The sequence below is a fragment of the Benincasa hispida genome, chromosome 9, assembly GCF_027475165.1.
Source record: "Benincasa hispida cultivar pf3 chromosome 9, pf3_genome.v1.1, whole genome shotgun sequence".
NCBI lineage: Eukaryota > Viridiplantae > Streptophyta > Magnoliopsida > Cucurbitales > Cucurbitaceae > Benincasa > Benincasa hispida.
The window spans coordinates 28252114-28324202 of NC_143486.1; the positions used below are offsets into that span (position 1 = coordinate 28252114).

The 72089-nt window shown below is 36.7% G+C and overlaps 3 protein-coding genes and 1 pseudogene across 4 annotated transcripts in view; 1 reads left to right on the forward strand and 3 right to left on the reverse strand.

The window, feature by feature from the left end:
- The window catches only part of LOC120087307 (putative galacturonosyltransferase 6), a 9235-nt gene extending 3306 nt beyond the window's left edge, over positions 1 to 5929 (reverse strand). Inside the window, exons 1-8 of one of the 2 annotated variants that reach the window (XM_039044264.2) lie at positions 5465 to 5929; positions 5293 to 5327; positions 4997 to 5035; positions 4804 to 4894; positions 4645 to 4700; positions 2877 to 3199; positions 2332 to 2689; positions 1513 to 2034 (exon numbers count right to left, since the gene is read on the reverse strand). In XM_039044264.2, coding sequence (XP_038900192.2) covers positions 1513 to 2034; positions 2332 to 2689; positions 2877 to 3199; positions 4645 to 4700; positions 4804 to 4894; positions 4997 to 5035; positions 5293 to 5327; positions 5465 to 5576 — 1536 coding nt within the window. In that variant the 5' untranslated portion in view covers positions 5577 to 5929. Of the gene's footprint in view, positions 1 to 1512; positions 2035 to 2331; positions 2690 to 2876; positions 3200 to 4644; positions 4722 to 4803; positions 4895 to 4996; positions 5036 to 5292; positions 5328 to 5464 lie in introns of both variants that reach the window. The other variant, XM_039044263.2, reaches the window with a different exon arrangement.
- A 19100-nt stretch (positions 5930 to 25029) lies between these two features.
- Positions 25030 to 25398, reverse strand: LOC150033721 (uncharacterized). The gene has a single exon (XM_090317039.1). It carries the CDS (start codon positions 25396 to 25398, stop codon positions 25030 to 25032), a length of 369 nt encoding a protein of 122 aa, XP_090173165.1.
- A 21229-nt stretch (positions 25399 to 46627) lies between these two features.
- Positions 46628 to 53923, forward strand: LOC150033722 (uncharacterized; annotated as a pseudogene).
- A 143-nt stretch (positions 53924 to 54066) lies between these two features.
- LOC150033723 (uncharacterized) lies at positions 54067 to 54495 on the reverse strand. The gene has a single exon (XM_090317042.1). The coding sequence runs from the start codon at positions 54493 to 54495 to the stop codon at positions 54067 to 54069; it is 429 nt and encodes a 142-aa protein (XP_090173168.1).
- Between the last annotated feature and the right edge of the window lie 17594 nt (positions 54496 to 72089).

Genomic DNA, 72089 nt, shown 5'->3' on the forward strand with positions numbered 1-72089 from the left:
AGAATGATACAGAAACATCACTTGCAACCATCCATTTGAAGAGCCTAATCAAACTCCTAACCACCCTTTGAAGGATTATCTTAATAAAAAAAATAGAAGATGGATGGAGATACTAGATAGGAAAGCATTAGAGAGAATGAATCTGCCAATTGAAGGGAGCAAAGTGGTCTTATACCGGGAAATTTAGCTGTAAATTCTTTCTCCCGCCAGTTTCCAGAAATGAACCAGGACGGCCTTCCTCTAAAAGTCATTCCCAGGCTAAATAGAGGTCAGGTCTTCAATATACCCCCAATATCAAGTTTGATTTATTGAACAATCATTAACTGTTGTGCCAATGAAGGTGGATTTGGCAAAATTTACCTTGATATATATATATATATTATAAAATCAACAAATTTTATTGAGAAAGAATGAAAGAATACAAGGGCATACAAAAAAAACAAGCCCACAAAAGCAAATCCACTAGAGGTTCAGTACTTTAAGAAGATTATTGAGCTTGTTATAACCACGTTAGACATTAAAAAAAAAGTGTCATCAACAATTATAAGAGGGTTGTCCAAAGCCTTTCTTGAGAAGCACTCCCTGGTGTAAACCAGTCTTGAAGAAAATTCTTCAAAGGATTTTATTAAACTTTCAACCAAGAGTCTAGCCTGTATTTATAGGCAAAGGACCAAACAACCTAAATAACTAACTAATTAATAAAGATAATAAACAGAACCGGTGGACAAAACTGGTTGTGCACAATCAGACCAAAAATAATATATTGGAAGAGTTAATAAGCTATTCTAACTAATTAGATATATCACTCCCAATAAGAAATCCCTATCAACCATGTCCTGGGCTTTGCCAAAATTAATCTTGATAACTCCTCCCTTTCTTGTTCTCCTCACCTTATAGGCATCCATAATAGCCAAAAGGATGGAATTTAAAATTTGCCAATCAGAGACAAAGACCAAATCATTAGCCTCAATACTAGCGAGAGAAGGCTTTCTTCAATCTAGAAGCTAGCACACAATTGAATTAGTTTGTGGAGGAAACAGTGACAAGGCTAATAGGATGGAAGTCAGTAAACTTGGGGGCCTTGATTTTCTCTGGACTAAGAAGATATAGGTTTCAACACATAGTGAGGCAAGGAAGAAGGGAGAAAAAGAAGGATGAGCAAGCCATCCATTTCACCCTTGCATAACATCTTTTAAAATGTGATGATACCGATATGTACCTGATTGATAAGCTAAAGAAGTACAAAGTAGCTAGGAGACAAGGTAGATTCATTTAGCAAAACATTACAAGTAAGAACACAAGTAAAATATGTAAGAAATTATGCAGTCTAAAATATCAGCAGAATACTGGAGGGAAAAATATGCCAGCACATTCAGATCAGCCTTAACATGATAGAATCGCACTGATTTATAAACAACGTAGATAGTGACTACTAATTTATAAATGGGTAAAAATAGTTTTATCTCTAGGAAAAGTAGAATGCAGCCAAAGCAAGGATATCAATTTTCTTACCAATCGTAGATAATTATGATAGAGAGCGGTTATATTTTTTTCCCTCCACCTTCTGAGATCAAATAAGTTCATCCCAAATGCCCATGTGCATGCCTTATGGTCGAACTTTTCAGTAATCAATGGATCTGAGAAGTTGATAAACATATCCATCCGTAGAAAAGAAACTTCACTATCTAGACAAGTTTCAACAGCAGCATTTACTTTTCCCTTCATATCAAGGTGCCACAAACCAGATAAATCCTTTTGCACCACCACATCGTGATCAAGAAGTATGATCTTATCCAGTGAAGGGAAGATATTTGGTAGATAGAACCGAAGATAGTTGAGTTCAGAAGTAAACCTTGGGTCACTTGAATTTTGCATCTTCCATCCTAAATCATACTCAGTGGACAGCCATTTAAAGTGTTCCATGCTCAGGACCTCAATTGTGGCTTTTCCGGGAGGATTTAGTGAAAACCACATGGACATTGCTGGTAAGTTCAATGAATTGGTCACTAAATGGAAGACAATTTTCTCCGGCTCCTGCAAATTTAAAACAAGACAATTATACATATTTTCGAAGAATGAGCTGTCCCTAATACCCATTATAAAACTAAAAGAAGAGACAACATCCACAGGATATACAACCTGAGAATGCCCTCATACAAATCAAGAAATAACACGTTTTAAACTTTAAATTCTAATTAAGGTAAAAATAGTAAAGTTGATTGCAATGCTCAAAGGGGGAAAATCATGAGTATATACTACACTGGAAATAGTGGAATTAAAAATGGTAAAGTTGATTGCAATGCTCAAAGGGGAGAAATCATGAGTACATACCTTAGCACTTGAAATAGTGGAATTGACAACAACTGCACTAGCCAAAACATTGTCAGAGAAGACAGCATAATGATACAACTTAGAATCATGCAACTTTTGCTGTTCAAGCAGCTGCTTCTCCGGAGGTTGCAAAGCAAAGTATTCAGAAGTCAATCGCATTGATAGACAATGAAAGCCTTTAGGGGTGGTTCTTGCGGCAAGATTTAGAAGATAAGTAGTTTGTTTCTTTTGCATTCGAACTTGCTCTTCAGCATTTTCAGTCATAGCTCGAAGCTTTGAAGACATTGCCGAGCAGTCTGGGAAAGCATGGCCCGCTTTTACTAATGAAGACTCCATATTTTTCATTTTCTGCAAAGCACTATAAATTAAACAGATGTTCAGGTCAAGTTCCACGAGTTTAGATATCTCTTCTAATAAAAAGCTGGATATAATTTTCCGTACACTAACGTAGCTACTTGACATTAAGGTAACCTTTACCATTTTTCAATTTTTATTTTAAACTCTGCTAACAAAATGTGAAAAGTGGCAATGAAATTACTATTTACCTCTTTGGCAAAGCTGAATCCTCAGTAACTTCCTCAACTGCATGTTCCAACTCTTTGACTCGTTGTCTTAACTCTTTCATCAGATGAGCAGTACTACCTGGTGGGGCAAAACTTAGGTAGGCTTTTGCTCTTATCAGTTGATCTTTGATTTCCTTTACCTTATAATCTACAGATCTAGACTGGGCTATGTGTGCATTCTTATCACGCTTGGTAGCACTCCGATTATGTTGTGGATATTTTATCTCTATTTCCACGTCCCTCACTCCTCTCGACTGAGCATGAAGATTACTATCATGTCGTCCAGTTTCCTTAGAAGAATGCTTCTGCAATCAAAATTTAGAACCAGTGTGCAGGTGAACCAAATTATTTATTCGTTTCAGTTCATGTATGCTAGAGAATAAATCACTGTTGCAGAACATTTGTGAATCTAATGGTTCAGATGGGAACCAAAGAATTTTTTTAAAAAGAAAAAATAAAATAAAGCAAGTAGGTAATGAATGATGAAACCACTTATACTGAAATTCCAATGTTGAGAACCAAAATCAGTTCCAGGAATTGCGGTTAAATATTGCACATACTGATTAGTTCAAATCAAACAAAATAATATGCACGCATGTCCATGCTCGATAAATTCAAACTTGATGCTCATTATTTCTGTTGGTGTGATGTGATAAGACATTATTTTTTTGAGGAAACAGTAACCATTCATTGATATGATAAAATGGGATACAAAAGGTCCTATAAATGGAATAACTACAAAAAAGCACCTTCAAAGATAAGTGAGGGCACTGAGGCTATAATTACAAAAAGGAGGAGACTATTTGCTACGATTGATAGCTGAAAAGATGTTTATAGAAATCTAAAGATCACAAACTTAAATAAAACATGTCATCAGATGCATTAGCTTAAATAGATCTTTATGATAGAAATCATAAATATTCTGCATCAATATGTCAAAGCATACAATATATATATATATGTATATATATATATATATATACCATCTCCTTCTAATCACATAGTTCAAACATAATGTAAAAACAGGGGGAAAAAAAACAATATTGCAAGCAACCAAATTTATCATGGACAGTTTATTCATACAAAACAAGACTTTTAATTAAAAATAATGTTGGCTAGATGAGAAAGTGAACTTCAACCATCAACACATGCAAGCAACCAAATGTATGAGCATACTGAGAAACTGGAACTCAAAGGAAGACCACCTCCGACTTATTATGAGAGAGGTTTCCTAAAAAGTAAAATCTTTCATCAAAACTCCTATAAAGAAACATTACAACGAACTTCAACCAATCATCAACAGTTACGCTATTTGTATGTTAGTACCTGTAATCCTATATTAGTATACCTTCAAAAGGAAAACCAAAACAGGGTTCCAATAATCCATAAAGTACATTCATTGCTTTAAAAAGCGGTATATGTTAGAAGAGTAGCCTGTTCAAGAATAACAAATTTAATTTAAAAACAAGTAAAATTCATTTGCAACTTCTAAAATAAGATCATAAAGAAGAGTTGAATAGCCCAAACAATTATCCACATGCTCATCATTATCAAGAGTGTCAGGTGTCTAAAGAAATTGTTTTGCATTGAAGAATAAAATAAAATAAATGATATACGAAGCCAAAGAAGGCATTACACTCCTACTATAGCCAAAATCCAAACATATACATTTCAAATATCATTTGGAAGGAGATATTTCCATTAATAGTCCATATTGAAGAGAATCAAAAGCATTTGTATAACAGGGTACCTTTTCCCCACCATCCTCAAACCGTTTATCCTTCTGTTCATTGCTGGGTTTACTTCCTGAAGTCCAAATGGAAAAATCTCCGAATAAAGCAAAATAAATAAGAGAAGTGAGAACAACAGGGGAAAAATAAGACACAAACACACACACACACAAACATACCAAATTCAAGGGAGTTAATTCCTTCTCTAGATTGAAAATTTTTATCTTCAAAAACAATAGGTTTGGGTTCTTTCAAGCTCTCGCCCGCTTCCTTCATGCAAATGGCAGTAAAGATCAAATTCACTAACCATAAAGTCAAGAACATGCGAGAGATACCAAGGGAGCGGATGATTTAACTGATATATAAGGGTACCTGTTCAATTGAGTTAAGTGCTTCAACATCTCTCCGCTTCTGCAAAGAATAACATTACAAGAGGGAAAACAAAAAGAACTGCCTTGAATCTTCTTAAAACATTCATGTTAATCAAATTCCCTTCAGTCACTGATAAACATCACATACGATTGAGAACATCTCACAATAACAACTAAGCCTACGCCAAAGCAAAAAATCACTAAACATTTCTAACAATCGAATTCTCTCATTTCAGCAAATCACTCACCTCACAAACTAAAAAAGAAAAAAGAAAAAATCTAAATAAACAGCCATACCCTGCTGGATAAATCATCTATGAACTCTCTCCGCCCTGAATCAAAAGAACGAACCAAATCAATCAAACACAAGAAAATAATACATTAACTCCAAAACCAAAAGAAACCCTCGTCCTCTTACATTCAGTAGTAAACAAAAGAAAAAACAAAAAACAAACAACACAAAACGAACCAATAGAAGTGATGGTCTTGAGACGGTGAGAAACGAGAACCAAAGGAGCAAGAACAGAGAGAGAAAGCAGAGAGAGGATGAGAATCCTCTGGCATCGACGAAGAAGCTTCATCAACGCCACCTTATAACAGTGGATCCCGTGGCAAAATCCCTCAGAAAAACCATAAAAACAAAATTCAAACTGGTTGACGATGGAGGGAGAACTGAATCAACGGATTGCTTCAAGAATACGGAATATCAAAAAAGAAGAAGAAGAAGAAGAAGAAGAAGTGGGTTGGTCTAGGGTTTAGGGTAAAGCGTTATAATATTGCTCTTCTTCTTCTTGAATGGCAGGCCGATTGTAGAGAGAGAAAGAAAGAAGAAGAAGCTTGCTCGTCTCGGCCATGTTCTCGGCTGGTTCTGTATGTGAGTTTTCTGTGACAAGTTTTTCCTTTTTCTTTTTTCTTTTTTTTTTTTCTTTCGGTTATTTTTTTCGTAATAATTTAAAATTCTTAATTTTCTACTCTGTAGTGATGCGGAAAGTGGTGGCTTATATTTTTAAAATGAGGATTATCATAATAATAATCATATGATGACGATGACAATATTATTGTCCTTAAATATCAAAAGTAAAATTATCATCCTTGCTTACATTACCATTTCTTTTATAGATAAGAATCAATATAACAAAAAATCAAAATAACTATACGAGAATATCATGGGACATAATCAATGTAAACCACTTAGGATAAAGAACATAAAGAATTGAAGACTTCTGATCCTCCAAAATTTTACATGCAACATAGTAGTACGCTAACACATTCTAACTATGGCGACACATGAGAGGAAGAGGCTAACTCCGAGCTCACCCCCCTTACCCGAAGCTATTTGTTCTTTAAGCATAAACATTTAGAATTCAGATTAGGCTCTTTAAACTTAAGATTATTATTAATTTGAACATAGCTTAATTAGTTACAACATCTACTTTCGAATAGAAACCTCTTGTTTAACAAATCTACTCTAAACCATCATGGTTTGGCTTAAAGGGTGTGAATTTAATAAATGGTTTAGGAGAAATGGGTACAATTCATAATGATCACTTACTTAAGATTTAATATCCTTAGAATTTTCTGAATATTCAAATATCCAAATGTTGTAGGGTTAGATGAGTTTATCCTGTGAGATTAATCGAGATATGTGCAAATTGATCCAGACACTCACGAATATAAAACAACTTACTTTATTACACACACAAAAAAAAGGAAAAACAAACAAACCCAAATCCACCTTGGTTTCAATTTTCCACTTTTCTTGCCATGAATTTAATTTCCAAATTTTTATTATAATTCCTAGCTAAACTTTTCTAAAAGTATTTTTTATTATTACTACAACAATAAAATTCTACGAGAGATTTAAACATCTGACCTCATTCTATGTTACTCAAGTTAAGTTAAACTTATTTTTTACTAAACCTTTCAAAATATCTCATAATATCATTCTACGGTAACTATTTTATTATAACCACAATTTTTTAGATAAGAAATGTATTTTTTTAAAACAATAGAAAGAGAATGAATCGATTTCTAAATAAAACTTGTCACATTTGTGGATGTTTAGTCAAATATACCCTTATTATAAGGGCATCAAATTAAAGCATACATAAACATAAAAGTCCCAATCAAAAATTAAAATTTACTCAAACAATACTATAAAATAAAATAACCATAAAAGACAATTAATCTCTACATGTACTTCGATAACATTGTTAGGATGAAAACTAATTTAGTAGTTCAACCATGTTCAAGTTGTTGTGATTAAATAATTAACTAGAAAATAGTTCGATTGTGTAAAAATTTTAACAATTTTGAGATCGTTATATAACCTTTTTTGTTCATCGTTTCTTAAGCAATAAAATTTCAACCTCCAATTTTAAATATACTAGTATATGTGATTTCTATGTATACTTTTTTGGAAGAAAAATTTAGGTTTGAAAATATATTTGTTTTGTCAAAACCTCAATTTTCTTCTAATGCACATTTTCCCCTACAAATCTCTAACCAATTAATTCTTTTTCAAAACCTTTTTAATTCTAGAGCTCTCTCCATATCTAAAAAAAATTACTCTCTAAAATTTTCATCTCTATATATGTTTTTATATCTTTATATTATATCTATATTAAAAACTGCATATATAATTTTAATTTTCTTTCTATTATAACATACTTCTCTTCTCTCTAAATTTTCTTTTGCTAGAATTTTTTCCTCATTCATATGTATTTCTCTATATATTAGGTAAAGATGGAGTCTAATTTCAAAATCAATTAATAATAATAAAAAAAAGTAATCCACGACATATGTCTTATAAAAATTGTGAAGCATTTTTTATATTTTTAATGTGGGTTCACAATTCTTAGGTCAAATCTCAATTTTGAAAAGAATACTTAGTTTGTAATTGGTATTTATGGATTCTCTTGTCATATTAAATAGACATGAAATTGCATCTTGAAACCAATTGACAACGAGATAAATAACTCATGTATTTTATACCAATTGTGAGGGTTCTTTTATCGTATCGATGTGTAAAATATCTTTTACTTTACTCCATCTCTAATAGGGGTGTTCATGGGTTGGGTTAGGTTGGGATGAAAGACTTTTTAGACCCAATCCAATTGTTCGGATTGTAAATTTTTTCAACCTAAATAACCCTTATTAAAAAATGAACCCAACCCAATCCAACCATGAAATATTTGGGTTAATCCAACCATGAAATATTTGGATTGGATTGATTTGGGTTAATTGGGTAATTTATTTAAAATTTTGTTCTAAAAAGAAGCAAATGTAAAAATGTAAAAATCTAATTTAATTATTTTCATATATTGAATTAAGATTAACGACTCAATTTCAATTTATATAGTGAAAATTTTCTTTCTAAAGTGTAAAGAAACTACTTTTAAGAGTTGTTGAAAAATAAATTATTCAAAAAATATTGAAATTAAATAAAATTAAAATCAATATACGTATAAATAATTGTGTTATAAGTAATAAAAAAATATATTTTAAAGTTAATAATAAATTAGGGTTGGTTCGGGTTAGTTTGGGTTATATTAGGTGAACCCATGAACCAATCCAACCCACAAAATATTCATTTATTCGAACCCAACCCAACCCAAACCCAAATGAGTTGATAACCCAACCCAAACCGCACGGGTTGGGTTGGGTTGTTTGGTTATTTCGGGTCATCGGGTTACTCCTAATCAACTTTTCAATTGTTTAATTTTGAAAATAAGTAGATTTGAAAAAATTGAAATGTTAGGCAACCACTAGAAATAACTTTTAAAATACTTTTAAAGTGCATTTTAAACCGCTTTTATCAAAAGAGTTTAAATAAAAATAATTTATTTAAAAGACACATTTTTCTTTAGACCATAAAAATCATTATTTATTTAACTTTTTTTTCCCTCTAAAACTTATTTTCTTTCCCTTTAACTAATAATGTGAGTATAACAAACATTTTCTCTCTAAATATTTTTTATATATGTCGAAATTTACTTTGTTTAACTTTTCTCTAAAAAACAATTATCTTTATTTTTCTAAATTTCTATTTTTATGTCTCTACATAGTCATCTCTCAATAAAAATCTCTTTATCTTTCTGATTGACTTTTTCCTAAAAAAAAATAAATTAAGAACCTAACCAACCACCATTATCAAACAAATTTGATTTTCTTTCTTGAAAAAATAATAATTCTCAAATTCATAGTTTTTAATAAACATAAAAAATGCAGAAAGACAAAATTAAAAAAAATAAATGAAGAAAAAACTCAAATTTAATTCGCCACCCGTTAAAATATCATTTTCTAACCTCAAGATTATTATTTTATTTAGATCACTTGAACTAAAAAAAAACAAAAGGAGAAGGTAAATTAAATGAATTAAGAATGAAGAATTAATAAAAAAAGAAACAAATAAATTAAAATGGAGGATGTTGATTGCATGGTAACACTAACCAATGTGATTCCATAGGCCGGGGGAAGTGTCCAGCTGTCGTCAGGGATTCGGTACCGGTGGGGTCCACTCAAAATTCAACGGTTTTTTTTTAAGATTTATTTATTTATTATTATTATTTATTATTTTTTTAAAATTTTATTTGAGCATTAGACCAATGCACGTTGGCGAACGCCAGATGAGAAAATGGAAGGTAATTAATTGGGAAAAAGAATAAAGCATTTTCAGCATTAATTATGGGGAAATTATATTTTATATAATTATTTTTCTTTCTTTTAGTACTATATATATATATAAATGTAGTTGTTCACACGAGCTTTCCGAAGAAACGTATTTTGTATTTTGTAGAGTTCTGATGCGATGTGGTTCGATTTGTGTCTTGATCTCTAGTATTTCGTGAAGTAAAGGTTTTCTGTCTTGTATTATAGGAGTGTAAAGGTTTTCTGTCTTGTATTATAGGAGTGCAGCTTCTGAATTCTCCTAGGCTCCCTGAAGTGTAGAATTTCTCCTTTGGAATGAGAACTCTTCTATTTATAGAGCTCTCTAACGAGCCTCGTGGACTTGGGCCTGACCTTTGGGCCCTATCAATTGGATTTGAGTTTGACTTTTGGACCCTATCAATTGGATTTGGGTTTGACTTTTGGACCCTATCAATTGGACTTGGTCTGACCTTTGGGTCAAATTAATTGGATTTGAGTCCATTTTGGCGACGTTATCAGAATTTATCTTCAATTCCAATTTGGGACCCATGTCGACTCTTGTCTCAAAATGTGTTGATTTTGACATTTCGTCATTAATTTAATAAATGACGTGATGATCCGTGATTGGTCCGAAATTTCTCCTCCAACAAATGCCCATTTTCGAGATTTGTCCATAGATGTGGGTGGATAAATCTAAAAAAAGATAAAGATGCAAGTAATTCGATCTTGACTTTGATGCTCCGATTTAATTAAAATGTGGACTTAGTGACAAGTTTAACTAAAATTTGTAATAGAGAACTACCAAAATTTTAATTTAAGAAAAATTTCAACCTTTATCTCGGACTTGATCTGATTTAGAGAGATAAAACGTTGGAATTCTCAAACTTTTTTTTTTTTAAAAAAAAATTCAGGTTTCATCTCAAATTGATTTGATTTAGAGACGAAACTTAAAATTTTTTAATTTAAAATGAAATTCAAGTTTCATCCCTAATTTAATTTGATTTGGAGGTTAAAACTTAGAAATTTGGTTATAAAAAAGAAATTTGGGATATGGCCAATTTGGAGGTAAAACTTATAAATTTGGAATTAAAAATGAAATTCAAATTTCATCTCCAATTTAATTTGATTTGGGGATGAAAACTTAAAAATAATTTTGAATTTAAAAAAATGAAAATTCAAGTTTCATCTCCATTTTAATTTGATTTGGAGATGAAACTTAAAGTAATGAAAAATGTTAGGTACATGGCCAATAGTTTTAGAAAAAGGAAGGGAGGCAAAAATAATCAAGGATAAATGTTGGGGCTTAATTTTTTTTTTTTTTTTATCAATTAAAATCTAGATTTAACCAAACCTAAGATTGACTGGATTCAATGGAGTCCCTATAAATAGAGCTCAAAGCCTTCTGCAATGTAGAGGAAAAAAAAAAAAACTTCCCAATTTCTTTTTTTTTTCCGCCAAGCTGCACCGAGCCACCATCTAGAAGCTAGCCAATCTGCCCTGTTGAGCTGAGCAGCACGCGACAGCCGAGCCGAGCCGTGAGCCACAGCCCTCGAATTGTCCAGCCGCCGTCTGCGAGGTTCGTCCGCATGCCTCTCGTCGTTGTTGTCTACTGCCGCTCATTACTACCGTCTGTCGTTGCTCATTGCCAGCCGCCGCTCGCCTGGGCTCACTGATGTACGACGACCCTGGCTTCATTTGGGGGAGGTGGCCTTAGGCTTCCTCCCCACTTTTTTTTTTCTCTCTTTATTTTTTTTATTATTATTTTTTTGGGTTTCTTCTCTCTCTTTCTTTTTTTTCTTTATTTTTCAGTTTCTTCTCTATTTTTCTTTTTTCTTTTCTTTTCTTTCCTTTTTCTTTTCTTTTTTTTTCAGCAAAGTATTTTTGCTTTCTTTGTCTTTTCTGTTTTTTTGCAATACTTTTTTTTTAAAATTTTCTTCTTTTATTTTCTCTTTTTTTTTTCACAGGTTTTCTTTTCATAATTTTTTTGTTTTCTTTTTTATCTTCTTTTTTGTTTTAACTTTTTTTCTTTTATTACAAACTATATGTACATATATATTTTCTCTTTTTTTGTCTTTTTTTTTTTTTTCTGCAAAACTCTCTTTTCCCCTTTTTTGGCCCTTATTTTTTAAGCAAACAACATAAACAAAAATGTTTTCTTTTTTTTTCTTCTTCTTTTTTTTTTTTTTTTTTTTTTTTTTTTTTAATTTACTTTAGTTGCAACCATCATCATTCTCTTTTTTTTTCCCCTAACTTACTACTGACTTGCCCCCTCACTATTTTTTGTAGAAGTTAAAACTCAACTCAAGGGAGCACAAAAAGAACCATTTTTTTAATCTCACCGACCCGTCAATAATCTTAAAGGGTAGGTTTCTCCTTTCATAAGCTTTGTTTCGTAACAATTTTTTTTCTTTTTTTTGTTGTAAAAATGTTCGGCCACGTGACCGACTCTTTGGTATACATAGGGATGACCCCTACATGGTCTATCTATTGTATCCTTGTTCATGCTTCCTGATCGTCATGGGGAGAGGGGGGCGCAAAGGCTTACAACCCCCCATTCGATCACCCTAGGGACGATCCTAGAAAGGTCTACCTTGTAGTGCCATTTGTACAACTCGACCATCATGGGGGGATGGGGCGCAAAGACTTACAACTCTCCCATTCGATCACTCTAGGGATGATCCTGGAAAGATCTACCTTGTAGCGCGGTTCATGCATCCTGATCGTCATGGGGGAGCCCCACAAAGGCTTACAACTCCCCCATTCGATTACCCTAGGGATGACCTTGGGAAGGTCTACAACTTGCCACTCGTGCATCCTGATCGTCATTGGAGGGGGGGGGGGGGAAGAGAGGAGGGCACAAGGGCTTACAACTCCCCTATTTGATCACCCTAAGGATAATCTTGGAAAGGTCTACCTTGTAGTGCCGTTCGTACATCCTGATCATCAGGGGGGAAGAGGAGGCCCGCAAAGGCTTATAACTCCCCTATTCGATCACCCTAGGGACGATCCTAGAAGGGTCTACTACGGTTCCCCCATCCCCCTTCTTTTTTAGTAAATTGTCACAGAGAATGATTTTTTTTTTAATCTCTGAACCCTATGGTTGATGCTCATCCCCCTATGACATTTTTTTGTAAAACAATTGTTCACTTCACTAAGCACGTTTCATCTGATGAGAGACACCTCGTGATTCTTAAAGATCAGAGTCAACCCATAAAGGAAGGACTTAGCTTTCTTGTGGCAAAGTCATTAATCGGTCCTTTCGTTGATCATTGGCCAAGTCTAAACGACAACATGATCCTTTCCAAATTATTGATGAAAGTGCCCTTGACCTTGAGAGAGCTTGCATGGATCCTGCGATCTTCTATTCATAAGAAGACCCCCTAATCTAGATCGAGTGCTAACTCTCGAACGTCGTATAATTGAGGGCCAAGTTCGTTGGAATGCCATGACAAAAGTCCCTGGAGAATTCGACTTTGTTGATTGTTATTGGGAGTGGCTCGAAGTTGTAGTTGGTCAAAACGAGCGATTCCTTCTTTACATTAGTTTGTTTGGCGTAATGACGGCCTCCTTATACACATATGATCGCAATGGTGACATAGTTCGATCTTTGTGAAGTCTGGTGCCCTTCAATCAACACTCTTCATATTGTGGCGGGCGAAGCATCAATTTCTTTATGGGATCTCTGGTTGCTCGAGGCCTTCCGATCAAAGGAAGATTTTATGAGGAAGTGGTTCATTCCCTCAAAGAGCTAACCGGTTACCACGACAAAGAGAAGTACTTGCCGAATGTTGGGTTTTATGTCCTAAAACTCGCAGTTTGTAAAATGTTAAACATTTTCTATAGTCAATAAACTTATTATTGATTTTATATAAATTGTATACATGAAAGTCTAAATCCAATAAACTAAGACCCATGACTATTATATGAATATTTGAACTTTATGTGGAGACATAAGAGTGGATCAAGTTCGAGTAAATAGTCAAAATGATCTATAGTATATGAATAAGGTTGGGTACCTTATTCTGGTAATACTATTTGATGCAGCCTACTAGGTAGTTGTTACAAAGAGTTGTAAAGTGCTACATACGAAGTGATCCTAATTCGTACATATTATGACATGAGGAATGGAGGCGTTCTATGCAATGAGTTTGCATAAGATCGAACCAAGAAATAAGTCACTCTTACTTTATAACGTTGTTTATTGTATAAGACTGATTATTTCACTTAGATGACCTAGGTAACTCGATCTTAATCCTGAGCTAACTATGAACTCCTGTTTATTTTGAATTATCCTTAGATTTTCATAGGTGAGGATTGGCTCAACAACGACGGCTCAATAAGCCTTCCATTTCAAGGGTAAGACTGAATAGATAGCTGGGGACATAAGGTGAAAGATGAAATTCACACCTACCCGATTTAGGGATAGGAGTAAGGTTGTTCTCTCAAGTACTAAATCCAGGTCTTAAACAAGGGGCCCCACCATCTCACTAGGCTGAGAGAGTTTTGGTTTAATGATTGGATCACAAACCAGTTGTTCATTAGAGGATCAGTAGGAACTTGAGGAACAAGAAGTAATCTCGAGGGTAAAAAAGATATTTGATCTAGCCGTTTTTACGAACAACCTATGAAAGGTTGACTTACTAATTATGGTTAAATCATGTGGACATATTATATCTACAGTGATGGGAGTGCAACTATGGGCTTTAGTGGAGTGACCCATTAGTTAACGAATGAGGTTAAATTTGGTCTAATGAGTTTAGCCAATTAATCTCGGATCGTTGGAGCTCATGATCTATAGGTCCGTGAGGTCCCCCTACTAGTTCGTAAATGGATTAGCTCTAGAGTAGCATGATAAGTTAATTTGAAACATTCAAATTAGAATTAAGGGAATTAGTAATTACATGAGATATAATTATGTGTTTAATTTTAGAATTAAACGGAATAGGAGAATCTATATTTAAATATGATTTAAATATATGAAGATGGTATGTGTAAAAATTAATTTAATATTTGATATTAAATTAATTAGTATTATTTAAAAATTAATTTTATTAAATTAATAAAATTTTCAGTTTTAAAATCAAAATTGATTTTGAAATTGGTTTTGATGGAAATTGAAAAGTTGGTAACATGCACAAATGGAAAAACAAGTTTTTCCATTATCCATCTTCTACTTGCTCACACAAACACCATTTTCCTCCTCTTTATTTACTCCAAGCATGAGCTACAACCTATGCAACTATCTTCCTTGCATGATGGTCTGCATAAGCGATTGTGTAGCAGCGCGAGCTAAGCGATGCGTTGAAGTTCTATGAAATGGAACTAAGCGATCGTGTAACTACGGAGCTAAACGATGTGATGAAGTTCTATGCGATAGAACTAAGCGATTGTGTAGCGGCACGAGCTAAACTATGCGTTGAAGTTCTATGCGATGGAGCTAAGCGATTGTCTAGCTGCGATGCTAAGCGATGCGTTGAAGTTCTATGCAATGGAACTAAGCGATCGTATAACTGCGGCACTGTTCGATGCGATGAAGTTCTATGCGATAGAGTGGAGTGATCGTGTAATTCTACCTGAGAGCTAAACGATTGCACTATGTGATAGACAACAGACACTAAGCGATCGTGTACCTCTGCCCAACACAAGGCGATGGTGTTAGACGATGGCCTTCAGTGTTACACGATCGGCCTTAGCAACATTTTGAGTTTAGACCGAGAGCAGCTGGTTCAATCGGTTTTCTCGAGGTCTAATCCAGTTCAGCCTCAAAGGGTTTTTGACTAGTCTGGTTCAGACTTATCCAGTCCAATTCAAGATGCTTGGGTTCGGTTTGGAGCAATTCGAGCGGTTCAAAGACGGTTTTGAAGCTGTTTGTAATAGTTAGCCTTCTGTTTGCTTGTTTATGCCAAAACTAAAACTATATCAGTATGTGTTTAATTATTTATGCATTTGATGTATGTTATAATTAAATAAATCTTGTATGTGTATACAGTATGCCACTTAGATTTAAAGTCTCACCATAGGAAGCATGTTACATGCATTGAAAGTATGTTATAATTTGTTATAATATATAGTATGCATGTTAGGGTTTCTTGTATTTAATATAAGTGTTATATTAAATATTGAATGCCTTTGTGTATGTTATGGATGTTTAGTATGTCTAAAGTTTTATAAGTTGTTATAAAATTGGGTTAGACATTTAAAATTCATAAAGAACAGCTACATGCTCACGTAGGTTGACCACTTGTTTTAATAGTTAAAACTTATAAATTTTGGTTACAAACTCATATCAGTTCATAAACCCGTCTAAGGTTGGGGGTACTTAAGTTGATGGTTTACGGAACACCTCCTACTTGGGGATTATGACCGAGAGATTGAGCGTTGGTAACGGGTTTTATGAGCATACGTGAGCGATGTAAGGTAATAAAATGGTTTATCACCTAGACATCGTAGGTTAAAATCCAACTATAAGCGTTATACTTGGATAAACCACATAGACTTAGGGTTGTTTTTATTAGCCGGAAAAAAACCTAAGTATAAGACTACCCAATTAATAGAACACTTTAATGGCAGTTTAATAACTTCTATATGATAAAGTTATTAAAACACTTCAGTGGGAGATTAATAACATATACGATATGTTATTTTTAGCTCTCACGTCTCTATTCACAATCGAGATTTAAGCGGTACTTCGTGTTACCTTGGGAGTGACCTCCATACGAAAAGTATTTTTTAGCTTAAATCTAGATTGCGGTGAATAAGGGAAAGTTATTCAAACATAAATCAATTATTTGATATATAGATTTCAACTGCCACGTCTCCACATAGTTTACACCGTGAGATTCATATGACGCTTTGTGTCACCCTGGGAGTGACCTCCATACGAGAAGTGTTTGCATGAGTCAATAACAAGGTAAACAGAGGAAGTTGTTTATAGTAAGTGGGTGAAGGATATGTGTCAATATATCCTACGGTCTCTTCGTTAGTTTGGACCATAAGATTCCTATGTTGCACCTGCTGGTTTGCTTTAGGCGGCTCTTGCTAGTCGTTTAACAACGACTATCCCCTCGGAAGGTTGTAACATAGGATTTGGAACAACTCAAACTCCAGAAATGGATAAGATTTCTTAGATCCATTCCCAACCTTGACTCTCCATTTCGGTAGCATATTTGGGGCCGATCTTCGACGTCTGAAAACGGAGGGTTACACTTATAGAATTATTAAGAGTGTTAGTAATTTTTGACCGAAAACGGTAACTAAACGATTATAGGAATAAGAGTTATTCTGGAGATAGTGTTTGGTCAAATTGTTTGCTTTAGTGAAGGAGTATCTGACTACCCCTCGGTAGCACTTATTCTGACTCACTAAAGTACCATTGCAAATAAATAATGATTATGGGTACATTATTACTTTTTGCTAAAACCTGATTTTGGATTTAGTTACAATTTGCTAATTAGAATTTGTTTAAATTTTATCAGCATGTTGAATTCTTTTAGAATACTCACTTCCGAATTAAATAACAGTAAAATCAAATCAACAAACAAATTACTAGCAGTTGATTACACCAAAAGAGTTTTAACAGAGGATTGTCCTCTATCTCTCAACTCATCTTAAATTTTGAATTGTATAGATAAGAATGTAGAATTCGAACAACAAGATAAATATGATTTACTTGTTATCGAAGCATGTTTAGTGGAAAATGATAAAATCTGGATAATTGATTCAAGTGCCGCTAATCATGTTTGTACTATCTCACAGGAAACAAGTTCCTAGAGACAATTGACAGAAGGTGAAAAAATCTTTAAGGTAGGGACCATGGAGGTTGTTTCAGCTAAAGCAGTGGGAGATATGAAGTTATTTATAGGAGATAAGTACATTTATCTGAAAAACGTGAATTACTTTCCTTCTATGATAAAGAATCTAATATCTATCTCTTGTTTGATAGAACAAAATTATAAAGTTTATTTCGAAAATGATAAAGTGTACGTCAATACAAAAAGTAAACAGATTTGCTCTGCAAAATTAGAAAATAACTTGTATATGTTAAAACCAACTGAGGTTAAAGTCGTATTGAACATAGAGATTTTAAAAACTACCGAGACTCATAAGAAAAGGAAAATTTCTCTAAATGCCTATCTTTGGCAGTTGAGACTGAGTCACATAAATCTCAACAGGATTGAGAGATTGGTTAAGAACGGCCATCTAAATAAGTTAGAAGATAGTTCATTACTACCTTGTAAGTCCTGTCTCGAGGGTAAAATGAAAAAAAAGATCTTTTTCTGGAAAAGGTCTTAGAGCCAAAGAACCCTTAGAGCTGATACATTTAGACCTTTGTGGGCCTCTAAATATTAGAGTGAGAGGAAGGTATGTATATTTCATCAGCTTTATAGATTATTATTCTAACTATGGACATATTTACCTAATGCACCAAAAGTCTGAAACTTTTGAAAAGTTCAAAGAGTATAAGGCTGAGGTTGAAAATCAATTAGGTAAAAAGATTAAAGCACTTCGATCAGATCGAGGTGGTGAGTATATGGACTCAGAATTCCAGAACTATTTGATAACACATGGACTCCAGTCTCAACTCATAGACCCTGGTACACCTTAGCAAAACGGTGTGGCAGAAAGGAGAAACAAAACCTTGTTGGACATAATTCGTTCCATGATGAGTTACGCTCAATTACCTTTATAGGGACATGCACTAGAAACTGCAGTGTATATTTTGAACATAGTTCCCTCGAAAAGTGTTTCTAAAATACCTTACGAGCTTTGAGAGGATGAAAAGGAAATTTACGTCACTTCAGAATTTGGGGTTGCCTAACACATATGTTGGTGCAAAATTCCAAAAAGTTGGAACGCCGTTCAAAAGTATGCCTATTTGTAGGCTACCCCAAAGAAACAAAAGGTGGTTTCTTTTATGATCCTCAGGAAGACAAGGTATTTGTATCGACAAATGAAACCTTCCTAGAGGAAGACCATATGAAGAATCATCAACCTCATAGTAAGCTAGTAATAGAAGAAATGTCCAGATAAACGACAAATGTATCAACAATCAACAAGAGTTATTGATAGAGCAGGTCCATCAACAAGAGTTGTTGATGAAACTGGGACTTCATATCTTTCTCAAGAGTTGAGAATGCCTCGTCATAGTGGGAGGGTTATGCAACAGCCTGACCGGTATATGGGTTTGACTGAAGCTCAAGTCATCATACCAGATGATGGTTTAGAGGATTCATTGTCTTTTAACCAAGTAATGAATGATGTGGATAAAGACCAATGGATTAAAGCCATGGACCTTGAAATGGAATCTATGTATTTCAATTCTGTCTAGGATCTTGTAGATCAACCTGAAGGGGTAAAACCCATCGGTTGCAAATGGATCTATAAGAGAAAACGAGACCAAGCCAGTAAGGTACAGACCTACAAAGCAAGACTTGTGACAAAAGGGTTTACCCAAAGAGAGAGGGTAGACTATGAAGAAACTTTCTCTCCAATTGCCATGATAAAGTCAATTAGAATACTCTTGTCATAACTTTATTTTATGATTATGAAATATGGCAAATGGATGTCAAGATAGCTTTTCTGAATGGCTATTTTGAAGAGAGTATCTATATGTCTCAACCAGAAAGGTTTATATGGCAAGATCAAGAGCAAAAGGTTTTCAAACTTAATCGATCCATTTATGGGTTGAAAAAAGCTTCTAGATCCTGGAATATGAGATTTGACATTGTGATTAAATCTTATGGCTTTGAACAAAATGTTGACGAACCTTGTGTATACAAGAAAATTGTTAACAAAACTGTTGCTTTTCTGGTGTTGTATGTTGATGATATTCTACTCATTGGGAATGAGGTAGAATTTCTAGTTGACGTTAAGAGATCACTAGCTTCGCAATTCCAAATGAAAGATTTTGGAGAAGTACAATATGTTCTTGGAATCAAAATAGTTCGGAATCGTAAGATCAGAACATTAGCATTATCTCAAGCATTTTATATAGATAAGATGTTGTCTAAGTATAAAATGCAAAATTCCAAGAAAAGATTATTATCTTTCAGATATGGAATTCATATATCTAAGGAACAAAGTCCTAAGATACCTCAAGGGATTGAGGAGATGAATCGAATTCCATATGCATTAGTAGTAGGGAGTTTAATGTATGTAATGTTGTGTACTCGCCTCGATATATGCCATGTCATAGGAATAGTCAGCAGATTTCAGTCCAATCCTAGATATGATCATTGAACCGCTGTTAAAAACATTCTCAAGTATCTTAAGAGAACGAGATATTATATGCTTGTGTATGGTGCTAAGGATCTGATCCTTACTAGATACACTGATTCTGACTTCCAGACCGATATTGATTCTAGGAAATCAACTTCGGGATCAGTATTCACTCTGAATGGAGGAGCAGTAGTGTCGAGAAGCATCAAGCAGAGTTATATTGTAGACTCCACAATGGAAGCTGAGTATGTAGCTGCAAGTGAAATAGCAAAAGAAGTAGTATGGCTCAGAAATTTCCTGACAGATCTGGAAGCAGTTCCTAATACGCACATGCCTATCACTCTCTGTTGTGACAACAGTGGAGCAGTTACAAATTCAATGGAACCACGAAGCCATAAAAGAGGAAAGCATATCGAGTAGAAGTACCATCTCATCAGAGAGATTGTAAACAGAGGAGACATAATTGTCACCCAGATTGCTTCATAAAACAACTTAGCTGATCCGTTTACAAAGGCCCTCTCCGCTAAAGTGTTCGAGAGTCACCTAGTAGACTAGGTCTACGAGTTTTGTATCATGAGGGCAAGTGGGAGAATTTATGGGTATTGTAATGCCCTAGTTTATTATATTTGTACATTTTATTCTCTCCATGTAAACTCAACATTGTATATATTTTGTATATATTGATCCACTGGAATTTTAGACCAAGTGGGTGTATTGTTGAGTTTTATGTCCTAAAACTTGCAGTTTGTAAAATGTTAAACATTTTCTATAGTCAATAAACTTATTATTGATTTTATATAAATTGTATACATGAAAGTCTAAATCCAATAAACTAAGACCCATGACTATTATATGAGTACTTGAATTTTATATGGAGACATAAGAGTGGATCAGGTTCGAGTAAATAGTCAAAATGATCTATAGTATATGAATAAGGTTGGGTACCTTATTTTGGTAACACTATTGGATGTGGCCTACTATGTAGTTGTTACAAAGAGTTGTAAAGTGCTACATACGAATTGATCCTAATTCGTACATATTATGACATGAGAAGTGGGGGCATCCTATGCAATGAGTTTACATAAGATCGAACCAAGAAATAAGTCACTTTTACTTTATAACGCTGTTTACTGTATAAGACTGACTATTTCACTTAGATGACCTAGGTAACTCGATCTTAATCCTGAGCTAACTATAAACTCCTATTTATTTAGGATTATCCTTAGATTTGAGATATAATTACGTGTTTAACTCTAGAATAGCTTGTAAATAGATTAGCTCTAGAATAGTATGATAAGTTAATTTGAAACGTTCAAATTAGAATTAAGTGAATTAGTAATTATATGAGATATAATTACGTGTTTAACAGAATAAGAGAATCTATATTTAAATATGATTTGAATATATAAAGATGGATATGTGTAAAAATTAATTTAATATTTGATATTAAATTAATTAGTATTATTTAAAAATTAATTTTATTAAATTAATAAAATTTTCAGTTTTAAAATCAAAATTGATTTTGAAATAGGTTTTGATGGAAATTGAAAAGTTGGTAACATGCACAAATGGAAAAACAAGTTTTTCCATTATCCATCTTCTACTTGCTCACACAAACACCATTTTCCTCCTCTTCATTTACTTCAAGCATGAGCTGCAACCCATGCAACTATCTTTCTTGCTGATGGTCTGCAATATATTGAAGAGATTGGAGTGATTTTGCGATAGGCAATCGATAGAATTTTAGTTGAAAATTCGTGGTGAAGAAGGTATTCTTCAACTAGATTGCTACTATGAGCATTTCTCAAAAATCCCTTGTTTCAAGCTTGTTTTGAGTCCCACAACTCAATCTAGAGCACCAAGAGAATAGTGGGGAAGATTTTGAGGTGGTCTGCAACAAGATTTGGAGAAGTTTGCAGCTAGAGATTGAACCTTGAAGAAGTTCTACAAAGGTATGTCTTGAAACTCACTTATTTCTGCAAGAGCATGCTTTATATTTTGCCAAAATTAATGAATTAGAGTTCTTAATGATCTTTGTTGCTTCCGCTGCTGCTGATACAATCCCACACCAAAAACATGTGAACACCTTTTTCAGGCATATTTTTCGATAGTGTGCTCGTAGAGAGAAAATCGCATGACTCCCTCGAAGCATGACTCCTTAGTGTCTATCAGCTTCTGGATCTCTTTTCGGTTCTTGAGGGCTTGTAAATATGACAAGCTAATTACATAGAAGCAAAAGAAAGCCTCTCGTTCCCAGTCCACGCAAAATCCTAACGGTACGCATATCGCGTTTCGAGATTGGTCGAGCAGGGAAAACATGTTATTCGCAGAGCTGGAGGTATGAGATAAGTTGAAGGACAAACCTATCTGGCCGCCTTTCTATCCTACTGGTTATGTATTTTTGAATTTCCTCAGAAGGGACGTTACCTTCTCCTTGGGGTCTTTAGAATGGCTAGTTCGATGGCTAATGGGATTGTTTACAGTCTCACCGTTTCGATCTTGGCCAATATCTACTATGGTCTAGGGATGATAACAGAGGCTTCAAACCTAATTGGTCATATGGACTTTCACTTCCCTATGCGTTATGTCCATGACTGGCTGGCCCATTACTTCAAGACACATTACCCCGTCCTTGCAGCTGTTCGGGATCCCAAGATGGCCAACTTTTCTGGCGAAGGTGGCGCAATTTACTTTGACGAGTACGAAGCACGAGAGCTGATCCACAATGGCGCCAGTATTCAATGGCACGCGAGCATTCAGAACAGGAGCAGGCATGAGCCTCTGATTGATGATAGAGATCTATATTTTCTGAAGTTCAGTTATTTCTCCAGCGTGCGATCAAGCTATTTATCCTCCTAATGTGGGAATGTCTGAACTATAGAGTCGTGTAGTCCCTTTTGCTTCGGGCGACAGTTTGGCTTCCATCAGGACATTCTGAATGATATAGGGGGAATACCACCCGCCCCTATGCCGAAGAATGTTTTACATTACTGAAGAATATGCACAAGACACAAGTCCTTGTCTCAAGTATTCCTTTCGATTCGTACATTGGATCCTCACACCCATGTTACTCCACGGTTTAAGGATTGATGGTTAACAAAGCACGAGAACTACTTCGAAGAGAATTGTCATCTGTTAGTAACCAGTGCTATTCTTCCCCCAGCGCCACTCAGACTACCCAAAGGTACGACCATGGAGGTAAGCAACTTCACCTGACTGAGGAGGCGGCATCGATCACACAAAAAGACACTTCCAAACCGATTGAGGAGGATAGTCATAGTAGTACCGACGACCGTCATTGGAAACGTCCTTCCAAAAAGCACAGGGCATCGGATATCGATTTTCTTAAGAGAGTTCAGAATGATCTGGTGGCACCTAACACTCTCAACCTACTGATACGTCGTCTCTCTCTCTGTTTTTTTTTTTTTTTAAAAAAATTCCTCTCATCTCATCTTTTTTACTATATGGTTTACATTTAGTCTTCTCTTTTTGTAGTCACCCTTGAACCTCTCTCTTTAAGGACTTGAGGTGTCGCAAAGTGAAGAATCTTTGGTAGGCCCTTTTGTCGTTGACTTAGCCATTAAGGGAGTTGGTACTTTTGAAGTGCTGCCAGTGGATCCCATGCCAAGGTCCTATCTAGTTCGTGCTATCCCTGGTGACATCCCTCATGTCAAGGAGGCGGTGGTCATTGAGAATATCGAGGCTTCAGATTCTGTAACCAAGGAAAATAGTTGCCCCTTAGTGCCTGCAACAGTAAGGGTTCTCCATCGCGGAGAAGCGTCGAGGGTTTTAGCAAGTTCAAATGATTGTGAGCTCCTGAGGCGAGTAAATAGGGCAACACCCCTGGCCGTTCCTGAGGTTTTCAAGTTCTATGCTGCCAATGTGGTTTCTGACGTTCGACGCCATGCAACTTTAGCCATGTGGGAGACTATTCACAAGAAGATCATGCTTACTTCTTTCGAGAAGGTCATCTGTTTGGAGAAAGAAACTCATGAGATATTCCGAGCCATTTTCGAATTTTTTGGTGCCAACCTCCCTCCTCTCAGAAAACTTGTAGATGAGTATTTTTGAAACTTGGAGAAGTATAATCAGTTTCAGCTATCCTTTTCCTCTCAATTAATCAGACAAGTAAGAAGCAACGTTTGGAGGAGGCTAAGCTTGATATGGAGAAAATACTATACGATGAGAGTAGTGCTTTTTCTAAAAGAAAAGCTTTACTTGAACGCGACTCTCGAGCCTTACAAGAAGAGAAGGAACTATTAGCCAGTTTGGAGGCCATCAGGGACGAACGGGTCGAAATATCACGGCTAATTTCTAAAAGAAAAGGCCTTTTGACTCGGCATAAGCTTGAGGCCTCGGAGATGCGAAGGGCGATAAATGAGATCGAGACCACCCCAGTTCTTTCTGATAAAGATGTCAAAGCTTTGAATGTCCTACGTTAGGTGTTAAAAGCCATGCAGCAGGAGCTGGGGAACTACCATTGGGTACCTTGACTTGATGTAGCTTGTCTTATTGTATTAGGCGTACATCAGTAGGCAGTGGCCTAGGAGTTTTTTTTTTTTTTTTTTTCTTTTTTTCTTGTATCTCTCTTTTAGTTACTAGATTCAACTATTGTAGTGCTGAAATCTATTATATGGAAGTTTATTTTATTTCCTCAGTGATGTTCTCTGACGCCTTGTAGCCTTCTTTAAGTATCTGCTTCTTTTATTTGTTTCTTTATCTATTTATTTATTTTTTTACACTGGACACATGTACATACACATATATATTTTTTGATCACGTTACTGAACTTAAATTTCTTTAAGCTGCCTACGTACCCCTTATAATGACGGGGATCAAGTCATAACGTAGTTCATACAATTTTTTTTTTTTTTTTTTTTTTTTTTTTTTTTACGTTTGTCAAGCGTAAAACTTCTTGAGAAACTTGTCATTGATTGGGCCGATTCTTAGTCCATCTTGATCAACTATCTTGTATGCTCCACTTATGTAGACTTCTTTGACGACGTAGGGCCCATCCCATTTAGGTGTAAACTTATTCCCCATATGTCTTGTCGTGATAATTGGTCTTCTTACGTCAAGCAATAGATCACCAACTTGTAACGATCGAGGCTTTACATGTTTATCGAAGGCTTTAGACATTCATGCTTGGTAACATTCCAACACTTGTTAATCTTCTAATCGTATTTCATCCAGTGCTTCCAACTCTTGGAGACGTAGTTTAGCATTGTCCTTTGTAGTCAACCCCTCTATCACTACCATTCTTAGCGATGGAATTTCTCTTTCCAAAGGAAGGAAAACTTCTACCATATAAACGAGAGAGTATGGGGTGACTTCTGTAGGGGTACGGTGAGTGGTGCGATAAGCCCACAACGCTTTACCGATCTTTTCCTGCCAATCTCTCTTCGACTTGGAGACAATTTTCTTCAGCAGGTTGGATAATGTCTTTTTGAATGCCTCTGCCAACCCATTTGCGGCGGCGTTATACATGGACAACTTGTATTGCTTGAATTTGAATTTTTTGCATAACCTGTCCATTAAGCTGTTGGAGAATTGTCTCCCATTATCTATCACGATTTGATGGGGAATATCGTACCGATAAATGAATGAGTGCGGATAAAGTCCACCACATTTTCTTTCTTAGCTTCCCTTAAAGCGACATCCTCAGCCCATCTTGAAAAGTAATCAGTGGCTGCAAGGATGTATGAGTGCCCTGCTGATGACTTAGATGTTATAGGACTGACCAGATCGAGCCCCCATGCTTCGAAAGGCCACGAGGCTATAGTCGGATGCAGAGGCTCGGGCGGTTGATGATGAAATTCGTATGATATTGACAGGCTTCGCACCTCTTTGCATATTTCATCGAGTCCTAGATCATCCCCGGCCAATAGTAACTCATTCTTTTCCGCTGGAATTGTAACTTTGGTCCAACTTGATACGCGCCGCATACGCCTGAGTGTGCTTCCTCTAAAGTCTTTGCTGACTCCTCTTTACCGAGGCATCGAAGGAAGAGTCCTTCAAGGGATCGACGGTATAAGACCCCTTTGTAGTAAATGAAATGCGTGGCCTTCCTTCGAACCTCGATTTTACAGTGGGGGTCGTCTGGAAGCCTTTTATGCTAAAGGTAATCTATGATGGGCTATCACTAGTCTTCCTCATCGGTTAGGTAGATTGATATCGCATTCATTTCCTCACATGCAGTTCAGACCGGAGGTATAATCCATCTCCGACAAAGCGATATATTATGGGGCAAATTATCTAAGACCGTTAAGAACGTAGCTAGGTTTGCTAAGATGTCTGCTTTCTTATTTTCTGTCCTCGGGACAAGCTCCAACGTCACGCTTTCGAATTTTTCCATCAACTGGCGAGCATAAGTGAAGTAAGTGTTGGGCTTTATGTCCTAAAACTCGCAGTTTGTAGAATGATAAACATTTTCTATAATCAATATACTTAGTATTGATTGCATAAATTGTATGAAAGTCTAAATCCAATAAACTAAGACCCATGATTATTGTATGAGTACTTGAACTTTATGTAGAGACATAAGAGTGGATCAGGTTCGAGTAAATAGTCAAAATGATCTATAATATATGAATAAGGCTGGGCACCTTATTCTGGTAACACTATTAGATGCGACCTACTCTGTAATTGTTACAAAGAGTTGTAAAATGCTATATACGAAGTGATCCTAATTCGTACATATATGACATGAGGTGTGGGGCATTCTATGCAATGAATTTGTATAAGATCAGGACCAAGAAATAAATCACTCTTACCTTATAATGCTGTTTACTGTTTAAGACTAACTATTTCACCTAGATGGCCTAGGTAGCTCGATCTTAATCTTGAGCTAACTATGAACTCCTATCTATTCGGGATTGCCCTTAGATTTGCATAGGTGAGGGTTGACTCAACAACGCCGACTCAACAAGACTCCCATTTTAAGGGTAAGACCGGATAGATAGTTAGGGACATAGGGTGCAAGACAGAGTTCACGCCTACCCGATTTAGGGATAGAAGAAAGGTTGTTTTCTCAAGTACTGAATCTAGGTCTTGAACAAGGGGCCCCATCCTCTCACTGGATTGAGAGAGTTTGGTAGTGATTGGATCATAAACTAATTGTTCATTAGAGGATCAGTAGGGACTTGAGGAATAAGATGTAATCTCGGGAGTAAAACAGATATTTAACCCAACCGTTATTATGAACAACTTGTGAAGGGTCGACTTGCTGATTATGGTTAAATCATTTGGACATAATATATCTACAGTGAGGGGAGTGCAACTATGGGCTTTAGTGGAGTGACTCATTAGTTAACGAATGAGGATTAATCTAGTATAATGAGTTTAGCCAATTGATCTCGGATCGTTGGAACCCATGATTTGTAGTTCCGTGAGGTCCTCCTACTAGCTCATAATGGACTAGCTCTAGAATAGCGTGATAAGTTAATTTGAAACGTTCAAATTAGAATTAAAGAAATTAGTAATTATATGAGATATAATTACGTGTTTAATTTGAGAACTAAACGGAATAGGAGAATTTATATATATTTAAATATGATTTAAATATATAAAGATGGATTTGTGTTAAAATTAATTTAATATTTGATATTAAATTAATTAATCTTTATTTAATAATTAAACTTTTCAGTTTTAAAATCAAAATAGATTTTATAAAATCATTTTTGATTTTATGATAAAATTGAAAATTTAGAAAAAATAAAACACAAAATGGAAAAGCTTGATTTTTCATTATCCATCTCTTTACTTGCTCACACAAAAAGCATTCAACTTTGCCTTGTCTTCTCTAAGCATGAGCTACAACTCATGCAACTCTCTCCTTTTTATGTTGATCTGCAATATAATGAAGAGATTGGAGTGAAATTCGGTCATGCAATCTATAGAGAATTTTAGAGAAAATTCGAGTTGAAGAAAGGGTTTTTCATCAAGATTGCTGCTGTGAGCTTTTCTTTTTCATCCCTTGATTCAAGCTTGTTTTGAGTCCCACAACTCAATCTAGAGCACCAAGAGAATAGTGGAGAAGATCTTGAGGTGCTCTGCAACAAGATTCGGAGAAGATAGTAGCTGGAGAAAGAGCTTATAAGAATTCTACAAGAGGTATGTCTTGAAACTCACTTTTTTTCTGCAAGAGCATGCTTTATATTTTGTCAAAATTAGTGAATTAGAGTGATTAGATGATCCTTGTGCTTCTGTTATTGCTGATACAATCCTACAGTAAGGTTTTAAGTCGTCATGCTTTACATCGTACTGGGATAAGAGTTGATTGATTATCAACTTTAAGTCACTGAAAACCTCTATACAAGCTACCCTAATCTCAGAGGCCATTTGGAGACCAATTATCAAGGCTTGGCATTCGGCGACATTGTTTGAGCATAACTCAGTAAGTGCGAAGCTATAAGGCAGTATGCGCGTTTCTGGCGAAATGAGGATGATACCTGCCCCCACACCAGTTCTCTGTGCCACACCATCAAAGAACATGATCTACAACCCTGAGGTTTTTGTGAAGAGAATTTCATCGTCGGGTAAGTCTTCACTTAACTTCCAATCTGATGGAATGGGGTGATCTACCAAGAAGTCAACCAATGCCTGCCCTTTAACTACCCTTTGTGATACATAAACGATGTCGTACTGTTGAAGCATGATTGCCCACTTGGCTAAACAACCTGAGATGATTGGCCTGGATAGAACGTACTCGATGGGATCGGCTTTCGCAATTAAGTGGATTGTGAAGGCTTGCATGTAGTGCCTCAACTTATCTATGGTGAAGAAGAGCGCAAGGCACGTCTTCTTAATAGAAGAATAGTTGATCTCAACTCCGTTTAGGGTCCTACTTAAGTAGTAGAGAGCACGTTCTTTTCCCTTCTTTTCCTCTTTTGCCAACAATGCCCCCAGCGATCTCTCTTGCGTTACGATGTACAGTATCAATGGCTTGCCCGCTACTCGAGCTCCTAAGATAGGGGGGCTAATTAGGTACCTCTTTATGCTATCGAAGGCATTTTGTTAGGCCTCATTCCATTCGAATTTATCTCCTTTTCTCATCAGTCTCTGAAAGGGTTGACACTGCCTTGCCAGGTTAGAAATAAACCTCCAGATGTAGGCCAGACATCCTTGCAAACTTCTCAATTCATGTAGATTCCTTGGTCTTGGCATCTTCTGGATGGCATCAATCTTGGATTGATCTATCTCTATCCCTCGATGTCTCACAACGAAGCCCAGAAACTTTCCTGAAGTTATGCCAAACACGCATTTGAGGGGGTTCATCTTTAACTGGTACTTTCACAGGCGATCAAACACAGTTCTTAGATCTTTCAAGTGGTCATGTCGTCGCTTGGTCTTGACCATAAGGTCATCCACATAGCATTCCACATGTTTGTGCAACATATTGTCAAACACCTTCTGCATGGCACGTTGATAAATAACGTCAACATTCTTCAACCCGAAGGGCATCACCTTGTAGCAATATATCCCTTTTAGGGTTCAAAATGCTGTCATTTTCTCGTCCGCGAGGGCCATTCGTATCTGGTTATACCTCGATGATTCGTCCATGAAGGATAAGGCCTCATGTCCCGTTGTCGCATTGACCATGATCTCTGTGATGGGCAATGGAAAATCGTCTTTCGGGCATGCATTGTTTAGGTCGCGAAAGTCCACGCAGACATGAAACTGTCCATTCTTTTTTCTAACTGGGACAATGTTGGCTATCCACGTTGGGTATTAGACTTTGCAGATGAACCCGACTTCAATTAACTTATTGACTTCAGCCTCAATCTAGGGGATAAGTTCCGACCGAATGTGTCGTTGAGCCTGTTTAACGGGTCGACACCTCTGTTTGATCGCGAGATGGTGGACTGTTACCTTCGGATCTAGTCTCGACATCTCTTTATATGACCAAGCAAAAACATCCCTGTATTTGGTGAGCAAACTCATGTATTTGCCCTCTTCCCCTTCCGAGAGGGATGCACTGATGAAAGTCGAACGCGACTCCTCTACTGTGCCCATATTCACCTCTTTTAGCTCGTCCACATTGGATTGACCACTATCCTCTAGACCTTCTGGAGTGTCTCCATTCCCTCCTCAGTCATACCCTCTTTAGATTCTTCGGTGATGGTGATGTGGTGGCACTAAGTTTCGCTTTCCTCATGCTCTAAATTTCCATTATGAGGATTGGTGAAAACACGTTGTGCCTCTTTACTTTGTGCGAGCCTTCACTTGTGTTTAAAGTAACGAAGGTCTTTCTCTTCATGCGTGAGGGGACGGTACTGTGGATTTCTCCATCACTTCTTGCCTCTCATAATGGATTCTTGTTCAATGGCCTTTCAGCATCTTAAAGGTCGAGGCGTCGCGAAATTGACGCTCGGGGTATTGGCCCCCTCTTTCTTATAGCCGTTTCGGAGGCATCACTGCAGGATTTTCCCTTCCCTTTTGTCTCACTAGAGACATATTCGTCGAGGGGATCTTCAACCCTTTCGTGCTTTAGGCGATAGAAAACGAAAGTGCGGGGTTTTCCTTTGATTTCCTTTGGAATTGGACTTAGTCTCTCGAAGGATGAACGTTGCACCACCACTGATGGCTGACAGATGATTTCCTCATTTCCTTCATTCGATAGAGTCAATCTTCGAAAGACTGAGCATCGAGTAGCTCCGGGAATTGTATGCAGGCTTCCTCTTTCTACTTCTATCATGCTCAATCTCTAGAAGACCAAGGCGTATGCAGCAGACGACCTAATACGGCCGAAGGTTGAGGCTCTTTTATCTTTGTCCTCCTTTTCCCCTGTATCATCGACTTCTTCTGTAGTGATATGATTGTTGTTGGCCACTTTCCCCTTCGCCTTTTTGATTATGTGGACTGACTCTAACGATTCATATCCGAGTCCCGCCCTCGACGTAGGTATATCATGTTCCTCTTGAAAAAGCTTTTTTTGGGTCGACGAGAGCCTAGGTTGCTCATAAATCTTCAAGCTCTTGAACTCAGTGTGAGTTGTGTAGTCATTAACCCGCCTTTTCCACGACTTTAGTTTGATTTTTGGGCAGATTTAACTCTGTGACTTTCATCTCCAGCTTGTGGACTTTCTGCTTCGTTATCGGCATGAGGGGTGTGATGAAACTCTTCTGTAGAATTCCTATGTCACCGACATGCAAACCTTTTGAGCATTTCGTAAAAGGTGACTCACTCTTTTTTTGTCTCGACAAAGGGATATAACGCAGTATCGGAGGTTTTGACACTTTTTCTTCCCTCACCACGGGTGTCTCTCCAACACTAGGGGATGTCCCACTCTCTTTTGGGCTAGAGGCTTATACCTTGCTACCTGTCTCTTTCTCTGTGTCTATTGGCGACCTCGATCGGGAACTACCTGCTTTCTTTGTTAGTGAGGTCTCTGCTGGAATTGTTTCACCAGAATTCTCGCTCTTTAGGTGAAACTTCACATATGCGAAGTGATATTCAGCCTCAGAAAACGGATTAGAGTCTCCTTCAACCTTCTTAATCCCATCTTGGTAGAACTTGAAACACTGATGCAGTGTTGATGTAATCACACCATTCTCGTGAATCCAAGGGCACCTCAATAACAGCCTATAGGTGGTCTTTAAGTCTATCACATGAAACAATGCATCAGCCTTTAGATCGCCAATGAAGAGCTCTAAGCGTATCATGCCTATCGCTCTTTGGCTGCTTTGATTGAAACCCTGAATCACTAATTTGCTGTTTGATAGCTCGTCCATGAGTATGCCTAGCTGTTTCATAGTCGTCTTGGGCATTATATTGACGGGGGATACGTTGTCGATGAGGATTCGACTCACTCTCTGTTCTCGAATGTATCCAAAGACATACAATGACCTATTATGCAATTTTGATCCCAGTAGCAGATCTTCGTCTGAGAAGCCTATGAATGTACAACACGAGGCATATGCACGTGTTACGAAGGTTGGTGCACCAGATGCATTGGATTCCAACAATGTCTTAATGAGAGCCGTCTTGGCTTCTTGGGGGAGTGAGAGTAGGTCGTTTATGCTGAATGACGACAAGCCTTTTGGCTCTTCTATCGATTTTAATGTGCTTAGGAGGGTATCTTCTTCTTCTGCGGTACTGACAGCATGACATGTAGCAGCCTCTGGCATCTCTTCTGAACCCCAATCGTAGAAGTTCTTCGGGAAGAAATTTGCCAACGACACCTGTCGCTTGGGATGAAGAACGTCCTCGTCTCCCTTGTCAACAGCCTTGGGCCTCCATGCCTTCTTTCTACCCTTGCTTTTTTTTGTCTTGCTCCCTCTCTTGTAACTTCGATAAGAGTGTAAGAGCTTTTTGGGTAGAGTTTGATCTTTTCTTCTTACGACGTGTCACAAAGATCCAACCTTCGTTATCGTCATTATCAACGCTCTCTCCTCTGTTTTGAGGCACTGTGGCTTAGACCTCCCGCTGAAACTACACAACCATAGGTTCAAAGGTCTTAAACTGGACCAAACTCTCACTTTCTTCATAACATATGATTGATGCCAATGCGCTTGAAGTTATCATCACTGCAACATGATTTGTTTGGACCACCTCGTCTAGATCCAGCTCTATTTTTCCCTCACGGGCCAACTTGAGGAACTCCTTCAATACAAAACATTTTTCAACTAGGCGGCTAATGACATTGTGATACTTGCAGTAATTGGGATCATCCACTTTGCCTGCTTGTTCCAGCCGTTTACATTCCAGTAGCTGGATAAGGTGGTTCTCTAGCAGTTGCTCAAGCATATCCGCAACATCAGAGTTGGGGAACGGGTAGACTTTTTCCTACTACTCCTTCAGACTTAGGTGACATCTTTCGCCTCCTTCGTCTTTTTTTTTCCCATCTTCTTCTCTTTACCTTTTGAGGAAAACTTCAATGGGGCCGTATTAATGACCATTGATTCCTTCATGGTGCCTTTCACAATCTCCTCGGTGCCCTTCACTTCCTTCTTGTATTTCTTCGGTTCTCGGATAAGGAAATCCTTCATTCCTCTATTGGCGATACTTAGCTCCATGTCGTGGGTACGAGTCACCAACTCTTCAAAGGTACGACACTTTATTCCTGCAGGTTATAGAAGAGTTCCAAGTGCATACCCTGCGTGCACATTTCCACAACAGATAATTCGGTGAGTTGGTCTTTGCAGTCCAGACTCAGAGCCCTCCATTGGTTGATGTAGTTGCCGACAGTACGTCTAGTGCTGTAGAAGTGATTCAAGAATTCTCTTTAAAGTTGCTCCCAACTGTCGATCACCTCAGGTTCTAAGTCTGTGTACTAGTCAAAAGCGTTTCCTCTGAGGGTTCTGATGAACTCCTTGACTAGTAGATCTCCCATTGTTCCCTCATTCTCGCATGTTTCTACGAAGTGGACGATGTGTTGCTTTGGGTTGCCCTTTCCTTCGAATTGCTGGAACTTTGGGGGTTGATACCCTACAAGTATTCTCAAGTTTTCAATCTTCTAGATGTATGGCTTGGAGTACGTGAAGGGAGTCTGAGCCGGGCCTCCATACTGAGCTTTTATGAAGGTTATGATCATGTCTTACAGTTGTTGGACCAACAAAGAGGCCACCAAAATTGACTGTCGCAGCTGGTTTTCTTGCAGCACGGTTTTCCTCTTGTCAGTTGCTTTAACCGTGGGTGCTTGGCTTGATTCAGCAGCCTCTCGAGATTGCATTTGTTCTCTCAGAGCAGCGATCTCATGGTTTCGCTCCTTGACGGCTTTCATTAGAAAGTTGATCTTCCTTTCCATTTCTGCATGGCCGCTTCAGCCGTTACATCTGCCATCATGACATAAATCATCTCTGGCTGTGAACCTCTTTTCGGCTTGCTGGAGGCAGAAATAGAGTTGTCAAACAGGGGGTTCTCCTTGATGACAACCTCGCTTTGTGAGGACTCTGTCATTTGCCTCAAGATGTTGTACGCGATGAGGGAGCTTTGCTCTTACTCCTCCATAACTTCCCTTGAGCGACTGCGGGTGACAGGTCCCATGTAGGAGCTGTTTGTGGAGGAATCTCTGGATGCCATCTTCTTTGGTGCCATTTGTCTTGTTTGGATGCTGAGAGAAAGATAAGGGGTAGAGAGGTCCTACTAGGCATGCCAATTTGGTCACACGAGGTTTCAGAAGAAACGTATTTTGTGGAGTTTAACTTGAGTTGGTGTTGATGTTGAGGTTGATTTGATGCGATGTGGTTAGATCTCTAATACTTGATCTTCTGATTCTCTCTCGATTGGGTGGATGTGCTTGACTTGAAGAAGAAAAGCACCGAATGTTCTTGATGTAAAAGTCTTGGAAGAGTGTTTGTGTCTTCAAGGGTCTTCTGTCTTCTAGGAGTGTAGCTTCAGGAGTTTTGGGAGTCTTTTGCTTGTTGATGAATTCTCTATGAGCTCTCTGAAGTATAGAATTCCTCCCCTTTGGAATGAGAAGAGCTCTTCTATTTATAGAGCTCTCTGATGGGCCTCATGGGCTTGGGCCTGATCTTTTTCCCTATCAGTTGGACTTGGGCCTGACTTTTGGGCCCTATCGATTGGACTTGGACCTGACCTTTGGGCCCAATTAATTGGATTTGAGTTCATTTTTGTATTTTAGGCCCAAATTAAGCCCATATTTGGACGTAACTGGACCAACGCCCAAATTATGACACTAAATTGGGCGAAATTAATTTTACTCAACCCAACGTTCGTGACGGGAACACGTGACGTTATCAAAATCCGTCTTCAATTCCAATTTGGGACCCACGTCGACTCTTAACTAGTCCCCAAATTAGTTGATTTTGGCATTTCTTTGTTAATTTACTAAATAACGTGGCGATCTGTGATTGGTCCGGAATTTCTCCTCCAACAGTAGTACATTTATTTTAGTTTCAAACTTTCAATATATAAATGCCATTAATTAAGGGGAAGTAATATTTTATATTCATCAATCAACATATTACATTTATTTCATTTTCGAACTTCAAATGGATATATTACATTCACTTCCCTATATTACACTATAAATTCATTAATCTAGTTTAAGCTCATGTTTTACGGAAGGCGTATGACAATAAATAAAAGATAATTTAGAATGTAGGACCCAATTTTTCATTTGTTAGTGTTTACCGGCATTCCACATTCGTATTGGTAGGTGGGCCCAGTTGAAAATCCATAATCAAGTAATGTAATCTGAATGACGAACATGATGATGGAATGTACAAGCATACAACAGAAGCAATCAGAATCAATACACTCTAATTACATTTAATTTGAGTTCTAAAAGCATGCAAAAAAGGATTTTCAAAGAATAGGGTTTCAAAATATATACCTTTGATGAATTCCTCCGAGTCCAAGTTGTTCTCCACGAATTTGACCTTCAAATAAACAGTGAACCAAGAGAGTCTTCTCTACTATTCTCAAACTTGGATTTAAGTGGTGGAACTCAGAATTAAAGGGAATTAAGAAAGGAAAGAGGAGAGTTTGGAGAGTAGAGAGGGTTTTGCTAATTTAAAAAAATTCAGTCTTCCTCCTTTTCAAACTCAGAAAATTTGAGCTTTTTATGTATCATATACATGCAAGCACTCAAGGTCAGCCACATGACACTTCAAATGGTAATCTCAAGTAGGCTAGGTGTTGGCGATTCGGTAAATCCACTATCAAACCCAAAAATGTGGATTTTTCCACTAACTAAACTCAATTTCCAATTTAATTGAAAAAATCAATTAAATTATTTTTTAATTTAATTAAATTAAACAAAATTCAATTTCCAAAATTGAATTTCTTAAGTTGAAATTGATTTATTTTAATTAATTAATTAATAATTTAATATCAAATATTAAATTAATCAAATACCTAATTCATACATGAATCCTATTCATGTACTTAATATTTAAATTATCATTTAAATTATCATTTAAATATTATTAAATCTCCAATTACGTTTAATTTCGATAAATTAAACGTTAATTATATCGAATATAATTATCTAAACCATAATTTGAAATTGAACAATTCAAATTCAAATCTTAATTCAAAATTTGAACACTTCAAATTTAATTCCCAAATTGAATTTAAACGCTTCAAATCCACTCAATATACTAATCCAATATTTACGAGCTAGTAGAGGGACCTTATGGACCTACAAATCATGAGCTCCAACGATTTGAGATTAATTGGCTAGACTCTTTAAACCAAATTAATCAATATTCGTTAACTACCGAGACACAACACTATAGCTCAGTAGTTGCACTCTTCTTACTATAGATATATTTCTATCCACTTGATTTAACCATAACCAGTAAGTCGACCCTTCACAGGTTGTTCGTAATAACGCTTGGGTCAAATACTGTTTTACTCCCGAAATTACATCTTGCTCTTTAAGTCACATTGATTCTCTAATGAACAATTGGTTTGTGATCCAATCACTAAACCGAGTCCCTCTTGGGCCAATGAGAGGATGGGACCCCTTGTTCAAGACCTAGATTTAGTACTTAAGAGAACAACCTTTCTACTATCTCTAAATTGAGTAGGTGTGAACTTCATCTTGCACCCTATGCCCCTAGCTATCTACCCGGTCTTATCACTGAAATGGGAGGCTTATTGAGCTAGCGCTGTTCAGCCAACCCTCACCTATGCAAATCTAAGGATTTTCTCGAATAAACAGAAGTTCATAGTTAGCTCAGGATTAAGGTCGAGTTACCTAGGTCATGGATTTGAAACAGTCAGTCTTAAACAGTAAACATTGTTACAAAGTAAGAGTGACTTATTTCTTAGTATGATTTTATGCAAACTCATTGCATAGGACGCCCCCTCTCCAAATGTCACTACATGAACGAATCAGGATCAGTTCATTTGTAGTACTTTACAACAAATTGTAACAACTACAGAGTGGGTTTCATCCGACAGTGTTACCAGAATAAGGTACCCAACCTTATTCATATACTATAGACTTTTTTGGCTATTTACTCAAACTTGATCCGTCTTTATATCACCACATAAAGTTCAAGTATTCATATAATAGCCATGGATCTTTAATTTATTGGATTTAGTCTTTACAAGTACAATTTACATATTCAATAATAGTTTTATTGAATAAACGTTAATAACATCTTGATTGATAATAGAAAATATTATAACATTACAAACTGCGAGTTTTAGGACATACAACCCAATAAACTCCCACTTGGATTAAAACTCCAGTGGATATATACAAATATGTATACAATGTTGAGTAATGAGAGAATAAATACAATAAACTAGGGCATCAGATACCCAGTTTTTCTCCCACTTGCCCTAAGTCTATCTATTTTGCCGTCCTAGTCCCACTAGGTGACCCTCGTGTTAGAATACACAAGCATGCAACGGAAGCAAACAGAATCAATAAGCACTATAATTATATTTATTTGAGTTTTAAATCATGCTATTTTAGAAAATTAAAGAGGGTTTTAAGATTAACATACCTTTGATGATTTCTCCCAAATCCAAGCTGCTCTTCATGTGTTTTCAGCTCTAAATTGATAGTGAACCACCAAAATATCTTTTCTACTATTCTTAGCCTTGAATTTAAGTGGTGAAACTCGAATTTGAGTGAATTTGTGAAGTGAAATTCTGGGTTTGAAAGGGAGATGAAGATGAACTTCAGAAAACCATTTTCTTCGGCCAAAATCCATTCTCTCTCTTCAATTCAAAGAGAGTTTATCAACCTTCAGAAAATCCCACTTTCTCAAATTTAGAATTTAATTTCCAAAAATCTAATTAATTCTAAATTAATTAAATCTAATTTGATTAATTCCTAATTAAACAAATTCAACATTTCAATATTCAATTTCTCAAATTGAATTTTAAAATTGAAATTAATTTTATTTTTAATTAATTAAACATATTTAATTAATTAATTAATTTAATATCAAATATCAAATTAATTACACATCTAATTTTTACAATTAATATTTAAATATTATAAACTCTCCAATTTCGTCTAATTTCAATAAATTAAACGTTAATTATATCGAATATGATCAAACAAACCCTAATTTGATTTTGAACTTATTCAAATTCAAACTCTAATTCAATTTGAACAATTCAAATTGATATCATTCCAAATTCACTCAATTTATAAATTCAAGGTGTTCAGGTTTTACGAGCTAGTAAAGGGACCTTATGAACCTACAGACCATGAGCTCCAACAATTAAGATTAATTGGCTAAAACTCTTTAGACTAAATTAATCAGTATTCGTTAACTATCAAGTCACACTACTATAGCTCGATAGTTGCACTCTCATCACTGTAGATATATTTGCGTCTACATGATTTAACCATAACCATTAAGTCGACCCTTTACAGGTTGTTCGTAATAACGGCTGGGTCAATATGCTGTTTTACCCCAATATTACGTCTTATTCTTTAAGTTCCTAGTGATCCTATAATGAACAACTGGTTTATGATCTAATCATTAAACTAGATCCCTCTTAGGCCAGTGAAAGGGTGGGGCCCCTTGTTCAAGACCTGGATTCAGTACTTAAGAGAACAACCTTTCTCCTATTCCTAAATCGAGTAGGCATGAATTACGTCTTGCACCCTATGTCCCCAGCTATCTACCCGATCTTACCCCTGAAATAGAAGGCTTATTGAGCCGGTGTTGTTAAGCCAACCCTCACCCATGAAAATCTAAGGATAATTCCGAATAAACAGGACTTCATAGTTAACTCAGGATTAAGATCGAGTTACCTAGGTCATCTAAACGAATTAGTTAGTCTTAAACAGTAAACAACGTTATAAAGTAAGAATGACTTATTTCTTGGTTCGATCTTATGCAAACTCATTGCATAGGATGCCCCCACTCGTCATGTCAATACATGAACGAATCTGGATCACTTCATTTGTAGTATCTTTACAACAACTTGTAATAGCTACAGAGTAGGCCACATCCAATAGTGTTACCAGAATAAGGTACCCAACCTTAACCATATACTATAGACAGTTTTGGCTATTTACTCGAACTTGGTCCATCTCTATGTTTCTACATAATGTTCAAGTATTCACATAATAGCCATGGATCTTATTTTATTGGATTTAGATTTTATGAACGTAATTAATAGATTCAATACCTTTATTGAAGAAATGTTGAATAAGATCTTTATCGATAATAGGATATATTTAATTTTACAAACTGCGAGTTTTAGGATATAAAACCCAACACCTCGAACACTTTAGCTGACAGGGCCATTGTACATGGATTAGCCAAGTTGTCTTAAGAGGTAATCTACATGACAATCACGTCTCCTCAGTGTACGATCTCCCTGATGAGATGGTACTTGAGCTCGATGTGTTTTCTGCGCTTATGGCTTCTAGGTTCCTTTGAGTTAGCAACTGCTCCACTGTTATCACAATACAGGATGATCAGCAGATGCATATTTAGAACTACTTCCAAATCAGTCAGGAACTTTCTAAGCCACACGGCTTCTTTGGCTGCTTCACATGAAACTACATACTCAGCTTCCATGGTGGAGTCTGCAATACAATTTTTCTTTATACCCCTCCACACTATTGCTCCTCCATTCAGAATACTGGCCCCGAAGTAGATTTCCTAGATTCTATATTAGTCTGGAAGTTAGAATTAGTGTATTCGATAAGGATCAAATCCTTAACACCATACATAAGCATATAGTCCCTCGTTCTCCAAAGATACTTGAGGATGTTTTTAACAGCAATCCAATGATCATATCCAGGATTGGACTGATATCTGCTAATGATTATAACTGAATAGCATATGTCATGACGAGTACACAATATGGCATACATTAAACTCCCTATCGCTGATGCATATGGAATTCGTTTCATTACCTCAATCTCTTGAGGTGCTTTAGAACACTGTTCCTTAGACAAATGAATTTCGTGCCTGAAATGTAACATACCTTTCTTAGAATCCTGCATTTGATCTCTAGACAACATCTTGTCTATATAAGAAGTTTGGGATAATGCTAAAGTTTTATTCTTGCAGTTCGAACTAATTGGATCCTAAGAACATACTGTGCTTCTCTCAAGTATTTCATTTGGAATTGCGTAGTTAGCCATCTTTTAACATCAACAAGAAATTCTAGTTCATTTCCTATGAGTAGAATATCATCAACATATAGAACTAAAAAAGCTACATTTTTGTTGACAATCTTCTTGTAAACACAAGATTCGTCAACGTTCTGTTTAAAGAAATAAGACTTGATCGCAGTATCAAATCTCATATTCCAGGATTGAGATACTTGTTTTAACCCATAAATGGATCTATTAAGCTTGCATACCTTTTTCTCTTGACCCTGTTTAATAAACCCCTCTGGTTGAGATATATAGATACTCTCTTCAAGATAGTCATTCAAAAAAGCTTTCTTGACATCCATTTGTCAGATTTCATAATCATAAAATGCGACAGTGGATAAGAGTATCCTAATGAACTTAATCGTGACAATTGGAGAGAAGGTTTCTTTATAGTCTACCCCTCTCTTTAGGTAAACCCTTTTGCCACGAGTCTAGCTTTGTAGGTTGTACCTCACCAACTTGGTCTTGTTTTCTCTTGTAGATCCCTACCAATGGGTTTTACCGCTTTCTATTTGATGTACAAGATCCTAGACTAAATTGAAGTACGTTGACTCCATTTCGAGGTTCATGCATTTTATCCACTGGTCCTTATTCACATCTTCCATTGCTTGTTTGAAAGTCAATGGATCCTCTAATACATCATCAGGTATGATGATCTGAGTTCTAGTTAAACCCATGTACCGATCAGGCTGTTGCACAATCCTCCCACTACGTCGAGGCATTCTCAACTCTTGAGAAGGATGTGAAGTACTAGCTTCATTAACAACTCTTGTTGAAGGACCTGCTCGATCAACAACTCTGATTAATCTATCTGTAGTTTCTCTGGACATCTCACCTAATAATAGCTTATTGCAATGTTAATGATTTTTTAATGTGCCATTCCTCTAGAAATGTCACATTTTTCGATACAAACACTTTATCTTCCTAAGGATCATAAAATTAACCACATTTTGTCTCTTTAGGATAGCCTATAAATGGGCATACTTTTGAGCGACGTTCCAGCTTCTTTGAATTTTGCACCAACACATGTGCTGGACATTCCCAAAACCTAAAGTGACGTAAACTACCTTTACGTCCTCTTTATAACTCATAAGGTGTTTCTAAAACACTTTTTGAGGGAACTATATTCAATACAAACATCGCAATCTTTACTGTGTGACCCCAAAAAGAACTTGGCAACTGACCATAACTCATCATAGAACAAACCATGTCCAACATGGTTCTATTTCTCTTTTCTGCTACACTATTCTGTTGAGGTGTGCCAGGTGCTGTGAGTTATGACTGAATTCCATGTCTATCAAATAATCTTAAAATTTTAAGTCCATATACTCACCACCTCAATCTGATCGAAGTGTTAATACTTTTTTTTTTTTACCTAGTTGGTTCTTAACCTTTGGCTTATATTCCTTGAACTTTTCAAGTGTTTCAAACTTATGACACATTAGGTAAATGTAGCCATATCTTGAATAATCATCGATGAAGCTAATGAAATATTCATACCCTCCTCTTACTTTAACATTCATCACACCACAAAAGTCTGAATGTAATAGCTCTAAGGGTTCTTTGACTTTAAGACATTTTTCTAGTAAAAGATCTTTTGGTCATCTTACCCTCAAGACAAGATTCACATGGAGGTAAGGTGCTAACTTCTAACTGGTTTAGGAGTCCACTCTTAACCAATCTCTCAATCCTATTGAGATTGACTTGACCTAGTCTTAAGTGCCAAATATAGGCATTTGGTGAAATTTTCCTTTTTTTATTATGAGTTTTAGCTATTTTAAACATCTCTATATTAAAAAAAAATTTACCTCTGTCGGTTTTAACACGTATAAGTTATTTATTTTCCAATTTTGCAGAACATATCTTAATATCTTTCGGAATAATGAACATTTCATTATTTTAAAAAGAAACTTTATAATTACATTCTAGCAATCACGAGACGGAAATTAAATTCCTTTTCATAGAAGAAATATAATAAACACTTTCAAGTAAAATGAATCTATCTCTAATAAATAACTTCGTATCTCCTACTGCTTTAGCTGAAACAACCTCATTGGTCCCTACCTTAAAGGTTTTGAACAAATTCATTGTTTATTTAATAAAATATATGATATTTTATTCCAGTTTTTTAGTTCCATTAACCACAAACCAATAAACTAACATTCAAGGTTATCTTGTAGCTTAAACATGTATGTAGAGACATACGGGTGGATCATGTTTAAGTGATAACCTAAATGGTCTGTATAGATGGATAAGGCTGGGTACCTTATCCTAGTGACACTACGAGTATGGCCTACTTTATAGGTGTTACAATTGTTGTAAAGTGCTATAAATGATCTGATCCTGAGAATTCATGTATAGATATGTGAATAGGGATATTCTATACAAAAGAGTTTGTATAAGACCAGACCATAAAATGTTTAGTCTTATTATATAACGCCATTCATAATAGAGACTTACATTTCACCAGGATAACCATAGGTAATATGACCTGAATCCTAAGTGTGTTGTAAACTTCTGCCTATGAGGGTTGTCCTTTGATTTGTATGGGTGAGACTAGCCAGATCGCTGAATCAATAAGCCTACCATTTTAGGGATTCGTCTGATTGGGGAGCTGGGGTCATAGCTACACAAGAAGGAATTCACTCCTTCCCCAAGGTCGGGGTAAGTAGATAAATTGCTCCCTTAAGGCTGATTCCGAGGCTTGAACAATGTGGCGCCACACCCTCTCCTTGCTCGAGAGGGTTTTAGTCATAGTTGGACTATAATCTATTGTTCATTAAAGAGATCAGTGGTACTTAAGAAGTTAAATGTAAATACAGGGGCAAAATGGTAATTTTTGCCCAACTGTACTTACGAGCAATTTGTGAAGGGTCATTGTACTGTTGATTGGTAATATCCATTGGGCACATAAATATATCTGTATTGCGAAGAGTGCAGCTGTCGGTCTTTAGTGAAGTGCCGACAGTTAACCGATGGTGAATAATTTAATTAAAGAGTTTGATTAATTGTTCATGTACTGTTGGAACTTCAAACTACAGGTCCATGAGGTCCCCTTGGTAGCTTAATAGATTCAAATGAGAATCAATTTTTGGATTAAATTTGAATTGTTCAAATTAATTGAGAGTTTTAATTATATATGATATAATTAAGTTATTTTAATTATATATGTATAATTATTATAATGTATTTGATACATTATAGCATTTGGAAGAAAAAATAAATATTTGAATAAGATTCAAATATTAATTATATGAATTGGATTCATAATTATTAAATTTAATATAAATGTGATTTATATTAAATGTCATATGAGAGAGAAAAGAAACTATATGTTATTGTATATGATACAATATTTAATCTATAGGTTATAAGTTATATTTGATATAACAAGCAGTTTAATATATATATTATGATAAGTTAGTTATCATATTTATATATATTAAATTTTTATCTATATAAATTAATTTTATTATTTATATATTAAAATTAATTTATTTTGAATTAAGGACGGAGTTACAACTCCCCCCCCTCTTTTCTCTCCACCCACGTAAGTGGATGGTTGATGTTTTATGAGCATTTTGATAGGAGAGAGTTTCTTTCATCAGATTGTAAGAAAGGAAATTAGAAATAAATATACATTATTGAATAGAGAAAATAGCTTTTTTCTATCTGTTGGCAAGCCTGAAAGCATGTTAACCAAACGGACTGAAAGAAAGCTTAGCGATAGCTCTACTGATAGATGTTGAGAGACCCTCTTTCTCTTGGGCAACAACGGCCACTGTAAGTTTCGGAAAAATTCTTTTCCCTCATCTGTTCTCTCAAATCATTCCCTCACTATTCCAAAATAGTCCGAGCCCACAACTCTTGGTTTCTACCTGAGAATACTAAGGTCGCCATTGTGGTAGTGACTGTAGTCAATTCGAAGAATCTTGAAGTTTTGTCTTCAAAGGTAAGGGTTTGAAACCCTAAGTATTTTTTTGAGCATGCTATAATTTATGTAAATGCATAATTTATGCTCTCTTTTCTGTAAAAAATTTTATTCTATAAAAATGGGAATTGGGATGATCCTGCTTCCCCTCAAGGTTATCTTCAACGAGATCTCAATTGGTATCAGAGCCAGGTTGTTGGTTTATTGATCCTAAATTCCATGTTTTATTGAATTAAGTTTTACAATGCTGGTGGGTTTTTCTTTTCTGCATTATGTTGAGGATTCATGCGACGGATGGTTTTGTGATGAATGTGGTTTTGTTGATGGATGTTTCGGGATAGAATACTTATTTTTAAGGCTTTATTCTTTTACAAATTTTTTTTGTAAAGACCCTTGTTTTGGGCATATTTATGCAATAGAGTCTGTATTTAATGTTTTGAGTTGACCATGCTGTTTGCAGTGAACATCAAAGAGGAAATTCAAAGTAATGCTTTGATGAGGAGGAAATCAGTTCTATAATGCTACACGATCGTGTAGCTTTTGCTAAATGATCGTGTAGCTTTTGCTAAACGGTCGTGTAGTTTTTGCTGCACGATCATGCAGCAAGTTCGTGTAGCTATTATCTATCAAATCTGCTCCACGATCACTATAGGGAGTTCCATGATGAGCAGTTCGGTTCGAGCGGTTCAAGGCCTGGTTCACTTGTTTCAAACTGGATGTCTCTTATTCTTGTAATAATTAGCTTTTAAATTCTCTTTTAGGTGTCCTATCCTAGTCCATTAACTGTTAGTTTTAACAACTACAGAGTGGGCCGCATCCGATAGTGTTACCAGAATAAGGCACCCAACCTTATTCATATACTATAGATCATTTTGACTATTTACTCGAACCTGATCCACTTTTATGTCTCTGCATAAAGTTCAAATACTCATATAATTGTCATGGATCTTTTAGTTTATTGGATTTATTTCTAAAATGAAATAAGCAATTCATATATTCAATAACAACTTATTGAATTTCAGAATAAGTTTTATTGTTTACAAACCACGAGTTTCGGACATAAAACCTAATAAACTCCCACTTGGACTAAAATTCCAGTGGTAACTTATATATCTGAATATATAATACTGAGTTTTTAAGTTTTATAGAGAAATAATAAACTAAGGCATCACATACCCATGGTTTTCCATTCAGTATCCCGTACTCAGTTTTTCTCCCACTTACCCTAGGTTATATACCTGGTATTCCTAGTCTTACTAGGTGATTCTCAAACACTTTAGCGAAGAGAATCTTTGTAAACATGTTAGTTTAAATGATCAAGCACACAAAGTCTATGCGATAGACAGTTCATTCTCCCACTTACTTGGTCGTTTAGTTCGATCGTTTAATAAGATGCATTCCTCATATAGTTTAATAAGAAGTCTATATGAAGAATGCATCTTATTAAATGTTCGAACCAAACGACCAAGCAAGTGGAAGAATGAACTATCTATCGCATAGATTTTGTGTGCTTGATCGTTTAGTAAAACTCGGAGGTACATGATCGCTTAGTAAAACAGGCTTAATCGTTTACACGATCGTTTAGAGAAACTCGCTAGGAATGCAATCGTTTAGTAAATCACTTTACACGATCGTTTAAAGAAAGGTGCTTACATGATCGTTTAGGCTGTTGCTTAGAAGGCTATCTTATAGTCTTTAATCAGCTAAACGATTGATAATACTCTTAATGAAGTGATGATTTTATAAAAACAAAAACTCTTTTCATTTTATTCTTCAGTTATGAAAACTAACGATAACCTCCCACTTTCACGCACGGTTAAAGAAGAAACCACCCACAATTATCATATAATTGTTTTAATTATAAATAAATATAATAACTAACTTATCATATTATATTTATAACCTATAGTTTTAATATCACATCATATGTAATATTTAAACCATAATCCTTTTCTCCTTTACTCAATATAAATCATATTTATATCAAAATCCTCCAATTAATGTATCTCATACATCATATCAATTATATCACATATAATTGAACCAGTTTAATTATATTATATATAATCAAACACCTTATTGTCAATTTGAACATTTCAAACTGACCCAAAAACTAATTTTCAACTTGAATCCATTGAGCTACCAAGGGGACCTTATGGACCGTAGCTTAAAGCTCCAACGGTACGTGAATAGCTGACTAAACTCTTTAATCACGAGATTCACCATCCGTTAACTGTCAGGTGTCACGGTCATGCTTGTCCAGGGCCTGTTGCCCATGGCCGCATGCCCGATCCAAACCCCTTCTACCATACTTTCATATCTTGTATTGTATTAGCTTAGTTAGCTTGCTTTCTTTACATTTTCATTGTAAGTGACCACTCGCCCTTTTGCATATGCAAGGGCGCCAGTTGGCTTTTTGTTCAGAATGCACTATATGGGGATAAGACTAACCATCACTTCCTCATACCCGGAGTAGTACTCTATAAAGCTGTTGTTGTTGCTTATTGCTTTCTAGTCTACTACAATCTTTCTTTCTTTATTCACACTCACAAAAACTTCTTACGAAAACCTTTTCTCCAAACCCGTTTTCCCTAAAACGGGGGTGGAGGTTGCGAGAGGCACTCGGTGTGCCATCGAAAGTTCGTATTCGAGTTGGCTGACTTGTTCGTGAGTGGAAACAAGTGCCACACAATCGCTAAGAGAAGCTTCCGAAAGAGCGATTGTGACAGTTGGTATCAGAGCCTAATCGGCTTATAGAGGGAAGATCAATGATCATGTCGGCGACGAAGAACCTGAAGAAGTCCCATGTGGACAGATTGGTAGAGATGGAAGAGCAAATGCTCTACCTGAGAGAGGTCCCAGATAATGTCCGTTTCTTAGAGACTCAGCTACAAGAAGTTGTCGAGAAAGCCGATGGAATTGATGCAGTAGTAGGCCGCCTAGACGGATTACCCATCAGAGAATTGATGATGAGGGTAGAGACCCTCGAGACCAAAACAGTACAGTCCGGCAGCTTTGAACGAGGTGATAGCTCCTCGGGCTCTGTTGCCCACATAGAGGAGCATGTCGAAGAGCTGGACAGCTCCCAGAAAGCAATACTTCAGATGGTAACCGATTTGTCTGAAGACTTTCGGTTGGCCCTTGACGTCGACAGAGCCGAGATAGCGGATGTGAGTACTAGGGTGAATCTCACCATCCGAGCGGTAGGGAACCAAGCCCCATCTGGGGGAGCAATGGTAGTAAGCAGAATAAAAATCCCAGAACCGAAACCTTTCTGTGGGGTGCGAGAAGCGAAAGCCCTGGAAAATTTTATCTTCGACCTTGAGCAATACTTCAAGGCAACAAACACAGTGACTGAAGAGTCGAAAGTCACACTAGCAACGATGCATCTAGCTGAAGATGCGAAACTGTGGTGGAGATCACGATTTACAGACATACAGGAAGGACGCTGCACTATTGATACTTGGGATAGATTGAAACAAGAACTTCGTTCGCAGTTCTTCCCTGAAAATGTCGAGATCTTGGCTCGACGAAAACTCCGAGAGCTAAAGCAAACAGGTAACATCAGGGACTACGTAAAACAGTTTGCAGGACTCATGTTGGACATACGAGATATGTCTGAAAAAGACAAGGTCTTTTGCTTTGTTGAAGGGCTGAAACCGTGGGCGAAATCAAAACTATATGAACAGAGAGTATAGGATCTCCCCTCTGCCTATGCGGCAGCTGAACGGCTATACGACCTTAGCACTGACTCACAAGATGTGAGGAAACAGTCAACTTCCTCAAATGGGGGAAACAGAAACAGCCGTTCCAATCCTCCCAGACCTGGGGGAGGAGACAAGAACACAGTGGGGGACTGTAAATCATCCCAACCTAGATCAGGAAACAACTGGCGGGGGCCGTCGCAACAGCATAACAATTACAATCGCCCCCTGTCTTGTTTCATATGTAGAGGGCCACACAGGGCGGGCGAATTTCCAAATCGAACCGCGTTCAATGCTTTCCAAGCCACGTTAGCCTCTACCTCCGAAGACAAGGCTGAACTGGAGGAGACGGAACTGAGCCAGCTGTAGAAATTGAGAATCCTAGGATGGGGGCATTGATATTCTTATATGCGCTCCAGAAGAAGATAGGAAAGGCGACGGAGCCACTAGAGAAAGGACTCATGTATGTGGACGTTTGGGTCAACCAAAGATCGGCAAAAAACACTATGGTTGACTCTGGGACTACCCATATCTTCATGGCTGAAACGGAAGCTCGTCGCCTGAACTTGACTTGGGAAAGAGATGCAGGGAAGATGAAAGCTGTGAATTCCGCAACCCTACCGATTACGGGGATAGCGAAGAGAACTCTGGTGAAGTTAGGAGGCTGGAAGGGCTTCGTTGACTTTGTGATTGTCAAGATGGATGATTTCGACGTGGTACTGGGGATGGAATTCCTACTTGAACATAAAGTCATACCAATGCCCCTCGCCAAATGCTTAGTCATTACCGGATCTACACCCACCGTAGTCCAAGCCAGTATCAAGCAGCCAAATGGGGTGAGAATGATCTCAGCCTTCCAATTGAAGAGAGGCCTGGCCCACGACGAACCCACGTTCATGGCCATCCCGATAGAATTAGTTGAGTCCACTGAAGAGAAGATCCCCCAAGACGTTCTATTTGTCTTGGAAGAGTATCGGGATGTCATGCCGAAAAGCTTGCCCAAGTCCTTACCCCCACGAAGGGGGATTGACCATGAGATTGAGTTGTTACCAGGGGCAAAGCCGCCTGCCAAGAATGCATATCGGATGGCCTCGCCAGAATTGGCCGAGCTCCGGAAACAGTTAGATGAGTTATTAAATGCAGGATTTATCAGACCGACGAAGGCCCCTTACGGAGCTCCAGTACTGTTCCAGAAGAAGAAGGATGGGAGCCTCCGGTTGTGCATCGACTATCGGGCCTTGAATAAGCTCACAGTTCGCAACAAATATCCCCTTCCTATCATTACTGACTTATTTGATCAGCTTCACGGTGCTAAGTATTTCTCAAAGCTGGACCTACGATCGGGATATTATCAGGTCCGAATTGCTGAAGAAGACGAACCTAAGACGACCTGTGTCACGAGATATGGAGCCTTCGAATTCCTCGTGATGCGTTTTGGCCTCACCAATGCTCCAGCAACTTTCTGTACCTTAATGAACCAAGTGTTTCACGAATATCTCGACAAATTCGTCGTAGTGTATCTTGATGACATTGTGGTCTATAGTGCCTCGCTGGAGGACCATCGACATCACCTCCAACTAGTCTTCGAAAAGCTGAGGAGAAATCAGTTGAATGTAAAGAGAGAGAAGTGCTCATTTGCCCAAGAGCGCATAAATTTCCTCGGCCACATGATTGAGTGTGGTCGGATTGGTATGGAAGAGGGCAAGGTGGCCGTGATTAGAGACTGGAGGGTATCGTCATCCGTGACCGAACTACGATCCTTTCTCGAACTAGCCAACTACTATAGGCGGTTCGTAGAAGGATTCTCGAGAAGAACAGGGCCATTAACCGAACTGTTGAAGAAGGATAGCCAATGGAGCTGGACTTCTGAATGTCAAGCCGCCTTTGAGGGCTTGAAGAAAGTGATGATTGAGGGGCCGGTCCTCGGAATTGCCGACGTGACCAAGCCATTTGAAGTAGAGACTGATGCTTCTGACTTCGCGTTGGGCGGTGTTCTCCTCCAAGACGAACACCCCATCGCGTATGAGAGTAGGAAACTAAATGATGCCGAACGGAGGTATGCCGCCTCCGAGAAAGAGATGTTAGCAGTAGTTCACTGCTTGAGGGCCTGGAGACAGTATCTCTTGGGGTCCAAGTTCGTGGTCAAGACCGACAACAACTCCATTTGTCACTTCTTCAACCAACCGAAGTTGTCATCGAAACAGGCACGGTGGCAGGAGTGTCTAGCGGAGTTCGACTTCCAATTTGAACATAGACCAGGGAAAAGTAACCAAGCGGCCGATGCTCTTAGCCGAAAGAGCGAACATGCAGCCCTGTGCATGTTCGCCCGCCTACAAGCAAGTACGTTGAGTGCAACAGTACGAGAAACTGTCAAAACTCACTTGACACACGACACAACGGCGCATGCCATCCTACAGTTGGCTAAAGAGGGAAAGACACGTCAGTTCTTGGTGGAAGATGATCTACTATACACCAAGGGAAATCGCTTCTACATCCCCAGATCTGGGGAGTTACGAAGGTCACTGATGAAGGAGTGCCACGACACACCGTGGGCAGGATATAATGGTTGGCAGAGGACTTATGCCTTTCTGAAACAAGGCTACTATTGGCCAAGCCTTCGGGACGATGTCATGCAATTTACTAAGACTTGCCTTATCTGCCAACAAGATAAGGTCGAAAGGGCGAAATTAGCGGGTCTGCTGGAACCCCTACCTGTGCCCTCTAGACCATGGGAGAGCGTGTCTCTCGACTTCATCACCCATTTGCCCAAGGTGGGAGAGTTCGAATCGATCCTTGTTATCATCGACCGGTTCTCAAAATATGCCACTTTCGTCCCAACGCCGAAAATGTGCACAGCCGTGATGATTGCCCAGCTGTTCTTCAAACACATCGTGAAATTATGGGGTGTCCCCGCGAGCATTGTTAGCGATCGGGACAGAAGATTCACTGGGACATTCTGGACAGAATTGTTCAAAATATTGGGGTCAACACTGAATATCTCCTCTAGCTATCATCCCCAAACTGACGACCAGATGGAACGCTTCAACAGTATGCTCGAGGAATATTTGCGTCACTTTATCGACGCTAGGCAGAAAAACTGGGTCCAGTTGTTAAATGTGGCTCAGTTCAGCTTCAATAGCCAGCAGAGTTCCGCGACCGAAAAAACGCCCTTCGAAGTGGTGTGCGGCAGACAACCACTCATGCCACACTTGGTGGACCACCCTTATGAAGGCAAAAGTCCTCAGGCACATAACTTCACTAAAGAGTGGAGCAAAACCTCTGAGATAGCTCGCACCTACCTAGAAAGAGCATCAAGAAGAATGAAGAAGTGGGTCGATAAGAAGCAGAGGGCCCTCGAGTTTCAAGCCGGGGACAAGGTCCTGATCAAGCTACGACCGGAACAGTTTCGTTTCCGAGGCCAGAGAGACCAACGGCTAGTAAGGAAATATGAAGGTCCAGTGGAGATAATCGAGAAGGTCGGGAGAACCTCATATAAGGTTCAGTTACCCTCATGGATGAAGATTCATCCTGTCATCCATGTGAGTATCCTGAAGCCTTATCATCCCGATCCTGAGGATGAACAACGAAACATGCTAAGGCGCCCACCGGTCACGACGAAGAGTTCTGCTGAGAAAGAAGTTGCACAAATCCTGGATAAACGTACGCGCCGTATTGGAAGACCCAGACGAGAACTGACAGAGTTCTTAGTGAAATGGAAGGATCTCCCAGACGAAGAGATCAGTTGGGAGCGGGCCGAAGATTTGAAGAATGCAGCTCCAGCCATCGCAGATTTTGAACAAGGTCAGTTGACGAGGACGTCAACCAATTAAGTGGGGGAGAATGTCACGGTCATGCTTGTCCAGGGCCTGTTGCCCATGGCCGCATGCCCGATCCAACCCCCTTCTAGCATACTTTCATATCTTGTATTGTATTAGCTTAGTTAGCTTGCTTTCTTTACATTTTCATTGTAAGTGACCACTCGCCCTTTTGCATATGCAAGGGCGCCAGTTGGCTTTTTGTTCAGAATGCACTATATGAGGATAAGACTAACCATCACTTCCTCATACCCGGAGTAGTACTCTATAAAGCTGTTGTTGTTGTTATTGCTTTCTAGTCTACTACAATCTTTCTTTCTTTATTCACACTCACAAAAACTTCTTACGAAAACCTTTTCTCCAAACCCGTTTTCTAAAACCGTTTTCCCTAAAACGGGGGTGGAGGTTGCGAGAGGCTCTCAGTGTGCCATCGGCAGTCCGTATTCGAGTTGGCTGACTTGTTCGTGAGCGGGAACAAGTGCTGCACAATCGCTAAGAGAAGCTTCCGAAAGAGCGATTGTGACACCAGCCACTCCACTAAAGATCAACAATTGCACTCTTCTCACTGCAGATATATTTCTGTGTTCATAGGATATAACCAGTCAACAGTACGATAATCCTTCACAGATTGCTCGTAAGTACAGCTGGACCAATTTACTGTTTTGCTCTATAGTTACATCTAACTCCTTAAATATCACTGATTCCTCTAATAAACAATACATCATAGTCCTCATATGAGGGGACACCTCTTGGGGCATGAGAAGATGTGTGGCGGCACATCGTTCAAGCCCCGAAATCAGCCTTTAAGGGAGCAATCTATCTACTTACCCCTGCTTCGGGGAAGGAGTGAATTCCATCTTGTGGAATAGAGTTCCTAGCTCCCCAATCAGACGAATCCCCAAAGTGGTAGGTTTGAGTCGGAAATCTGGCCACTCACACCCATGCAAATTAAAGGACCGACCTCATAGGCAGGAGTTCCCAACTCACTCAGGATTAAGGTCATGTTACCTATGGTCATCCTAGTATAATGAAAGTCTCTGTCATGAACGACGTTATGTAACGAGACTAAACACTTCGTGGTCTGATCTTATACAAACTCATTTGTATAGGACACCTCCACTCGCATGTCTCCACATGAATGATTAGGATCAGACCATCAGTAGCACTAAGCGGGTCATATTCGTAGTGTCACCAGGATAAGGTTTCCCTCCTATATCCATATATTACAGACCATTTAGGTTATCACTTAAGGCATTATCCACTTGTATGTCTCCACATACATGCTTAAGTTACAACGACAATAAGGAATCTTAGTTTATTGGTTTGTGGTAAATGCAAATAAAATATCTCATATTTCATAGACAACAATGAAGAAAATATCTCATATTATTACATCACAAGTGTTTGTTCATACATATTTTTACAAACTACAAGACCCTACAAGAGTTTAGGGCATCAACCTCAACAATTTTCACAACTCTTGTTTCTCAATAATGGCTAGGAAGTTATACATTCCTCCCACGACATCGAGGCGTTCTCAACTTTTTGAGTAAGATGCATTTGACCTGTATGAAACAACTTTTGTTTACCGTGTCAATTTCAATTATATCTTCATTGATATATGTAAGCTTTTAATGGAAACAAATAATACACGGTAATCTTGAACAATATTACAATACTTAAGGATTTGATATTAACACTTATATCGATCTTTTCATAATTCTGAACTATGTAAACAACTTTTACATATGATAAAAAACTTTTATGAGTTCTCCATATCTCATATGGATTTTAGTAATTCCTTAAAATTGGAATGATGTTGGGAAAACAATTAAGGCAATTAGAAAGTTTTCATTGGATTTTATGTTCTATCAAATAGACCTAGAAATCTCAAACTTTCTATACTTTGATTCAATCGAAGTATTTCAATTTTTATTTTACCTAACAAGTTTTGTACACTTTGAACTTTTCAAGTGATCTAAACTTATCACCTAGGTTAAATAACTACTTGCCTTTATTGATTTCTAGCCGTTTAAAATATCTAAATATTTGCAAATGTCTTTTAACTAAGTTGGTTCTAACAGAAGTTACTTTGTAATAGAACAAACATAACTTTTGCTAATGCACATTTCATTTACAAAAATATATACAATATGTTCTTTACAACAAGATAAAATAACAAAAGCAGATAAGATTATCTTCAGACAGCAACATCTCCCACTGGTCATGTTGAGGATAGCAAGCAATATTCAGGAACTAGTTTGTCTGTTTTGCTTTCTCTGCTCTTTTCTCAACAAGGTACTGAGGGCGGTTTCTCTTCCAGTGCCCTTCTTCATTGCAGTGGAAACACTTTCCTTTATCTGCAGTGTTAGCCTTGCCTTTTCTTCCAGCAGTTTTCTTCTTCTCTTTCCCTTTGTTTTTCTTAACAGGAACACTCTTACTCTGTGAAGAGGAAGCAACATCAGGCTTTTTGGAGGACATTCCTCTCTTATCAGTAGTAGTAACGTTTACTTTCAATTCCAGACCTTTAGCTCTCATCATAATCTGGTAAGCCTATAGCTCATTTAGAAGAGTAGTCAAGTTGTATTCTATTTTATTCATAAGCGCGTTCGTGCAGAACTACAGAAAACTCTTCGGAAGAGATTCTAGAATAAAACCAACTTGACTTCTCTTGTCAATGACAACCCCATTTACTTATGCCATATTGAAATGGACCATCATGTCCAGGACATGTTCTCTAACAGAGGCCCCTTCTTTCATATGGCAGTTGTAAGCGTATTTAATAGCATCATGCCTTAAGGAGAAAGACAGTTGTTCAAACATCCCACGGAGAGATTCAATAATCTCTTTGTCAGTACCTATACTCCCGTGATTCTTTCCTAACACATCAGATATGCGGGCAATGATATAGGCACATGTTTTGTCATTCACCTTGATCCATCTATCGTACGCATCCCGAACAGTTCGGTTTGTATTTGAGCCAGGAATGGGAGGACAATCTTCTGTTAAAACGAACAGTAAATCATCTATCACCAGTATAGTATTCAGGTTTGATTTCCAAATGGCATAATTATCCCCAATCAGTTTATCAGATGCCGACAATAGTACTAATGAACTCTTCATTCTGAAAAATATAAAAAAAATTTATCAGTGAATTATTTTTTTAAACCCAATCAAGTTTTAGTAAAGTAATAATATACCCAAGATTATTTTTGCAACGATACTACAACAAGAAATTCTTGACTAAATACTATCTCCAGAATAGCTCATATTTCGATAGTCATTTAGCTACCGTTTTTGGTTAGAGATTACTAACTCTTTAGTAATTCTATAAGTGTAACCCTCTGTTTTCAGACCTCAGAAGTCGACCCCAACGATGTGCTTGAATTTGGAAATTCAAAGTTGAAACCAATTTTAGAAATCCTATCCATTTCTGGAGTTTGAGTTGTTCCGAATCCTATGTTAAAACCCTCCGAGGGGATAGTCATCATTAAACGACTAACGAGGCCGACTTAAAGACAACAAGCACGCACAACATAGGAATCTCACGGTCCAAACCAATAGCAGAGACCGTGGGATATGTTGGCACATATCCTTTACCCACTTACTATGAACTACTTCCCCCATTCGCTTTGATCTTGATCTCATGACGAACACTTTCCGAATGGAGGTCACTCCTAGGGTGACACGAAGTACTGCACGGATCTCACGATGAGAATTATCTAGGGACATGAGAATTGAAATTAATATATCGTATATTTGATTTTCCATTGAACAACTTCCCCTCATTCACCTTGATCAATTCACGAAAAAACTTTCTGAATGGAGGTCACTCCCAGGGTGACATGAAGTGCCACATGAACCTTTCGGTGTGTACATCTTGAAAACGTGAAAATTTAAAATCAAAACGTCACATTTGATTTTAAGGTGAACAACTTCCCCTATTCACCAAAATCTTAATTCATGTAAACACTTTTTGAATGGAGGTCACTCCTAGGGTGAAACGAAGTGAAACATGAATTTTGATCGTGAACTCTTAGGGATGTGAAAGCTAAAAATAATCATATCATATATATTTGTTAATCTCCCATGGAAGTGTTCTAACATATCAAATACATTATTTATTTTCGTTGAAGTGTTCTAATAGCATATCATATATGTTATTAATCTCCCACTGAAGTGTTATAATGTTAAACAGGGTATACATTTCCTTAGGTTTGTTTCGGCTAATTAAACAACCTAAGTCTAGGTGTTTATCCATGTATAACATTTATATTTGGATTTAGTATAACATTTATATTTGGATTTAACCTACGATGTCTAGATGATAAACCAGTTTTAAAACCTCACATCACATATTGCTCCTAAAATCTGTTAACAACACTCAATTATTCGGCCATAATCCCCAGGTAGGAGGTGTTCCATAGACCGTTAACTTAAATACCTCTAGCCTTTGACAGGATTATATACCGATTGAGTTTGTAACCCTAGTTTTACAAGTTTAATGACCTATTTTAACTATTAAAACGAGTGATTAACCTACGTGAGCATATAACTGTTCTTTGTTATGAATTTTAAATGTCTAACTCAATTTTATAACTGCTTACAAAATTTTAGACATGCTAAACATCCACAAGATACATCAAAGGCATTCAATATTTAATATAACATTTATATTAAATAAAAGAAACTTTAAACATGCATACTATATATTATAACACTTTATAACATACTTTCAATGCATGTAACATGCTTCCTATGGTGGGATTTTAAATCTACATGGCAAACTATATGCACATACAAGATTTATTTAATTATAACATATATTACATGTATAAATAATTAAAGACATACTGATATGATTTTAGTTTAAGCATTTTCAAGCAAACAAAGGCCTAATTATTACAAAAACTAGCAAAAAACAACTTTAAAATACTTTCAGGCCGCTCGAATCGCCCTAAATTGGACCCAAATAGCTTAAACCGAACATGAACTGGACCAGCCAAAACCCTTTTCAAGCTAAACCGGACTGGACAAGAAGAGAACCGGTCGAACCGACTCAAAACTCGCTCGTTCCTCGTCAAGCCGGTCAAAAAATGCTACTCGATCGTTTAGTTCAGTTGAAACTCGATACTCGACGGCTGATTGTTTGAAAACTTGATCCTCGCTCCTCAATGAAACTAATTCCTCGCTCGACTATGAGCAGTGTTGCAACGTTCAAGTGCAGCATTGCAACGCTGCTATGACAGAAGCTGACGATCAGTTTTCTGCAACTTGGCCTTCTTCATTTCTTTCTTCAATTACAACTTAATTTCAACTCTAATGACTCCAAATAAATGACAAACTCTTGAGTACACATATAAGCTCATCAAACAAGAGTCAATTACAAATTTAACCAAGGAATCAAAGAGAATTTAAATGCCAAATATAAAAAAATCATATCAGTGCACCATTTTCATATATCTCATAAAAAACACCCACCACACAAAAATTAAACCAAATTAAATGATTAAAAGATGCTCTGATACCAATTGTTAGTGAATACTAGCAAGTAACAGAAAAAAAGGGGATCAATAAGCATTCTAATTCATTAATTTTGGCTATAAATTAAGCATGCTCATAAACCAATAAGAGGGTTTCATAACATACCTTTGTAGGAACACTTGAATCTCGAATTCAGCTGCAAATCTTCTCCAAATCTACTTGTGAACCACCTCAAGACTTTCCCTACTATTCTCTTGGTGCCTTAGATTGAGTTGTGGGACTCAAAATAAGCTTGAATAAAGAGAATTTTGGAGAAGAAGCTCACTGTTGCACCTTGGAAGAACACCTTCTTCAACCACAAAGTTTTTCAGAAAAAACTCATATGTTGCATCAGTTTACATGCTCGATTCTCAGTCCAATCTTCCCTATTTATTGCAACACTATCATGCATAACAAATTGCTGCATGAAGAATAACTCATGCTTAGAAGATTGACTCAAGCATTTGGTGGGAAATGAGTGAGCTTCTAGGATAGTAAGTGGAGATCTCCCACTTTCCCATTTTGATGTTTTCAATTTTGTTTTACAAATTTGATTTCCAAAATCAATTTTGTTTTCAAAAATTGAAAACTTTATTGATTTTACAAAATTAATTCATGAATTAATTTTCTAATTAAAATTAATAATAAATAATTAATTAAATAATTTAATTAATTCTAATTAATTCAATATTAAATATTAAATAAATTTTGCATACATTCCTCCATCATGAATCCCTATTCATGAATTTAATATTTAAATCATATTTAAATATTAATTGATTCTCCAATTCCGCTTAATTCTAAAATTAAATGCGTAATTATATCACATATAATTATTAATTTCCTTAATTCTAATTTGAATGTTTCAAATTAACTTATCACGTTACTCTAAGGCTAATCCATTTACGTGCTAGTAGGGGGACCTCATGGACCTACAGATCATGGGCTCCAACGATCCGAGATTAATTAGCTAAACTCTTTACACCGAATTAACCCCCATTCATTAACTGCTGGGTCACTCAACTAAAGCCCAGAGTTGCACTCCCCTCACTGTAGATATAATATGTCCACTCGATATAACCAAGGTTAGTAAGTTAACCCTTCACGGGTTGTTCGTAATAACGATTGGGTCAAATACCTATTTTACCCCTGAGATTACCTCTTGTTCCTTAAGTCCCACTGATCCTCTAATGAACAATTGGTTTGTGATCCGATCAATAAACTGAGTCCCTCTCGGGCCAATGAGAGGGTGGGGCCCCTTGTTCAAGACCTAGAGTCAGCACTTAAGGGAACAACCTCTCTGCTATCTCAGAAAAATGGGTAGGAGTGAATTCCATCTTGCACCCTATATGTCTCCAGCTATCTACCCGTTCTTACCCTGAAATGGAGGTTTATTGAGTCGGTGCTGTTGAGTCAACCCTCACCTATGAAAATCTAAGGAAATCTCGAATAAACAGGAGTTCATAGTTAGCTCAGGATTAAGGTCAAGTTACCTATGTCATCGCTTTGAAATAGTCAGTCTTAAACACTAAACAACGTTATAAAGTAAGAGTGACTAATTTCGTGGTCCGATCTTGTACAAACCCATTGCACAGAACACCCTCACTCCTCATGTCATAATATGTACGAATTAGGATCACATCGTCTGTAGCATTTTACAACTCCTTGTAACAACTACAGAGTGAGTCACATCCGATAGTGTTACCAGAAGAAGGCACCCAATCTTATTCATATACTATAAATCATTTTGACTATTTATTCGAATCTGATCCACTTTTATGTCTCCGCATAAAGTTCAAGTACTCATATAATAGTCATGGATCTTTTAGTTAATCTGATTTATTTCTAAAACGAAATAAGCAATTCATATATTCAATAAAAACTTATTGAATTTTTAGAATAAGTTTTATTGTTTACAAACCATGAGTTTTATGACCTAAAATCCAACAGATGGAATTCACTTCTTCCCCGAAGCAGAGGTAGGTAGATAAATAGCTCCCTTAAAGGCTGATTTTGGGTCTTGAACAATGTAGCGCCACACCCTCTCTTGGCTCGATAGGGGTTTAGTCATAGTGGGACTATGATCTATTGTTCATTAGAGGGATCAGTGGTACTTAAGAAGTTAGATGTAACTACAGAGGCAAAACGGTATTTTGGCCCAGTTGTACTTACGAGATATTTGTGAAGGGTTATCGTACTGTTGATTGGTTATATCCAATGGACATAAAAATATATTTATAGTGCGAAGAGTGCAGCTATTAGTCTTTAGTGGAGTGTCCGACAGTTAACGGATGGTGGATAATGTGATTAAAGAGTATAATCAGTTATTACCATTGGAGCTTCAAACTACAGGTCTATAAGGTCCCCTTGGTAGCTCAATGACTTTAAGTTGAGAATTAGGTTTTGGGTTAATTTGAAATATTTAAATTAGTAAGAGGAAATTTAATTATATATGATATATTCAAGTTAATTCAATTATATATGATATAATTGATATAATGTATTTGATATATTATTGTTTAGTTGGAGGAACTGATATTTGAATATGATTCAAATATATTTTCTATGAATAAGATTCATAGTTATTAAATTTAATATAAACATGATTTATATTAAATGCCATAAAATAGAGAAAAAGAACTATGGTTTATATATTGTATATGATGTAATATTAAAACTATAGGTTATAAATATAATCTGATAAGTTAGTTATCATATTTATTAATTATTTGATAATCAAATTCTTTTTCTCCATAACCACCCTTAGTGGGTAGTTATCTAGTTTTCGTGACAAAAACGAATAAATGAAATTTGATTTCAGAATTCCGAATACAAATAAGCATTCATGATAGAGTTGCTACACGATCAATTCCTTTGAGAGACTAAACGATCGAGTAAGCTTGTCTATGCGATAGACTTCATCATCTACACGATTGCATTGTTCTCTACTCGATCGTCTTCTTCCTCCAAACTCTAAACTTCCCCTCCAACCAAAATTAGCCAGAGCCCATCAATCCTGGATTCTCATACTGAGAATACCAATGTCACCAAGTGGTAGTGTCCTATTGGTTCGAAGATCAAGTTTTTGCTTGCTGCTTGTTCGAGGAGGGTTTATGTTATTTGATGCATTCGTGAACGAGTTCGTTCAAGGGATTACTTGAAGAACGGTTCTTCAAAGGTATAGTCTTTTGATCCTTTGTTTTTATTTCAAAGCATTCTGTAATTTTAGTTTTATGCATAATCTGTTCTTGTATGACTTTAAATGTATGTGTTCAATCACAATGGGATTTGGACGATCCGCTTCCGCTCAAAGGTCCTCTGTAAACAGAGTTCCTTCAATCTTCCTACAGGTGGCATTTGGATAGGTCAATATTAAGGTGAATGGAGAGAATGTTCGTAGTAAGTGGGAATGGGACGTGTGACCACATATCCCTCGTGCTTTAAGTAATTTAATCATGCATACTAATATATTATAATTCTTATAATATAAAAATGATGCATGAAAAATGCATAACCTATGGTGGGTTTTAAAACTATATGAAATACATTATGGCATATAATATAAACATACATCACATGCACATTTAATAAAAGTTGATGGATCGGGATATTGTATCTCAAAACCAGAAAACAAATGCTAAACTATTACAAAAGTTGGAGTCAACTGATTCGAATAGGTGAACCGGGTCTTGAACTAGCTGCCTTGAAGCCTCGTCACTTGATCGTGTAGCAAGTCCTTTGATCATCGAGCAATGAGTGTTGAGTGTAAATGATCGTAGCAATGATCTCATGGCTAAGGAATATATGATGAGCATGAAAGTCCACGCGATCGTGCAACGCACTTTGAGTAACGCATGCCATGCGATCGTGTAGTTAACGACTATGGGATGAGCATGATAGTGTATATGATCGAGTAGCAAGTGTCGAGTATGTATACCATACGAGCATGTAGCTACTGACTATACGATGAACATGATAGCCTACACGATCGTTTAGCGCGCGTGTAGCCAACACAACACAATCGAGTAAGCACTTTACACGATCACGTAGCATTAGCTATACGATCATTTAGCAAATGCTACATGATCGAATATAACAGTTCTACATGAACACATAGCCAAATATAAACGATCGTCTAGCTTAAGCTACACGATGCGACCACCGATTCGTCTTCTCCATCGAAGTGAACTGCAACTCTTGCTTCTAAAGCTTCTTCACGAATGACTCAAAACTCTAAATGAATACATACTCGATTGCAAGAAATTATGCCCAAACACGTTGGGGCCCTTACAATTAACTTTTGTAAACTTAAACATAAAGCATTAAAAGAGACAACTTATCCCGAAATTGTCCATCAACAACATCCATAAACATTTAACATTTAAGTGCATTACAGAAATTTAAAACCCACCAAACTGTAAACGAAATTCAATACAGCAAATAAAATTTGGAAATCAGAATATAACCTGGCTCTGATATCAGTTGAAGGAACTTTGTTTACAGAGGACCTTTGAGCGGAAGCGGATTGTCCAAATCCCATTGTGATTGAACGCATACTTTTACAGTCATACAAGAATAGATTATGCATAAAACTTAAGTTATAACATGGTTTGAAATAAAAACAAAGGATCAAGAGACTATACCTTTGAAGAACTGTTCTTCAAGTAATCCCTTGAACGAACTCATTCACGAATGCATTGAACAACTCGAACACTCCTTGAACAAGCAGCAAGCAAAAACTTGATCTTCGAACCAACAGGACACTACGACTTGGTGATCTTGGTATTCTTGGTGCGAGAATCTAGGAATGGTGGGCTCTGGCTAATTTTGATTGGAGGGGAAGTTTAGAGTTTGGAGGAAGAAGACGATCGAGTAGAGAACAACGCAATCGTGTAGACGATGAAGTCTATCGCATAGACAAGCTTACTCGATCGTTTAGTCTCTCAAAGGAATCGATCGTGTAGAAAATCTATCGTGAATGCTTATCTGTATTTGGAATTCTGAAATCAAATTTCATTTATCCGTTTTTGCCACAAAAATTAGATAACTACCCACTAAGGGTGGTTATGGAGAAAAAAGAATTTGATATCACATAATTAATAAATATGATAACTAACTTATCATACAATATTTATAACCTATAGTTTTAATATTGCATCAAATACAATATATAAACCATAGTTCTTTTTCTCTATTTTATAACATTTAATATAAATCATATTTATATTAAATTTAATTACTATGAATCTTATTCATAGAAAATATATTTGAATCATATTCAAATATTAGTTCCTCGAATTTAACAATAATGTATCAAATATATTATATCAATTATATCATATATAATTGAATTAACTTAATTATATCATATATAATTAAATTCCCTCTTATTAATTTGAACATTTCAAATTAACCTAAAAACTGATTCTCAACTTAAATCCATTGAGCTACCAAGGGGACCTTATGGACCTGTAGCTTGAAGATCCAACGGTACATGAATAATTGATTAAACTCTTTAATCACATTATCCACCACCCGTTAACTGCTGAGCACTCCACTAAAGACCGATAGCTGAACTCTTCGCACTACAGATATATTTCTCACTATAGATATACTTCTATGTCCATTGGATATAACCAATCAACAGTACGATGACTCTTCACAAATTGCTCGTAAGTACAGCTGGGCCAAAATACCGTTTTGCCCCGTAGTTACATCTAACTCCTTGAGTACCACTGATCCCTCTAATGAACAATAGATCATAGTCTCACTATGACTAAACCCCTCTCAGGCTAAGAGAGGGTATACGTCACATTGTTCAAGACCCAAAATTAGCCCTTAAAGGAACAATTTATCTACTTACCTTTGTTTCGGGGAAGGAGTGAATTCCATCTTGTGTAGTTGAGTTCCCAGCTCCCCAATCAGAAGAATCCCTAAAATGGTAGGCTTGTTGTGTCGGCGATTTGGCCATTATCACTCATGCAAATCAAATGATCGCTCTCATAGGCAGAAGTTCACATCTCACTCAGGATTAAGGTCATGTTACCTATGGTCATTCTAGTGAAATGAAAGTCTCTATTATGAACGGCGTTATATAACGAGACTAAAAATTTAGTGGCCCGGTCTTATACAAACTCCTTTGTATAGAATATCCTCGCTCGCATATCTCATAATGAATGATCAGGATCAGATCATTTGTAGCACTTTACAACAATTGTAACACCTAAAAAGTGGGTCATACTCGTAGTGTCACTAGGATAAGGTACGCAACCTTATCCATATACTACAGACCATTTAGGTTATCACTTTAAACACGATCCACTCATATGTCTCCACATACATGTTTAAGTTACAATGATAACCATGGATTTTAGTTTATTGGTTTATGGTTAATGCAACTAAAATATCATAAATTTCATAGACAATGTGAATAAAATATCATATATTATAAATCACAGAACGTTTGTTCATACAAGTGTTTACAAACTACAAGTCTTTACGAGATTTAGGGCATCAACCCCAACAGTTTTGAGGTTATGAAGTAGAGAATGCAACATACATCCTGAATTGCATTCCATCCAAGAGTGTTACTAGAAAACATTTGGAATTATGGAATGGTCGTAAAGCTAGTTTACGCCATTTCAGAATCTAGGGTTTCCCAATACACGTGCTTGAGGCTAATCTTAAGAAATTGGGACCACGTTCAAAATTGTGCTTATTTGTAGGCTATCCTAAAGGAACGAGAGATGGTTACTTCTTTGATCCTAAAGAAAAAAAAGTGTTTGTATCGACAAATGCTATTTTTTTTTTAAGAAAATCACATAATGGAGCACAACCCGCGAAGTAAGATTGTGTTGAATGAAATTTCCAAAGAAACTACTGAATCTTCAATAAGAGTTGTTGAAGAACCTAGTATCTCAACAAGCGTTGTTAAAGTAGGATCATCTAGTAGGTCAAATCCACCTCTAGTGTTGAGAGAACCTCGATGTAGTGGGAGGGTTAAGAACCCACCTGTATGCTATATGGGTTTAACTGAAATTCTGGCTATGGTAGCTGATGGTAAAGTTAAGGGTCCATTGTCTTACAAAAAGGCAATAGAAAATATTGACAAAGATGAATAGATCAAAGCAATTGATCTCAAAATAGAGTCTATGTACTTCAGTTCCGTATGGAATCTTGCAGATCAACCTGATGGAGTTAAACCTATAGTTTGTAAATAGAGTCTATGTACTTCAGTTCCGTATGGAATCTTGTAGATCAACCTGATGGGGTTAAACCTATAGTTTGTAAATAGATCTATAAGAGGAAACGAGATGATGATGGAAAGGTGCAAACTTTCAAGGCTAGATTAGTGGCAAAGGGTTATACCTAGGTTAAGGGAGTTGACTATGATGAGACTTTCTCACTTGCTGCCATGCTTAAATCTATCAGAATACTCCTGTCCATTACCTCATATTATGACTATGGGATTTGGTAGATGAATGTCAAGACTGCCTTTCTGAATGGCAATCTTGAGGAGACCATTTACATGGAGTAGCCAGAGGGATTCATAACCCAAGGTCAAGAGAAAAAGGTTTGCAAGCTTAATGGTCCATTTATGGACTGAAGCAAGCATCTCGATCTTGGAATATAAGGTTTGATACTGCGATCAAATCTTATGGCTAAAATCAAAACATTGATGAGTCTTGTGTATACAAGAAGATCATCAATAATTCAGTAGTTTTTCTAGTGTTATATGTCAATGATATCCTACTCATTGGGAATGATGTAGGTCTACTGACTGAGGTTAAGAACTGGCTAGCAACCCAATTCCAAATGAAAGATTTGGGAGAGGCTCATTTTGTTTTGGGTATTCAGATCTTTAGAGATCGAAAGAACAAAATTCTATCTCCATCTCAAGCTTCGTATATTGATAAGATATTAGTCAAATATTCAACGTAGAACTCCAAGAAGGGCTTATTGCCTTTCAGGCACGAAGTTACGTTGTCTAAGGAAAAGTGTCCTAATACACCTCAAGAAGTTGAGGAAATGAGACGGATCTCCTATGCATCGGTTTTGGGTTGCCTGATCTATGTTATGTTATGTACAAGACCCGACAGCTACTATGTAATTGAGATAGTCAGTAGGTATCAATCTAATCCAGGATTCAATCACTGGACCGCCGTTAAAAGCATCCTCAAGTATCTACGGAGAACGAGGGACTACAAGCTCGTGTATGGTTCTAGGGATTTGATATTTATGGGATACACAGACTCTAATTTTCAGACTGATAAGGATTTTAGGAAATCCACATCAAGATCAGTGTTCACTCTTAATGGAGGGGCGTAGTCTGGAAAAGCACTAAGTAAGGGTGCATCGCTAACTCCACCATGAAGGCTGAGTATGTAGTGGCTTATGAAGTTGCTAAGGAAGCTGTTTGGCTTAGGAAATTCTTGACTGATCTGGAAGTCGTTCCAATCATGTCAAAGTCCATCACACTTTATTGTGATAATAGTGGTGCTGTGGCTAATTCCCGAGAGTCTAGGAGTTACAAGCGTGGGAAGCATATAGAGCGAAAGTATCATCTCATCCTAGAAATTATGCATTGAGGGGACACGATCGTATAGATTTAGAGCACAATGTTGCTGATCTGTTTACAAAGGTCTTCACGGCTAAGGAGTTTGAGGGTCATCTGTAGAGTATGAGTTTATGGGATAGGCCACGTCTCGGCTAGGGAAAATGGGAGATTTGTACCTTATATTTTGACTATATTGTACACTCCACTAGCTTTAGGTTAAGTGGGAGATTGTTGGGGTTGATGCCCTAAATCCCGTAGGGTCTTATAGTTTATAAATGTTTTAAACAAACTCATTGTTTATTTAATAAAATATATGATATTTTATTCCATTTTTTTAGCTGCATTAACCTCAAACCAATAAACTAACATCCAAGGTTATCTTGTAGCTTAAACATATATGTAGAGACATACGGGTAGATCATGTTTAAGTGATAACCTAAATGGTCTATATAGATGGATAAGGTTGGGAACCTTATCCTAGTGACACTACGAGTATGGTCAGCTTTGTAGGTATTACAATTGTTGTAAAGTGCTACAAGTGATCTGATCTTGATCATTCATGTATAGACTGTTGGGATTGATGCCCTAAACTCTCGTTGGGTCCTGTAGTTTGTAAACACCTATATTGAACAAATGCTTGTGGTGTAATAATACGAGATATTTTCTTCATTGTTGTCTATAAAACATGAGATGTTTTATTTGCATTTACCACAAACCAATAAACAAAGATCCCTGGTTGTCGTTGTAACTTAAGCATGTATGTTGAGACATACAAGTGGATCATGTCTTAAGTGATAACCAAAATCGTTTGTAGTATATGGCTATAGGAGGGAAACCTTATCCTGATGACACTACGGATGCGGCCCGCTTTGTAGATAGTTACAAATGTTGTGACATGCTACAAATGGTCTGATCCTGATTATTCATGTGGAAACATGTGAGCGGGGGTGTCCTATACAAAAGAGTTTGTATACGACCAGACCATGAAGCGTATAGTCTAGTTATATAATGTCGTTCAAGATAGAGACTTCACTTCACTAGGATGACCATAGGTAACATGACCTCAATCCTGAGTGAGTTGGGAACTTCTGCCTTTGAGGGCAGTCCTTTGATTTGCATGGGTACGAGGGCCAGATCGCCAACTCAAACCTACCACTTTGGAGATTCGTTTGATTGGGGAGCTGGGAACTCAACTACACAAGATGGAATTCACTCCTTCCCTGAAGCAGGGGTAAGTAGATAGATTGCTCCCTTAAGGGCTGATTTCGAGGCTTGAATGATGTGGCGCTACACACCTTCGCAAGGCCCGAGAGGTGTCCACTCATAGTAGGACTATGATGTATTGTTCATTAGAGGGATCGGTGGTACTTAAGGAGTTAGATATAACTATAGGGGCAAAATGGTAAATTGTCCCAGCTGTACTTACGGGCATCTGTGAAGGATTATCGTACTGTTGGCTGGTTATATTCGATGGACACAAAAATATATGTGTAGTGTGAAGAGTGCAACTGTCGGTCTTTAGTGGAGTGCTCAACAGGTAACGGATGGTGGATCTCGTGACTAAAGAGTTTAATAAGTTATTTACATACCGTTGGAGCTTCAAACTATAGGTCTATAAGGTCCCCTTGGTAGCTTAATAGGTTGAAGTTGAGAATCAGTTTTTGGGTCAGTTTGAAGTGTTCAAATTGAAAAGAGTGAGTTTGATTATATATGATATGATTAAACTAGTTCAATTATATATGATATAGTTCATGATGTGTGAGATACATTAATTGGAGAAAAATGATATAAATATTATTTGTATCAAAGAAAGGAGAAAAGGACTATGGTTTAAATATTTCATATGATGTGATATTGAAACTATAGGTTATAAATATAATATGATAAGTTAGTTATTATATTTATTTATAATTAAAAAAATTATGAGATAATTGGTTGTGGTGTCTCCTTAACCGTGCGCGAAGTGGGAGGTTTTATTCAGTTTTCATAACTGAAGGATAAATGAAAAATATTTGCATTTTGGAAGAGAATCGTAGTATCGCATCATTCGAGTACACTATAGCAACCTCAAAGCCTTTGATGAAATACTTATAGCCTCCCTTGGCTCACACATTCATCGGACCACAAAGGTCTGAATGCACTAACTCTAGAGGCTCTTTGACTCGATAACCTTTTCCAGTAAAAGGTATTTTAGTCATTTTGCCTTCAAGACATGATTCACACACTGGTAAAGAATTTTCCTCTAACTCGCTTAGAAATCCATTCTTCACCAACCTCTCAATCCTATTAAGATTGATGTGCCCTAATCGAAGGTGCCAAAGTTGGGCATTTTCCTTAGGAGAAACCTTTTGTCATTTATTTTAAGTCACGACAGTTTTAAACATCTCTATGTTATGGAGGGAACTTATTGTTAACGACCTTAGCACATACAAATTGTTTTCTAGTTTTGCTAAACAAATCTCAACACAATCTTTATGAATAAACACTTTATTCAATTTAAAGTGAAGAGTACATTTACATTGTATTAGACACTTTACAGAAATTGAGTTCCACTTTAATTCGGGAACTATATAAACATCATTCAAAATGATAAACTTCTTCTGTAAAGTCAACTGGAGCATCCTACTGCCACATCTGAGATGACGTGCTCGATGCCTACTTGCATCGTCATCTCTCTAGCCTCAAATTGCCGTTAGGATCTAATCCCCTTAAAAGAAGAACAAACATGATTAGTGGCCCCAGAGTGAATAATGCAGGCAGAATCATCATTCTCCATTAAACAAGTTTCCAAAACTAGGAAATCATATTTACCTTGTTTTGCCTTGGCCTTAGCCTTCTTCTTCTCCTAAATCTAGCAGATGTGAGTAGGGATATTATATACAAAGGAGTTTGTATAAGACTGGACCACGAAATGTTTAGTCTCAATATATAACGTCGTTCATATTAAAGACTTACACTTCACCAGGATAACCATAGGTAACATAACCTGAATCCTGAGTGAGTTGTGAACTCCTGCCTATGAGGGTAGTCCTTTGATTTGCATGGGTAAGAGTGGCCAGATCGCCAACTCAATAAGCCTACCATTTTGGGGATTCATTTGATTGGGTAGCTGGGAACACAACTAAATAAGAAGGAATTCACTCCTTCTCCGAGGTTGAGGTAAGTAGATAAATTGCTCCCTTAAGAGCTGATTCCAGAGATTGAACAATATGGTGCCACACCCTCTCCTAACCCGAGAGGGGTTTAGTCATAGTTGGACTATAATCTATTGTTCATCAAAGGGATTAGTGGTACTTAAGGAGTTAGATGTAACTTCAGGGGAAAAATGGTATGGCCAACAGTACTTATGAGCAATTTGTGAAGGGTCATCATATCGTTGATTGGTTATTTCCAATGGACACAAAAATATAACTGTAGTGTGAAGAGTGCAACCGTTGGTCTTTAGTAGAGTGCCCGACAGTTAACGTATGGTGAATAATTTAATTAAACAGTTTGATTAGTTATTCATGTATTGTTTGAAGCTTCAAACTACAGATCCATGAGGTCTCCTTGGTAGCTCAATAGAATGAATTTTGGATTAATTTAAATTATTCAAATTAATTGAGGTATTTAATTATATATGATATAATTAAGTTATTTTAATTATATATGATATAATTATTATAATATATTTGATACATTATAGAATTTGGAAGAGAAAATAAATATTTGAATAAGATTCAAATATTAATTATATGAATTGGATTCATAATTGTTAAATTTATTATAAATGTGATTTATATTAAATGTCATATTGGAGAGAAAAGAAACTATAGGTTATATTGTATATGATACAATATTTAATCTATAGGTTATAAGTTATATTTTATATAACATGTAGTTTAATATATATATTATGATAAGTTAGTTATCATATTTATATATATTAAAATTTTATTTTATATAAATTAATTTTATTATTTATATATTAAAATTCATTTATTTTGAATTAAGGAGGGGGTTACAACTCACTCCCCTCTTTTCTCTCAACCCACGTAAGTGGGTGGTTGATGTTTTATGAGCATTTTGATAAGAAAGAGTCTCTTACATCTGACTACAAGAAAGGAAATCAGAAATAGATATACATTATTTAACAAAAAAAAAAAGTTCTCTCTGTAAGTTTCTGAAAAAATCTTTTCCCTCCTCTATTCTCTCAAATCATTCCCTCATTATTCCACAATAGTCAGAGCCCACCACTCATGGGTTCTCTACCTGAGAATACCAAGGTCGCCATTATGGTAGTGATTGTTATCAATTCGAAGAAATCTTGAAGTTTTGTCTTCAAAAGTAAGGGTTTGAAACCCTAAGTAACTTTTTTGAGCATGCTGTGATTTATGTAAATACATAATTTATGTTTTCTTTTTTGTAAAATTTTTATTCTATAAAAAATGGGAATTGGGATGATCCTGCTTCCGCTCAAGGTTCTCTTCAACGAGATCCTTCAGCTTCGCCTTCTATAAGTTGTCTCCAGGAACTAGTTTCCTGAGTGAAAGCACATATATGATTAGCGACACTTGATTCTATTATCCAGGTCTTTTTATCATTTTCCACTAAGCACGTCTCAATGATAATGAAATCATATTTACTTTGTCGTTCTACTTTTGTATCCTCATCTATGAAATTCAAAACTTTTTTCATTAAAGACGAGTTAGGAGATAGAGGACATTCCTCTGTCAAAACAAATTTCAAATCATCGTCTGTTAATATATTTGAATTCCATGTTGAATAGTTATGACCGTTAACTAAATTCGAAGCATGTAATTTTGAAGAATTTGACATGCTGAAATTTCAAACAAATTCTAATTAGTAAATCTCTTTTAAACTCAATTCAATTTTAGCAAAAGTAATAATGTACCCAAATTTTATTATTTATTTGCAACGATACTATAGTAAGTTAGAATAAGTGCTATCGAGGGGCAGTCAAATACTCTTTCACTAAAGCAAGACATTCTTGACTAAATACTATCTCTAGAATAACTCTCATTTCTATAGTTATTTAATTACCATTTTTGGTCAAGAACTTACTACACTTAGTAATTTTGTAAGTGTAACCCTCCATTTTCAGACTTCATAGGTCCGCTGCAACGATGCTACTGAATTGGAAAGTGAAAGTTAGAAATGGACCTAAGAAATCCTATCTATTTTTGAAGTTTGAGTTGTTCTGAATCCTATGTTACAACCCTCCAAGGGGATAGCCGTGATTAGCGACTAGCTAATATCGACTAAAAATGACAGTAGGCGCAACATAGGAATCTCACAGTCCAAACTAATGGAAAAGACCGCAGGACATGTTGACACATATCCTTTACCCACTTACTATGAACTACTTCCTCCATTCACCTTGCTATTGATTCAAGTAAAAACTTTCCGAGTGGAGGTCACTCCCGGGGTGACACGAAGCCAAGCATGAATCTTACAGTGTGAACTCTTAGTGACATGAGAGTTAAGATCAATATATCGTATATATTTAATCGTACCATGAACTACTTCCCCTATTCACCTTGCTATTGACCCATGCAAATACTTTTTGAATGGAGGCCACTCCTAGGATGACACGAAGCCAAACATGAATCTCACGGTGTGAACTCTTAGTGATGTGAGAGCTAAGATCAATATATCGTATATATTTAATCGTACCATGAACTACTTCCCCTATTAACCTTGCTATTGACCCATGGAAACACTTTCCGAATGACTCCTAGGGTGACACGAAGGCAAGCATGAATCTCACGGTATAAACTCTTAGGACGTGAGAGCTAAGAACAACATATCATATATGTTAATAATTTCCCACTGAAGTGTTCTAACAACATATCATATATGTTATTCATCTCCGCCTAAAGTGTTCTAACAACATATCATATATGTTAACATTCATCTCCCACTTAAGTGATCTATTTGTTTGGGTATACTTTTACTTAGGTGTATTCCAGCTAATTAAACACCTAAGTCTATGTAGTTTATCCAAGTATAACGCTTATAATTGGAATTTAACATATGATGTTTAGGTGATAAACCAATTTTAACACCTCACACCGCTCACACATGCTCATAAACGGACTAAGAATGCTCAATTCTTTGGCCATAATTCTTAGATAGGAGGTGTTCCATAGACCGTCAACTTAAGTACTCCCAGCCTTAGACAAGATTATATACCAGTTGAGTTTGTAACTGTAGTTTTATAAGATAATGACCTATTTTAACTATTAAAGCAAATGGTTAACCTACATGAGCATGCAAATTATCTTTGTTATGGATTTTAATGTCTAATCCAATTTTATAACAACTTATAAAATAATAGACAGGCTTTGCATCCATAACCTGCATCAAAGGCATTCATATTTTAATATAACACTTATATTAAACTATAGAAACCCTAAACATGCATACTGTATATTATAACTCTTTATAACATATTTTCAATGCATGTAACATGCTTCCTATGGTGGGATTTTACATCTACATGGCATACATTATGCACATACATGTTCCAATCTAAATATAACATACATCACATGCATAAATATTTAAACAATACTAACATGGTTCAACTTTGACATCCTAAGCAAGAATAATGACTAAATATTACATAAATAAG

Excerpts from the sequence above, each read along its gene's own strand:
- LOC150033721 (XM_090317039.1), bottom strand. The coding sequence starts at position 25,398 with ATGGACAGGTTATGCAAAAAATTCAAATTCAAGCAATACAAGTTGTCC.
- LOC150033723 (XM_090317042.1), bottom strand. The coding sequence starts at position 54,495 with ATGAAGAGTTCATTAGTACTATTGTCGGCATCTGATAAACTGATTGGG.